At 36.6% G+C, this 72,089-nt stretch overlaps 1 protein-coding gene across 3 annotated transcripts; it reads right to left on the bottom strand.

Moving 5' to 3' along the window:
- Positions 1-42,729: 42,729 nt before the first annotated feature.
- Positions 42,730-69,309, bottom strand: RASSF9 (Ras association domain family member 9). 3 transcript variants are annotated; one of them, XM_056482092.1, is made up of 2 exons: positions 69,217-69,309; positions 42,730-46,653 (listed from the first exon to the last, which is right to left on the bottom strand). In XM_056482092.1, the coding sequence occupies exon 2, from the start codon at positions 46,635-46,637 to the stop codon at positions 45,378-45,380; it is 1,260 nt and encodes a 419-aa protein (XP_056338067.1). In that variant the 5' UTR covers positions 46,638-46,653; positions 69,217-69,309; the 3' UTR covers positions 42,730-45,377. The 3 variants fall into 3 exon arrangements, with proteins under 3 accessions (XP_056338067.1, XP_056338065.1, XP_056338066.1); XM_056482090.1 differs by lacking the exon at positions 69,217-69,309 and adding an exon at positions 68,629-68,882; XM_056482091.1 differs by lacking the exon at positions 69,217-69,309 and adding an exon at positions 68,113-68,488.
- Positions 69,310-72,089: the final 2,780 nt, after the last annotated feature.

Below are 72,089 nucleotides of genomic sequence, written 5' to 3'. Positions count from 1 at the left end.
TAAGAAAAATAAATCATGGGCTGACCAATTCTGTGGCACAAAGAACTGTGACAGGACAGGCAATCTGTACTACTCAATTTTCCACACTGGCTTTTAGGCACTAATTTTTTCTAATCATGTTACTTGTAATGAGTTGTAAAAATATGGATTAGACATCAACCCAGGTAGTTCACAAACAGGCAGCACTGGTTTGAAAACCTAGCAGAGGAAAAAAAGTTAGGAAAAAAACATGGATATTCTAGCAGCATTCCTGAGGGGTCTAGTTGAAGATCTCATAAGAAAAATCTAATATTGATCTAATAAAAATGAGGGTACTTTTGAAGGTCATTTCAAAAACCCATATCTATCAGATGAGATTGAAAGCAGCCTCTGGAGGACACCTGTTCCAACCTCCCTGCTCAAGCAGAGCTACTCACAGCCAACAGCTCAGGCATTTGAATGTCTCCAAGGAGGGAGATTCCATAACCATCCTGGGCAGCCTGTGCCAGTGCAGCATCAACCTCACAGTTAAACCAAGTGTTTTGGAATGTTGAGACAGAACACCCTGTGTTTCAGTTTGTGCCCATTGCCCCTGGTCCTGTTAGCAGGCACCACTGGAAAGAGCCTGGCTTGGTCTCCTTTGCACCCTCCCCTCAGGAATTTGTACACATAGATGAGCTCTCTCAAAGCCTTCCCAGGCTGAACAGCCACAGATTTCTCAGCCTTTCCACACAGAAATAATGCTTCACTTCCCTGATATTTTTAGTGGCTTTTCACAGGACTCTTTTTAATATATCCCTGTCTCTTTTACTGGGGACTCTAGAATAGGACACAGGTATGGCCTCAACAGTACTGAAATACTGAATGCAAGGAAGATAATATCCTTTGCTTTGCCTTCCTCTATCAAGGAATTAATTTAATTGCAGGAAGTCATCAGGTTGGTCAAATATGATATAAGAATATTTCTTAATACATCCATCAAAATGTCTTTCATTTTTTAGTGCTTAGTTCACATATCAGAAGCTAAAAACATTAAAATAAGAACAAAAAAGAGTGTACCACATAAGCTTTAATGATACTATTAAGCACCACCACTATATAAACCAAGAAGAATCTGTTTTTTATCTTAATTACTGGAATTGAGATTCAAAACTTTATTAAGAAAACACCATGATAGGAAGCTGGGTCTGATATACCTAAACCAGAATTTTCCAGTCGGTCAGTTTGTTGGTAACCTCAAGTCATAATCTCTAGTATTTAAGTTATGGAATTTCTTTCCTTGTTTTCTTAATTTCCCACAAATTATTCCCTGATTGGTACCCAGTGTTAAGCAAGAAACATTCTTAAGCTTGGATGATACTGCTTGATATGAATGTTCATTGCTGTTCTCTGTGCTTTCATGTCTACACTTAGAGCAAATCTTATTTTTTTTCCCCTAGATATCATTTCAGGCTTGAGCAGTTCTTTGATCAATAGTACTGTCATCTGCAGCACTATAAGTTCAAAGTATAAACTCAGTAATGGAGAAATGCAGTTGTCCAGGTAAGATTTGAGACAATGAGATATAAATGGAGAGAGGGAGATGGGTGCAAACCAAAACAAAAATCTCAGTGCTGTACTCACTGTTTTTATACTACTCTGTTATTTCCTTTTAGTTACTTATAAAGGATGGCAGGCCATCAGCCTAGTAATTAATTGCTGGATTTAGCTTTTGATGAAGCAATACTGGTGAACATCTTAGATTTTAATTATCTAAAAAATTCTACATATGAAGTAGTGCTTTGTTTATACTCATTCTACTTGGTGATGTATCTATTGGGTTTTATGACATAGCGTGCACGTATTTTTGGCAAATGAGTCAGTCCTTGCAATTGCCCAAAATTCTGTATTTTGTTCTTTCAGTCCCTTCTTGCTCACTCTGTTTTGGTAACCATTGCTTTTTCAATGTACTCTTTGTTCCCTTTGTCATAGTCACTTCAGGAAAGTAATGATCAAGGTGACTTCTCTTTAGGAGAGGTGCTTTCATTTCTTGAAAAATTTATAAAGGTAATAGTTGTAGATGTCAGATTCCAATTAACAGCACATATTCTATATTTTTACATTTTTATATGTTAAATAATGAAATTTTCTTTTTCAGACACATTCTGCTTGTTTTCATTACTGTACTTGACTTTGCAGCTGTTTTATTAAAATGGAAAAAGAATGGGGGAAATTATTTTACTGAGAGCTTTCAAGCAGGCAGGAAATCAAGCCTGAAGATCCTTTGTGACACTTTACCAGATAGACTCAATGATCAAAAAGGTCTTTGATTCTATGATTCTATGATTCTATACTTATAATTTCCCTTTATTAAAAATGTCACAAAACTTTGTTTTTGTGGTCAGTGTTTTACGCAATCCATTCCTAAATAATGTATATAAGCATATATTTGATGCTACTGTGTGTAGAAGTTCTTCTTATATTATCAAAGCAACACTACTTCACTATTTTAAAAGAGGTGAAATATGCATGGTACAGCCCTTCCCTACACTGAGATACTGTCTCAGCCATTTCATCTGGTGAAAACTAAACATTCTTTGCTTGATTTTTCTTGCTATACACGAGTAAATCTGTTCAGGGTAGAGCATGTTGCATTCCCTGAGACAGTGAAAAACGCTAGTCTTCTCTAGCATGCCTCAGCTCACCTTGTAATTTAGAGTTCATTTAATATCCTTTAGACACTACTGAGACCTTTCATTACATGTCTGAGGAGCTGAGGTCAGCAGTATTCTTTAAAGTTGCATAGCCACACTGCTATATATGGTGATCAATAAAGTCAACACCAGTAAAAATGTTTAAGATCATTTTGTCAACTCTTAATTTAATATTTTTTTGCCCATTTGAGAAGTTTTAAAATTGGCCACAGTTTATTGCAGACATCTGTTTCTGTTTATCTGCAAATAATGAAAACCTTCTCTAGCTACATCCAGCAAAGGGACCTTATAGTGTACTAAGTTTTTTTATTTTGACCAATGAAGTAACTTAAAATCGCTTTTTTACCTGAATCAAGTGTTTCAGGTATTCCCACCAAGTATTTTTAGTGATAATCCCCCTTAAAGAAATTCTGAAAGAAAAATCAAAACTAGATCAGTAGCAACTGCATAGAAGGATAAAATCAGCTCCAAATGCTGTTGAAAATTTTAATGTTCTAAGGCCTGGAGGCAACAAAATGGAAAAGTATCTACTAACAAGATAAATCCTACCTATGAGGAGAGGATATAAAAAAACAAAAAAAAACCTCCCAAAAGCAAATCTAAGACATAAAAAATCAGCGGTAGATATTAGATTGTAAATTAAAGTTTAGAGTATTTTTTTTTTTGTCATTTAATTTCTTTCACACAGAACTCAAATTTTTTTTTAAGGATTCTTCTCCCCTCCCACCCCCTTGCCCCTCCATAGAAAAAGACTACATTACTTGCATTTTGGAACTATTATGGTTGCCTTTCTCTTAAGTTTATGTTGGTCAGAGCTGCAGTTCACAAACTTCCATGGACTCAGATTTCCAATCAAGTTTGGGCTGACATGTTCTACCTGTCTGCTTACATGCTCTTAAGACATACAAAAAGGGAAAATTCAAGCAAATTGCATTATCCTTTGTTTACCACTAGATAAAAGGATACACACAGATACTGTGGCTCAGATGACGTGATAACTTGGACATTATTCCTGTTGAGTTAAAAACAAAATTTCACTTGATGGATCTGAAAACTCCTGCAGGTACTCGTAGATATTTAGACTCCATTTAAAGAATTTTCTTGGAATACCAGCTGAGCACTTTACTACTTATACTCTAAGCATTCAAAAGACAAAGAAAAATCATGAATTTTCAAATTTTCATACAGCAAGTGGAAATCAAGTCTTTTAGAATAAATTTTGAAGAAATAAGAGCACAAAGCATGGTAATACAGCTTAGCACATTTCAACTGGGATCACTAAATCACTAAAAGTGCACTAAATCCAGCACTGTGCTAGAGAGTGGTAGAGGTATTTGAGATATCTCTGTTCTCAGACACCTCAGGCTGAAAGTTTGTCTTTCAGAACATAGTCCTTTATTACCCTCTTTGAAAAATGACACTGCTCATTCCTTCTTTTTTTCAAGGCAGCTCAGCACACTGTTTCAAGGCATGGTGTCCTGAGGAAGTGGGACATACAGATTCAGCAGATCTTACAAATGTTTGTGGCAGAAAGAAAATAATGCTACATTGAATGATCACAGACCTCCTAGGAGAATATTCCCAGCAGAAAAAACATACAGCCTGGTGGTTAAACTTCTTCAAAAGGGTAGAGATATTTAAAATATCTCAGCCTGAGGAGGATGTTGAATTTAGCTGGTGGATGGATACCTCCAGCACTAGTCTTTAGCCTCCAGTCCTCCTCTACAGATATTGCAATGTTATTACACATAACATAATATCCTCTGGCTAATGTGGATAATCTAACTAGGCCAATATTTTTCCCTAATGCAGTCTAAAACCATACTGAATAAGGCCTAACAGAATCTGTGAGTAGGTAAGATGCAAGCAGCTTGAGGCCAGTAATTGGATGTGGATCCACTCAGATGTGGATCACAAAGCTCCTTCTGATTTGCATAGTTCTCTGTTCTAGTTTCCACCAGTGACCTATTTAAATAAGGGGAAAGCATTAGGGCAGTAGAGTATTTAATATGCTAATCATAAAAGATACTACAAAGGCCTTTCATTAATATATGCCACCACCCAGCACTACCTACCTCATGACTAGTTTACAAGCATCTTGTTCCAGAAACAAGCAACTCTTCCTGATTTAAATGTCAATCAAGCAATGTTAGCATATGGTCTTCTTTCGTACTTAGGCAGTTCTGCCAACAGTCTCATGAACACTAGAAACCATTATTTTGGAGAAAATTCCCCTTTGGTTCTCAATTTGAATATCTTCCACAGCATATCAGCCTATTCCAGTTTCTGGTATTAGTTTGACTGCATGCACAGCAGTCATAAAGAACTTTACCAGTTTTTCTGCATGACTAATGCACTCAAGCCAGCAGAGAGGGAGAGAGAGACAGCCACACCAACAACACACCCACTATCTTTTTGCATAATATGTACTTTACACTCAACAATCTGTTCACATACAGGGATTTTACTTTAGTCATTGTAACCAAGAATTTTAAAGAGATAACGTAAGAAAAATGACTGGCAGTAAAAAAAAAAAAAAAGCCAAAAGAAAAAACCAAGCTGGACAATATACCATTAAACAAATGTACTGAGGCCAAATTACTTCTGTTCACAGCTATTCAAACATTTATTCAAAAAAGGTATAAACACTTCTCATGTTCACACAGTTGTGTAGTTGCTGACTGTACCAATTTTAAGAGCCATCAACTTATGTACCATAAACCAATATGTTCCATTCCATCTAATTTAGGATAAACTGGAATTTTTCCACGTAATTTTAATAATATATGCCACATAATGCATAATATCTTGTATGTTACCTAGATTATATGAATACATATGTATAGTATATTGAGATATATAATTTATTTTTTTATAAACTGAATAAGCACTCATGAAACTCATCAGAACACATTCTCTGTAATTAAGCACCATGACAGAAATTGCATTCACCAGTTATAGACACTCTTCTTTGGAGCAGGAGTTGTGCTATAACTTGGAGAGATTTGTATGACAGGTGAATTTCTCAGCACAACAGGACAAGGGAATGTCCATGCTCTGATTCCAGGTACTCAGGACCACTAAAGTTGCAGCACATGGCTCTGCAAAGGGAAGTCATATGATCACAAAAGTTTTCTGGGAATCTTACAACTTCTTTGAACTTTCTTCTTGAGCTCCAACTACTTTTATTTCATCATTAAAGGAGAGGATCAGAGGAAACCTGTTCAGTGGTATAATTAAATGTATATGGAGTTAATCCATGTTTAATTTGAGCAACATTTACTCCCTCAGCTCATTGTCTTTCCTGGAATACCAGAAAGATAACTTCACCCAGCCACCACACTGCCATTGTGCTCCTTGCTTCATGATCAGCAAAATCAACCACAGAACAACAAAATATTTTTAATTTATCTCAAGATGAAGAATTTTAAACTTCATTAGAAATATTTCTTTATTTCAGCCAGCCTGAACTGCAGTACATACCTGGGAAATTGTGAGGACAGTGTGAAAAAAAAATAAAATATATATAGTAGGGATCAAACATCTACTGTAGTTGTCTGTCTAAAGTCTGATTTTTAGGCAGGAGGGAGCAGGCTGTGCCCAGAGTGCTAGGGGGCCATTAAAACTCAAGCCCAAGGCAGATCCAGTTGTGGGAGAACATAAATCTGTGCTTCAGACAGGTGAGGTCAGCTTTCATTTACTGCCTGGTCTGTGCTGGGCTCAGCTGAGGATGCACAGATTGCATGTGATTGGAAACCTGTAAAGAGACATATTGTTTGAAAGTCAGAACAGGAAACTTACTGAGAGGGTGACTGAGGTCTCTCTATTTAAGTGCTATTCCCTTCTGAGCTTTTGTGATGAGCAGAGATAACCATCTGTGCTCAATTGCTAGTTATGGTTTTGTAACATCAGCATCTGCTGATAAAGAAAATAAGGGAATGTGTGCCTGCAATAGCTGAAGCCTCATTTACCACATCAGAATTCACTTTCTAATTGTTCAGGTTTATTTTAGTCAGAGTACAGATGTTGTCACTCCTTCTGCCATCAGAAATTATCTAGACAAATACATCCTTAAAATGGTATAATTGTTAGATTGTTGTGTTTGATTATTTTTTTCCAATATATCCTGGATCTTTATAAACAAATGAGAAGTATAACTTTTTTCCTTCATATCACAAATAAATTAAAAGAAAAATGTTTTCTAAAAAGTTGTTTTTCTGTGTAACCATATCCTCTCAATCTAAAATTATAGTTTTAGACAAGGGAGAGATGAAAGTGAAATCTCCTGGAAGATCACAGAACATATGTCTCTTTTGTGCCAGATGTAAGATATTAGTTCAGAATGTCTGCCTGTATGCTACTGAGAATTCTTGACAAATTTTAATATTGCAGCACATGATGTATTAAGTAATAAAAAATCCGTCTCACTCAAGAATGGCTCACAATCACACACCTGCACTAAACATAGACTGCAGAATTTTGATAAAATGTAGCTATTGGATACAAAAGTGGCATATTTCAGACTAAAAATCCCTGCTAGGTTTGCAGTGAATTGGATGGAAAAATTAACAGGATATGGTAGGATATATTCTCAGTGCCTGTGGTATCTTCTATTGAGGGAACTGCTTCCCCACTGAAACTGCAGCAGAGCACTTGCATGACTGAGGAGACCCAGCCTGGGTCTTGAAGATGAGGTGAAACAAACATGGTAAAAATGAAGAAAAAGATAAAAGTCAGAAGAATATCTTTGTAAAGGCGTCATCAAAGGAAGCAACCGAAGTAGAAACCTAAAATATTGTTCCATAAGAGGATTAGTGCAAACAAGAAAAATACAGGATAATTTAGAGCATAACAAAAAAATCCATTTTTTATATTATGGCAGGGGTAGAGTCCTGTGACACTCACTGATGAAAATGAATATTATAAAAATTAGTTTGTTCAGTGTTAGAAATAAAAAACGTATTAAGTTTTCTGTCTCAAAACAGCATTTAAAGGGAAGATTTCAAGTAAAAGAGACAAATATATTAGTCAATTTTACCTCCATATGTGTTTCAAATTATGCACAAAAATTATTACAATATTAAACTTGAAATATTTGAAATTTATTTTTGAAATAAATTTGCTTTTCTTAGTCCACTTGTTCCAAATGAACATTTTCCCACATCACATGTATTATTTTGAACAGAGAGAATCAAACTGATTGTGTTCCTGGATTACTTTTTTACTCAAGATTTTTTTTCCTCTAGGACAGGATTCACATTACCTCTATGATTACAACTCTTCACTTGTGAGTTATCATTAAATATGATCTTAAAAAAATTTAAAAGGCTGGAGGATTGCTATGAAATTCTAAAAGGAATAGGACTCAAAGCACTTCAGTTTAGCATGAGGTAAAGACATAGACAAGAATAGACAAGGTTTCAGGAGCATCTGTACAAACAGTAGGATAGCTGGAAATAAGGACAAAGAAGATTATGGACACCTTAGGGAAATTTTCTGCTATCAAAAATGCCACAGAAAAAGGAACTTCCAATGCAATGATATACAAAATTGGAGTAGTTTGGAACATTATAATGGTTTCCATTTCTTCTGTATGCTCAGTTTGGTCTTAGCTGGAGGTCAGTAGCATTTTAACTTGATGCAACTCTTCCTTCTGCCTCAATTTAAGGTCTAATGATCAGTGTCCCAAAAACCCCCATAAACCAAGGTGTGGCATTGCTGTTTTGAGATGCATAGACTGTTAAAAAATTTGTTCAACTGAAATATTTCACTCACTAAAGCAACAGGTGAAAACTGTGTGCCAGCTTTAACTCCTTTTTTGACAATACTTTTTTTTATTTTAACCCCACTTATTCTTGCATAAGTTTAATGTAGCGTCTCCAAAGAGGGGAAATTATGCTGGTGAATGTTCTGGAGCACAAGTCTTATGAAGAGCAGCTGAAGGGGTGGCATTGTTCAGCCTGGAGAAAAGGAGAGGAGAGACCTTATTGCTGTGTAGAACTGCCTGAAAGGTGGCTGCAGCCAAGTGGGGTTCATTTCTTCTCCCCAGGTAGCCAGTGACAGGACAAGGGGAAACTGGCTCATGGTGTCCAAGGGAGAGTTTAGATTGGATGTTAGGAAGCATTTTTTCCCTGAAACAGTGGTCAGACATTGAAATAGGCTGCCCTGGGAAGTAATGGAATTATCACCCCTGTAAGTGTTCAAAAGGGATGTGGATGTGGCACTGGGGAATATGGTTTAGCAGTGAACATGGGGGTGCTGCTTAATGACTGGAACACCTCAGTGATCTTAGAGGTCTTTTTCAAGCTTCATGATTCTATGATTCTATATGTTAGCTTAATATATAATTTTAATCCCTAGAATACCTGATGTTATAAAAGATGGCTGCATACTCAGAAACAGAAGTTGCATATCTCATTTTAATGTAAGGTAACACTTAAAGAAATAAATTTAAATTTAAATAAGTAGGGAGTTAAGCTATAAAACCCCAAAGAAGTTAAATTAATGTGAAAGGATAATCCTGGAACACAAACAAGAATTTGAATAGGAGTAAATCAAACAAAATCAAAAGAGCATCAGAGAATTCTCAATGCAACTGGATGAGCATTGAAGAATAATAGTTCTAACTCCCACATACCCGCCCCAATTATATAGATTTTTAAAATGCAATTCAAGAATCTTTAGCTGTTGTTATTTACAAGATGACCACAATAAGCCTTTCCCTCATGCCCACTATTTTTCTTGGTAAACCACCCCTAGCTTGTGTATCTTCAATAAGTATTTTTATAGGACCTATGTTTGCTGGCTTAGATCAAATGATCTTTTATCTCTTGTGCTAAAGAAATGCTTTCATGCCCCTTAAACTAGGTTTCTGGTGAAAACATGTGACTGCATTTCAGCATATATGTATCCTTACACCAGCACTGGACTACGTTTCCTTGTCAGGTGTAAATCCCTGCACCAAAAGCAGCTGCAGGGCTGTGTTCTGAGAATGTGCCCTCGCACTGTCTCCTCATATGCCTCCTCTCTGAAGTGCAAATGCAGCCACAGCTCCACTGAGGTGTAGTGAGATTGTAATGAACACAGCTGGGAACAGCCCTGCACAGAACACACCAAGGGAAGGTCAAACCTTTCCCCTTCATTTGTGAGGCAGAGACACCTGAAAAGTTTTGACTGATTTTCTGTACACTGGAAGCCATACTGGGAACTGAATGTCAGAATTCTGCTTGGCAAGACCTTCAGCTACAACCTAAGAATAATTAGTGTATATCCCAACACCTGCAGGAGTTTGAGCTACTTACCTGATATGCTGTCTTCTTTAAAGCAGGGAATAGCAAGGATTAGAAACATGTGCAAAGCTGCAGAAACATTACAATCTGAGTCTTTTATCCAAGGGATCACAGTGCCACAGCTACTCGACTTAGCCACATTTAAAGGACTTGCAAAAACCACCCACAAAAACACATAATGATAGACATGCATGTAGAGAAAATGAAGAGAATATTAATATAGAGAAAAGATTCAAATGGATGGTGAGAAGGCTTCAAAATCAAAGAAACAAATTTTATAAGAATTGTGGTTTAGATATATCCTGAGATTAAGATCTCTTGTCTCTGATGAGGGCTAAGGTGGAAGTATTAAAATACAACACATGAAGAAAAAAAAATCCAAAGAAATTAGTCTGGGATTGTGGCCCAAGTTTGAAAATTAAGAGCTTAGTGAGAATTCAAAAATGCTAATACTCACCTCTTCTTCTCATTCTATAGAATTATCCTTTCTTATAATCACCTCCATAGAACAGTCTGGAAATAAGAGGTTCTGAGATATAAGGGGTCTCTTGGTTCTTAAAGTTTGAGCAAGGGCTGTTGAATTCATGTCATCACATGAACATGTACACTTGGCTGAAAATTTGTAATGTCTCCAAAGATGTTTTCTAAGGATAGTTTAGATATCTGAGAAGAGGTAGACAAGAGAGTGCAATGCCCTTCTTCATAATTTACCATAACCTAAAGTCAAACCTGACCTCAGTGTTGGCTTACGAGATATTTTAAATTGTCCAGCAACCTTAGAAAGGTTGAGAAATACTTTCCTTCATGCATTCTGAAAAATTTCTGCTTATTCTTTTGCCTTCTCCTTGCTTATTTTTAAAAAATGTTTATAGAATTTACAGATTTGGTTTTGTTCCAAGAAATAGGAATCTGAGTATTGACCAAAAAAAAGCCAATAATTTATTATGAATCACAGTTATTATAATTATCTTTTTCCATTTAGTCATTTGGCAATTAATTGCAATTCAATCTATTAATGAAATTGTAAGAAAATATTTCTCAAATAGTTTTTATAATCTTTACTGTTCAAAATCCTAGGATGTGATTCTGCAGAATCACTCTTATAATGAATTATTGTTCCTATTCTGTTTTTTTTAAATGTTTTAAATAGGAAACTGCTTAAGAAAAACACTAGCACAAACATTTCTATCTAAATTACTTAAACTTTCAGGCTTAAGTAAAATTCATATGGCAATATCTCGTCATGAATGTTGAGGCTAAAATCTATAGGCAAAAGTGGATTTCTTATAGCTTCTTATGAATAGAAGCACATAGTTTTACCAAAAGTAACCAAAATATTACTGGAGGAACTCTGAATTAAGCTTACTACAGTTAAGGCAGAAATGATAACTTTTGGATTTCTAATGTTTCAGTCAGAATGTACAAATTTTAAATTTTTAATAGAATGAGGCTGAAAAAATATTTTTCCCTGGGTAAAAAAGGTAGGAAATAATAATTCCTGTTTCACTTTTTTTCACTTTATTTTTCTTTCCAACTTTTTTTTTTTTTTTTTTTTTTTTTCTGAGAAGCCAAAACAGTACAAAAAGTATTTTGATAAAGTTCTACATTATGTTATTATGTTTGAAAAGTTTGGTTAAAATTATTTTAGCCATAAGTAGTAGTACAAATATGTCTAAGGTGAAGAAATATGTCTAGGTTTTATGTTACTATAGCACTATCTTAGTAGTTTAGCTAGTGAAATATGTATATTCTAGACATTGATGAGAAAGTTCTATTCTGGAGATGATGACATGGTTTAACTCAAAGGAAAACTGCTTCAAACACACTTCAACACAGGCAGATCTGAAAATTAAGCATGTGCTTGCAAGACATCTTAAGCACTGCCTGAGCTTTTCTTATGGTGCTTACCCTAGTCTTCATCTTTTCAATTTCCTCAGAAATATGATTTGCCCACAAAAAATATTTTTGTAGAGCATTGATACATATCATCAACAACTACAAAGTAAAATATACTTGCAAATGAAAATGATGAAAGCAAAATTGTACTCTTCTATATGATTTGCCTTGGGACATGCTTATAGGATTCAGACTTCCAGCCCACTGCTTTTTGGCAAAGCTGAGGAACAGCATGAATATTAAGAGTATTATTTTCAAGTGTGCTTTTTCACCTCTGTTCTTTTCAGTAATAGATATAGGCTCAGATATAGACCTGTGTTTATGCCCGTAGGTGTGTGGACACTGTGATACTGGGTTCTACAATTTGACAGAAATATAAAGGATTGAGGTCATAAATATCCAGATCCTGGGATATGCACAGAAACACTGGGAAAACACACTGACATAAGAGGATTGCTGAAGTATGAACTTGGGATTTTAAGGTTGTTACAGTGCCAAAAGGATAATACAGGGCCTTTGCAGATGAAAAAGCCCCCAGGTCTCTTTCTGGAATTTGCCACTCCTAACTACCATGGCTCTGCTAAGTTGGAGTTGGGTGTGTATATATCTGTAATAGAAATACAAAAGCCTCTGAATAAGGCACCTTAGAGAATGCTGCACTATTAAAACATAACAGCTGGTGCCTTCCTCTCTTTATATATCTATAACATGTTTCCAAGCAATTAGCAATGTTTCAAGAAAAAAACACCAACCTGATAACCAAAAAACAACTAAGTACAGTTATTTTGGTATTATTTTTTGATGGGAAAATCATACATAAAGCAGATAGGTATCAATATTCTTAATGTGGATATTCACCATTATTTAGTAATATAATCTGGAAAACTAAATGTTGAATTGTGCCTTTTGTTTCATCTGAAATCCATATTTGAAACAATCATATACCTAGCCAGTATACTGCTCTAATGCAGGGATCCCAAACTCATTCTGCATGCAGTGATATTCTGAGATAATTTATGGTAAATGTCAGCTGCAACTTCAGGGTGAAATAAGATTTTGATAGCAAGCAGTATATTCCACTTTATTTGTCTCAAGAAATTGATTTTATGTCAATCTTTCTTTGCATTGATCTTTCTTGTCTACAAAATTTGCCAGCACATTGGGCATCTTCTTGTCTTCAGTGTAGCAAATAGACATATAGACACCCCTCCCTCCTTGCCTCCCTCCAAAAAAAAACCAAAAATCTGTTTGTTGCTGGTTTCTCTGGCTTAAAGTTATTTAAAGTTATTTAGTTATTTACTAAACCAAAGCTGAAAAATCTATGTGAAGGCTGAAAATGTATTTGAATCTATCAGCAATCTTCATTAAATAATTGTTCTCCTTTTTCTTTCCATTATCAGAGAACAAGCTTTAATAGTTGTGCAACATCTATGATCATTGCACAACAAACTTTTTTTTTTTTTGTCTGGAACAACAAATAACTAAATATTTGTATCAGAGTTATAAACAAAGGTAAGAAATGGAGTCATGCCCACTAGAGATTGCTGAAGAGATTGAATAAATCAAGCAATATGGGACTTCTGGATGGGGATTCTACTCCTAGGCTATTATAAATATTTGGAAATGAACCAAGAAAGGTGTTTAGTTTGTGTCTGCTTTGCATGCAAGTTTTAGTCCAACAGGAATGCTTTGAAACAGTTTTTTGATTGGATGAGATGGAAAAGAGAACACATAATTAGTGGAAGAAACATATAATTTCTGGAAGAGAGAGAGAACCTATGAGCAAGCAGCCTGTGCAAATGATATATCCAGCAGCAAAAGGGATCAGGGAGTGATGAAGTTTTGCCAGATACGGTAGCAGGTAAAGTCAATTATTTTTAAATAGTCAGCAAAGCTATATGCTAAAAAAAATAATGAGTAATCTACACACCTGAGGTTTTAGTTTAGCAGTCCTCAGTAACCTACTTAATCTATGTTAATCTCATTTTCTTAGTCAAATGCCTCAGGCTTTCACTTAACCCAAAATTCCAGTTAATCTAAAAGACCACGAAGATAGCATCAGGGTGGGAAAAACTTGGCAGGGATCTAGTTTAACATGATATGAGCTGCATACATTAATGAGTCAGCGGCACATTTACCAGCTAGATAAAACATGTAATACTGACAGGTAGGCAAATGGAAAATGAAACGTGGATCTCCTTGTTAGTGCACTACCACGAATTACTGATTTAGCTCAAAAAATAGCCAAGTCGTTTTGCAAATCAAAGGAATGCAGTAGTTTCCTTGAATTTTTTATAGACTAGGAGACGTGTTAAAAAACACCCTTATCACACACACCCAATTACAGTGAAGTAAAAACTTCAGTGTAACTATCAGTGTGTGTATATATATATTTATATTTATATTTATAGCAGTAAAACTTCAGTATACAACTATCATCTTTTTCATAACCCACCCCTTGAAATTGTTCTGCTTGGTTTGGATTGATAAGTTCGGGCCAGAAACATTAATGGAGCAGAACCTGTGAGTGCCATCTTTTCCTCTTTCCTCATTACTACTCCTGCCTGCACATCTTGGATCATGTGGACCTACATTTTCCAATGCAAAACACCATCTCTAGGCTAGAATAACTGCTTTGTGGATGATGTCAAAGTAGAATTTCTAGCAAAACTATTTTGGGTAAATTGTCCTGTCTGTAACCTGGAAGTCTACCTAAACCTTTAAGAAGAGATGGGCTCTTACCTGTAACTTTACAGCAATTGGCACTCAAGATTAGCAGAAGCTGTTTAGCAAGTAGAGATAAAGAGGCAAAAGACAGACAGACCCATCTTTTCTCAGTCTGTAACCACTTTGAAGAGGTAATTAAGGAAGTTTACTGTGCTTCTAGTGCTTTTGTAAATGAGATGTGTGAGAGCTGCTGTACTTTATTCTACTGTTCCTCCTGACTTGGTCTAGCATGTAAATATAAATGCTTTGATGTGTGAGGCACGAAGAAGGGGAGTTGAGGAATTTTTTTTAACCAATACATTGACAGACAACATTCCTTCAAATTCAGCTGTTCTGGACAAGAGGAATACACTTTGGGTTCAGCATTTACAGCCTTGCTTTTACATGTAATTTTTTCCAGCAGGAATGATAGAAGGGGTTTGCTAGGCCCAGTTTTCCTTGGCAGAGATGGCTGCAGCAAAAGTGCACCATGACAGTGACTACAGTCACTGGTTGGAAGGAAGTCAAGCAGTGACATAGTCGTGGCTAGGTGGGATCTGGCTGGAGCTGAGCTTTCAGGGAACAAAATTTGGAGACCTGCCAATCAAAGAGCCTTTTCCTCTTGCTGACTGCAGATAGCACTGGCAGGGAGAAGCAGGGCTGGACATCTGCCAGAGCAGGGGGTGCCAAAGGCTCACAGAGCCTTATTCTTAAAGCACAGCCCTTGTCCCATCCTGAAAATCTGTCCTTTGGTGGTGAGGGAGTCACCAGAGCTCCCATTGGGTGACACACACCAGGATTTGCTGGAAGCTGTGGCTAGGAAGAAGCATTGGATGATGGTCTGTCAAGTGTTTTGTCAATCTCAACTTCAGAAAGAAATAATGAAATGAAAGTCATATTTTTTGTCTTCTCCTGCTGGGATTCCTGTGTTAAAACATAAGCACAATTTTATATTATATTAACAGGTACATACTTAATATTAACAGAATATCCAGATCATGGTATTCTGTCAGAAACACTGATTCATCTAAATGTTGTGTCAACACACTGAGTAAACTGACTGGTTTGTAGCCTTCATGCAGATGGCTTTTATTTCAAACTCAGATTTCCTCAGGTCCCATTTTATCTGGTAGTGGCAGTCTGCTCACCAAGGTTCTGACCCAGTGGTGTGAAACTTCAAGTAGCAAAACACTGTTTTTTCTCCTCGTGTAGCCTGATTGGAAATACGGAATCTTCTGCTCCCAAGGTCATTTGTGTGCATTTGCAATTTCTTTCTCTTCATGATAGGTACCAATGGTAAAACTAAGAGGAATTATGAAAGGAATACTTCAGAAAATGTGAGACTGGGGACTTTACAGCAGTTCCAGTAGAAGGTGAGGTCATTCTGGGGCTTGGTTGGGTGGGAGAGGTTAGGATGACTTCCTTGAGTAAGGTAGTAAGAGAAACACTCATGGCAGTATCCATCCACACCACCTTCAGGAGCACTGCAGAGATTAAAATTTTTTAGTTGTTGCTATGTGGAGAATAAAGCTCATTTTCATACCCTAGATGACTGAATATTACTCCTCACAAGATTCCAGACACTGGGCATTTTCAAACCTTAATGGACCTAGTCTGTATCATCTGTTTTGACGAGCCACATAGAACTGGATAAAGTTAAGCAATTAATTTTGAAAAACATTTTTCAGATTATATGATTCACTTCATCAACTGCAATATAATAATCCATTATTTTTTCTCTTGTATATAATGCCACAGGAATCCTCTCTTGCCTAGATAAATGCTTGCATTTGCATAACTGCAATTTGAAAATGAGGCCTCTCAAGAGTTTTAGAAGAATATGATGCAAGAGTAGATATCATCATATTTTTCAGTATTTTGGATATTAATTTCAGATATATTAATTTCTCATCATAATTGGTACTTAGTTGAAGTCCTCTTTTTTAAAATTCCTTACTTATAATTCATCATGCATATAAACAATTCCAGGAAATTCAATCACATCTTCTAAGAAAAGTTTACTATCTGAAGTGCTTCAATGATCTTCTAATTTTTGTAAATTAAATTCAAATTTCCAATAGTTTTTATCACATCCCAGAGTCACGATTTAACTCCTATTAAACTAATTGAGTAAGCCTGAAAATCAGGCTTTTAGATAAAAGTCACCTTTATTTTCACTGAAACTAACAAAATTATTAAGAATTGTTTAATACTATTATAACATCTCTTTTTTTAGGAATAATGTACTGATAATTAAAAGTGTTCTGTTTGATTACAAAAGGAAATGAAAATTAATTATTCAAGAAACATAAACTCTTTCAAAAGTTTTTCAATTGCTTTCTGCTGGATTTTCTTTGTTAGTGCCTGATTCCTTGTGCAATTTTAACTGCAAGTATAGAATATAATATTTCTCAAAGAAAACCTAACCCTAACCTTAACTGGGAAATTGTCCAAAGACTGAATATGAAAACAACCTATTTTGTTAATATTACATACACAGATCAATACAACTTTAGATCAAATTGCTTTTAACTTTACCCAGGCTATGTCAGTCATCCAGAAGGCAGAAGGCTCAGCAAGAGAGACAAACTCAGCCCATGGAACTTCCACCGCCTTGAACACAGCATTTTGTCTAGTTAAAGTTTTCCACAAACAGTAAAATGTGTATTTACTATGTCCATATGCTACAACTAAACAAGGTACAAAGTTCTAGCAAAAACCATAAACATGCAATGATGCCACCATTATTTTAATGACTTTTTATGTGGCTTACTGGCATCAGGTAACACTCTTTGTATCAAGTTACTTTTCATTTCTGAAAGCGTTTTTTGAAACGTGTATTTACATTTATACATTATATTCATGTCTTATGACACAGAAGAAGAAAGGATCCATAATGAGAGTTAGAAGGATGGTTACTTAGAAACACCATCAAATCTTTTTTCATGAGGCCTTGTGAGATGCTAGAAAATTATTTCAGTCAGCTGAAAGTTTCCATTCTCTTCTCTTCCCTGAAGAAGGAAACCATAGGGTTTTTCAGGGTGCACTTTACTGCTGCACTTATCTTGTGCAGGATACAGGAGTCTTAGGCTATCTAGCAATTTCCATTGCAGTATTACAGCATTGTATTTGCCCCTTAACACAGACATGCAAATCCACTGTGGTGTGCAAGGTTCCCTGGATTTGACACTTAGTCTTCTGGGAGAATATCTCAAAAATTTTAATGCCTCACTAAACAAAGCATTCATGGGCTAGTGCACAAAGGCATTGAGCAGTAGCAAGTCTGTTCTTCCCAGACTAATAAATGGATTTGGATCACTGCTGCTTATATCTCAGGCACTCCCAGCTCTGAATATGTAGATAAAAAGCTTGCATCCTCTGGGAAATAGCTCTTTGAGTTTGATTTGTATATGGAATTAGTGTGTTAATTGATTAAAGGTTAATCTCCATGAAAACTGAGAGCTAGAGGAACACCGACAGGCAGAAAGCACAGAAATGTCACTTTGAACTGGAGATTTATTCAGCAATGCCAAATGGAATTTACCAGCAGAAGATTGCAGTAACTACCTTGGAAATAGAAGTCAGCTCAGGGAGAAGGGGTTTTGCAGCCCGAAGGAGGTCTACAGGCAGCACAACAGCTAGCAGTGTCTCTGTTTGCCCACAAAATTCTATCTTAATTTCAATTTTTGGTTTTTGCAAGTGCTTCACATGAAAGACCTACTTGGAAAATGTGCAAAATTTGCTACAGAGGATTGCATAATATGGGTCTGACAAAAAGTATTTTTTTGCAACTGTTCAGCAAGAAAAAGCTGTAACATAATTATAAATGCAGTTTTGAGACATGACCAATCTCTCTCATGCTTCAGCAGAGGAAACTGAACCATGATCTTTAAGCATCTGTCAAACTCCAGTTGCATGAGCAATCATAAGAGAGTGCTGATATGCTTACACATGTGAAGGAAAACTAGACACTTTGAAGGAAAGTGAGGTGCATAAACATTACTTAACATGCCCTAGACAGATAAATATGGCCATTTCAGAATCACTGGTATCAAGAAACTACTGACTGCAGCCTATATAATCAGAAAATTCTGGAATCAAATCAGACATTGTGGAGATTGTATCTGATTGCCTTAGAAGGTAACTTATTTTTTTAAAAAAGAAGAATAATCCTTTTTGATTAAAAGAAGTAATATAACATATGAGAAGCTTCTTACATTAACCAAATCACTGAAGACTGATCATTATATAATGCTTAGTAACAGTAATAGCAAGCTAGACTTTCATCTTCCATTACAGTTCATCTTCTTGAAAGACAGAGATGATGAAACTGAAGTATATGCCTTATATATTTTTAAGGAAAAAAGTGGGTGTCTTGTTTTGCTACAGGATTAAGGCCATGGTTTGATATATTGATTATCTTGTACAATACTCTCCTGTGCATCATTTTACATTCAAATTTGTTAGTATATACAGGTTAAAGAGAAGTATGTTTCACAAAATATTTTATTTTGATATATGTATATATATATATATGTGAAAAAAACCTGTTCAAAAATACAGTTGCAACAAAACCATCTTCAAATATTGTTAGACATTGCTGGTGTTCACAAAGGGATGGGGCATAGACAGCACACAGTAAATCTGTAAGAACAAGATCTAGCAGAATTCCCTGATGTGTCTCCTGTTTTCTTGGGCTGACATTGTCACTCCTATGTCCTTAAAGCCAGGACCATAGACACCCCAACAAAAAGGCTTGAATATAAAAAATAAAACCAAAAACATAAACTGGGAATTCTGGTTAAAAGCTTAGCTCCCTGGGAGTTCCTAAATTAGATTATATTAAAGTGAGTATTAGCTTAAAGTTTTCTATTTCACTTTCACATTGAGAAATTGACATTTTTTCCCCCCTGTGTTATGGAGGGAATTATTGGGCTATATTTTCACTAGGGAGAGGAATTGCAGACAAAGCCAGATGTCCTCCCATAAAGATTAAAAGTAAAGTTTTTGTCCTATAATCAGTGATGCAAGGTTGAAAGTCTAGTATGACTTTCAAACAAATGGCAAGTTCCAGGGGTTTCAAAATGTATTTTTAGAAGAAACATATGCTAATCAAGTTATGCCCCACATAGTTCAAACAGCATGATTCACAAGGGAACTTCATTAGCCCTAAAGATGAATAGTGTTACAACTCCTGGGAGATCCAAAAAAATAGGTGATTAAAAAAAAAAAACAAAAAACAAACAACAACAACAACAATAACCAAAAAAAAAAATCAAAAAAAAATCTGCATTCTCCTAGTTTATCCCCATGGACTTCCAAAAGGATTGGGTTTTTTTTTTCTGTTCTTCCATTACTAATTTTTCTGTCACACAGAAGGTAGATTGCTATGTCAGAAAAGAGCAGCATTACTTTCCATTCTGCCTGGAATGGACAGACAGATCATTAATGCTGTGTAATAACAGGTTGAGTTTCTCCTGTCTTCAGCAAAACTGACAGGTGAGCAACTCATCATCCAAAGGAGACTAGACAGGTAGGCTCACAAAATGCCCCAAAACCATAAACCCAGCAGATTTACTAGAATAAAAGTAGTACAAATAAAATTAATTTGTAGGTAGTTTAGAATATTATGCCTTAATAAAATAATACCTGCTATCTCTGAACTATGATAGAGAAAAAAGTGAAAATATAGAATTTTAAGATTTCATAATCCATTGAAAAAGAGCAGTAATTGCCAATGTATGTGGTGCAGCATTTATTGTATTCTTTTTAGAACACAATTATGAATGAGATTTTAAATATTATTTCAGCTTTTTTTTCTTTCTGTATAAGAAGCTATTTTTAGAAAATGAAAATTAAATGTAAAGCAACAACAGGCAGAAAAATTTCAGCATTGTGCCAGACCTTGTACAGCCTGTGAATTTTTTCTTGAACAGAGGAGCCAAAGGGCAAAGCCACTGCTGACATCCTGCAGGCTTCATTTAAATCCTAAATCAGCCTCTCCTCTGCGACAGGAACAAATTCTGAGATACCAGAACAAACTCACTCCTGGAAAAGTTTCACAGAAGAGCCTCGGGGCTCTTGTGATATTTCATTCCTGCACCTGAACTGTGAGTAAGGACACATGAAAGCTGTTCAGGAATGGCTGGGAGCAGGATGAAGTCACTGTGCCTTTGCTGTCAGGGCAGGAGTCGAACTGGCTGACTGTCCATAATCCATTTACCTTCCAGAACTCACTAAGGCCAAGCTGGAGAGCATTAACATCTCCCTGCTTTCTCTAGCACAGCCCTGGGCCATAGCAGAGGGGATTTGATCTGAAGGCTCTTGCTGCCCTGAGAGGCCAGAGGAGCTGGTCCCTGGCAGCTTGCTGGGCTTTGGGCCAGCATCACCCAGTGAAGGAATGCTATGGCTGAAATCAGTTTGGCTTCTGGCAGCAAGAATTCAGCATCCACACATGGACCATTAGTCTCATTAATCCCATTCTCCTCAGCACTAACTGAAGAATTCCTCTATTCTCAGACAGTAAGGTAGCTTTTCTGTGTTTCTGTTAGGGAATTAGCAAGCACTTTCCCTTTAAAATAATTAGTAGGACCTACAAAGGATTTTAAGTTTCTGCATGGCTGCTTCTTCAAATGTATGTGGACATTTTCCATGAAAACAGTTTGCAGCTGGAACCCAAACTGAAATATTTTTCTAATGGCAGGCATTTCTCCTGTGGTTGTTTTCCAGTGCTCTGGAATTTGAATCTTTCCATTGATATTCAGCCTATATTAAATTTTGAATTTAGAGGAGAACAGCCATACTAATTCTTTTTTTCCCTTTTTATTTTTTTGGTAATCAAAAGATTGCAGAATAAACCCTGTACATTTTGCTTAGTAAGTGTAGAAAATGATGTTACACTGTCCATTGCTTGTTACCCAAGAGTTATCTTGTATCTTTAGATGTAGTTTTCTTGCCCAGTGACTCCAGATAACTTCTCCCTAACACACATTTTGACTAGCATTCCAAATATTTTGACTAGTATTTCAACTGGTTTTAGCATGTCTAGTTCCTACTGATCTTCATCTTTGTCAGCTCCTGAGTACCATTTCATACTAGTGTGGAAGTGTGTAGAAGTGCTTCAGTATTAAGTATTAAAAATAAATACTGCATGTTAGAGACCCAAAACTAAATGGACTTTGCAATAGTAAAATATACAAACACACTAAGTATTCTTATCCTTCAACTTGTTTTTTTTTTAATTTGGAGATAATTTTGATACATCACATTACTAAAAAATATCTCTTGGAAGAACAGTTACTAAAAGTGTAGAATTAAGAGAAGAAAATGTTTGCATTGAAACTTAAAAAGAGCTCATTAGGACAATAAAACTTATTGGTGAAATGCAACCACATTGCAGTATGTTAAAGCTCTATGGTTTGAAGAACTTTATCCAAGAATCAGGCTGTTTAGAAGAGCTAGAATTAGTGATCAGAAAATATCCTAAAACACACATACTTCTCAAAATTAAATTAATGAGCAAAAGCTACTCCATAACTAACTCCATAACTTCTAACCATCCATGTAGGGGATGAAAAAATTTAACAAAGCAGTAACCAGTGATTGTTTTGATTTTCCTTTTGGTAACATTAAACATTTTCTCACAGGATTATTTTCCTTATTATTGTTGTGCGACTGAAGATTTGTTTGGAAAATTTTGGACTAAAAGACTGTTGAAAAGTTAGCCCCATGAGCTGCTGATAACAGCAACTGCTGCTCTGTTTACTTGTGCACTGAAATAAAGGATGGAGTTTCCTGCTGTAGCTTATGTGAAGTCCAACCATTGTTAATCAAAGGAAGCTCCTTTCCCTGATATCTGGATTGAGATCTGATTGAAATATTCCAGAGTTACCAAGGCTGGACAGGGTTTTAACAACAGTCATTCTTGGCAGATTTCCTCGAGGGCTCCTGAAAATACCAATCTTCCAGGAGAAGAGTTTGCAAAGGCTGGAGAGCTCCCAGCTCACTCGGAGTGCTGCAGTTCCCTGGCTCTGTGCACTCCCCTGAGCCCACCAGCTCACACAGGAAAGCCAGAAAGCACCCAGGGGGCTGCACCCAGGCTGCTTTGTCCCATGGAAAAGGCCACATGTTCTCACATCTAGTCAATAGTAATAATTCATAATAACAACAACAACAATAATATATTCATGTGTTAAGAAATGTATGTATATAATATATACTATACACGCTATACATTATATATTAATATGTATATTTACACTAATTTTTCTAAAAGAGGTAGTATTGACTGTTTTTCTCCATATTTGTACAGACAATAAGCACCTTGTAACCCAGCATTAGGAAACTGCATGTGCTGCTTCTCACTCTTTTATACGTGAATGCCACAGGAAGGGCAAAACACTGACAGAGTGGTCTGAATTTAATCTACTGACTTTCCAGGAATTCTTCAGCTGTAACACAGCTGAAAACACAACCCTAAACCAGAATTTTTTTTTTCTTTTTGTTTTAATTATTGCAGTCAGAACCTGCATTTGTGATAATGATAACTCAAGGAAAACACAATTACATGACACTTTTTAAGTTGAGACTTCATACTTTAGGGAACAATAAAACTCTTACTTTCATGTCTAAGAAATACTGTATACAAAGTATACAGTATAAATATTCATATCAAACTGTAAAGTTAGGATGGTGTTTAACATCACTTTAGTCTTACTGTGAAATAATCAACTGTAAGAGCAATTTTAAGGTATTTATCAAGAAAAATAACTGTTAGACTATGGATTCACTTGGCCAATAACTGGAATAGTTATTGAACCATTTAAATGCATATTATCAATTCCTGGTTTATTTTAAATAACCTGCTAAAATTAATTTCATTTGGAAGCACATTTTTCTTGAGGTATAGATTTCTTACGGCTTCATCTTTTTCTTCCTTTTTTTCAGCTTTCTCTTTTCTCTTAGTATATCCACATTCATGATACTTTCATTTAATATATTCCTCTCCCTTTCAACCCTTTCAACTTCAGGCAATGCATTATAAGAGCAGAATATAACACCAAGGACTGGTGATATGCTGTGTTTATTGATATACACTAATGAGCTTTACTAATGTTTTTTAAAATTTAAAAAGAGACTAAGAAGCATATATTTATATATTTATATACACTAAACAGCATTTGAATAACTATCTTACAGGACATTTTAAAAACCCCAGACTTGCCAGGTAAATGAGCTGAATAAAGTCTGCAATAGACAGAAGCTTGGGGGCTCTGCAGGTGGAAAAGGGTTCAGTCTCTGAGGACATATAAACACATATAAATCCACCACCTTTACTCACTGGAGAATTTTAAACTTTCTTTATTTTCTTGCCTTAGTTTTCTACCCGCAGTACCTTTTTAACCTTTCCAATACAATGTTTCTAGGTTAGTTATATATTTGTTTTTCAGTCTGTATTCCTTTTTATTCCTGAGCAATAACCAAGATCAAACAAAATCCAGACTAAATATTTGTAACCTTTCTATGTAGTAAATTTTCAATACATCATTAAAATGTCTTCCTAATTTACAAATTTAAAGTGAAAAAATATTTTTAAAACTCAGATAACTAATAGAAACAATGTGGAGTGGTGGTTTGTTTTTTTTGTGTTTTTTTTTTTTTTTTTTTTTTTTTTTGGTTTTTTTTTGGTTTCTTTTTGTTTCTTTCCTTGTTTGTTTTTCCTGGGGTATTTTATTTTCCCTCACTGGAAAATATCTCTAATAAGGAACATGCTCAAACACATAATAAAATCTGAATGTATTTCACTTCCCATTGAGAGAAAAAGCAAAATTATGCAAAATTATGTTTCTGTTTTCACCTGAATGACACTACTTTGATGTTATCAGCACTCATCTTTGCAGTGTTATCCTGCTAAACCTGGGAGCTTCCAAAGGACAAGGACACTCTCTCTTGGCCTGTGTTTCCCAGCTCTGCCTGTCTGATGAGTCTGTATGTGCTTTATCATGTATAGATGGCTGCAAACTCTTTGGAAATGTAGGAAATGTGTCTCAAAACTTCTAGTCCTTGCTTCTTAGAGGTACATGTATTAAACTGGAGGCAGCTGGGTATGTAAGCACATAGTAGTTAGCCCAAACACTATTTCAGAGCCTGACTTCCATCAGTTTATCTCTCTAAATATCTTTCAGGATCTGGGCTTTGGAGACTTGAAATTTGTTTTGTTTCCTTACTTTCTTAAAAATCTCAATTAGGTACTACTGTGAAATCAAGTTTCCTGTCCTTCCAAGCAATAAATATTTTTAATAGAGTAACTTACTAGAGAATTTACATTAATTTCTACCTTTCTAAAATTCTAATATTAAATAAAATCTTTGAGTGATCTTTATGTGCCATGTTGGACCTTCCTTTTTTTTGAGAGAAGTGAATTCAAGAACTCTGGTTGGCTTCATTTGGTGCTGTGCATGTTATTGTACAGGTCAAAGGGAAGGTGTCTCCACAGCATCTATTTCAGAGCATGTATCCTCTGCCAATTATTATTGGCACTGCAATAAATGTCCTGCAAATTAATGGGACACTAAACACGAAATAGATTTCAATATATTTGCCTGCATTTGTGGTACTACATTTTGGTATGAATGGTGTTTCCTTATTGAGTTATTGTATAATATTGTATAATATTGTATAATACGGTATAATATTGTATAATATCGTATAATATTATATGATTAAAGATTTTAATTGAAAATTGCCATGAGAATTAATTGATTGTCTTTATCTGTTGCTTGGACAAACTTTCCTTAAAAGGTATAAGATGCATTTATGTTTCCTCCATACGTTCTTTCCATGAAGAATCATTTAATCAGAAGGCAGCATTATCCCTGCAAGATAAAAGTGTAAGGAAGGCAGGCCTCTTCCTATTCAGGATAAGATACATGCAGAATCACAGCAATATGAGAAAATCATGATGCCTGGGAAAAAGCTTCAGGGCAAAAAAGATGGGTGGAAAGAGGAGGGAGCAAAGAAATGAAGTGAGATGGCTCTAGGGTTTTGGTTTGGTTTTTTTTTTAACTACTCCATTTAATTCTACCACAGAGGCAAATAATGACTGAAAAGTCTTGCTGAAAATCTGCTGCTGTCTAAACACTGTTGGGAACAATGTTGAAAGGGAGCACTCTTGAATCCAAATAAGGCCCTTGTTGGGCAAGGGCCTAAAGTTGGGCAAATTTGGACCCAATACCTTATGAGGGGAGCTACTACATGGCTAGGAAAATAATTTGAAGCTTATTACAGAAAAAGAGAGCAATTGTTTGTGGGAATATGAAAGTACTGGCAATAATAAAAAAATCCTCAAAACAGAACAGAGAAAACAGTCCTTTAAAAAAGCTAGAAGGAAATTTACATATATTTAAAAAAAATATGTTGCAAATATCAGAAATCAGCTTTCCAGTTTAGACAAGGTAGGTAGTAATTTAATTTGTATTCTGAGAAACTAGAATAAGAAAATGAATTAACAATTTGTCCATTATAATTAGGTCAACTTAACATGGAAACAATTTCTTTTGGCAGGAAAGAATGAACCAATATTTTATTGAGAGCTCTGGAGAGGATTGAGTTCTGATTAATGAGAAACTGAGACACTCAACAAGCAGCAAAGGCTTTGGACCTAGTTATCATTATAATTACACCAATATGAATAAGAATAATATTTTTAATGCATTTTCCAGGGAGAAAGTCACATCACAAACAAGTCATTCAACCTTCAAGATCTACCTGGAAGAAGTCAGCAGAGAATAGTAAAGAAAATTACTTACACTTACAAATTATGCTACTTAGAAGAATCACTATGCAATTTAGAATAAAGACAGTTCATTATTTCCAAAGGGCAGCAGAGAAACTGAATTTCCTAGCAGGGAAAAAAAGCAAAAAAAAATATTAGATACTACTTACACTCTTTCCATGCTCACATAATATATCTCTCATGATTACCTTGATTATGACATGTTAACTTTCATAAATAATTATATCTCAGGTAAATATGTTAGATGGTGCTTGTATTGCTCTTTCTTTCTTTTTTTTTTTTTTTTTTTTAATTGGAAAGTTGCTAAACAGCCTGAAGTGATGTAGCTCAGGATGATTTTCTAAGTACTATAGCTAAACTCCATAGATACCACAGCTAGAGATCTCATAACTCTATTAAATAGAGGGAAAATTTCACTGTTATTATACATAGCCTGTGAGTTAGTTTGGGAAATATGATGTATAGAGGGGATTGTAGGGCTTTGAGCAATTTATCATCAAAAGGAGATTTCATCTTCATAATACATGAGACACACACAGCTCTTCCTTCATTGTTTTGAACTCTGTAAAAGTCTGGATGTCACAATTTATGACAGGTTGCCAATGCCTTTTTTTTTTCCCCAACCTCATCAGTTATTTTCTTCACATTTGTTTTTTTCTGTGAGGTCTTGTATCCTGGCCATATTGCCAAAGGCTACTAGACAGTAACATGCCCTGCATAAGAATTTCAAAAGCATTGCACTCCATAGGAGAACATGAAAGAGTCCTTCATGTTCTTTGGAATAATAAATGAAAACAAAGGAAAAGATCATGTTCCTCTCTCCCATGCTACTTTGAGCACATGCTCAAAATGCTTACAAACTAAAATACTGCTATGCAGAGCAGCCACAACAAAGAGCTGTAGAGGAACATTTAGAGAAATGATGCAGAAACATCAGTTTATCAATTTTCTTCATTTTCCATGAGCTTGGAAGTCCAGCCCCTCTGACCACATTATTCAATGAATAATTTCAAGGAACAAGTTTACAGATTTCATTGGATGCATTCATAAAACGGAAGCAAAAGTAGTAAATGCAAATAATATATTCATGTTCATAGTAACTCGAAGCACATTCTCATTTTTAATTGCTGTCCAATCCACAAAAGCACTTTAAGCATGTGCTAACTTGATTACTGTATGAAAGTTTAAAAATTAATGGTCTCATTGGGGTTTTTAACATTGACTTCAAAGGGAACCGTATTAGAATTCACACAGATTTGGCTAGTGGTGCTGCTTGTTATTAAAAACCTTCTTTCATGTTGCATAAAACTTTGCCAGATTTTAACCATTTAGGCTGAAATTCCATATGCTTATTAGCTGCCTCAGGCTGAATTCTTCTGGAAAAATCCAAACAAATCTATTTAGCTCTTTTCAAGAACGAGGACTGAAGGGTGGGATGGGTAAACCCTGGAATGTGAATGGGACTGGGAATGTCTGGAAAACTCAGACTGTCAGTGGCCAAAACACACTTGGAAGGAAAAGCTGAGAGAGAGAATCAAGAAATGTGTGTCCTGAAAAAAGGACAAGCCTGAGGAGCTGGAGATAAATGTTATGGGCAGGACAATATGACAGGTACAAGGAACCATGTGTGGGAAAGAGAGAAGCTGGGATATGAGGACGGAGTATAATGGTGGAACAGCCTGTGCTTTCACAGCACCACCTTCTCTGGAGGTTGGAGCAGAGCCCTGAGCTCCATAAACTCCTCTTGTGGGCAAATGGCCATAAAAGCCACTAGCAAAATTTCTCATTCTTTTCTATGACTTGCCCATGAAGAGATTTCATTAGCTTTGGTAAGTTTATAACCTGTTTCTTATTCCATTGGTTTAAATAAGGGATATAAATATTTCAACTTGAGTGACCCATACCTGTATCAATGGGAAACCACATCATAGAACTCATTTCCTCCAATTTCTTCTTCAAAAAATTTTCACTGATATCCTGACTCCCTTGATAAAAAGAATGCTATTTCTCCTGTGAAATACCAGATTTAGTGGCAGATCTTGGAAACTGTTCCTTTTTGACCATGTGAGTCCTGCTGCCACCTAAACTCTTTCTGGTAAGGAATAGGAATTGTATGCTAATGAGAGACCAGAAAAAAAAAAATACAAGAGACTTTTTGCAAACTAAGCAGGAAAACTCAGGAAAAGAACTGAAATTTTAGATAGCAGCCCAGATTATTCTTAGAAGTTCTGACAAGACTTTGAAGAAAAGCATGTATTATTTACTTGCTTCCAGCTTGCATGCCTTCTTCCCTATCATAGAAGGTGTGGAAGACTGCAGAGAAAAGCAGAATGAGGAACAACAGCAAGGAGATGGGAGCACAAACCACAATTAAAGATCAGAGAATGGATGCCCCTAAGAAAATGGAAGGAGAAACACCTAGTGACCAGCAGGGACAATGTCATTTACTGCATGACTGACTGGCAGATAGCCAGGACCTGTCTTTAGGGACATAGTGGACAAGCAAGTGTGGCTTTTTTCTACTCGTTTTCTCATTCTTTTTAACTGCACTTAATGTCTAATCCAAAATTAGCTGCAGATTTGATGGAGTTGCTTTGATAGATTTGATTTGGTTAGGATTTTTATTTTTTTTTTACTTTAAGAACCTTGGGTTGCTCGCCATAAGCAAATGGTCTACGCCATTGGCTGAAAGAAAAGAAAATCTGGGGTTCTGACATGATGAAATAGATGTTTCAAGAGCAGTTAGTGATCTTGCATTCCTTGACTGCTAAGCAGAGATTCCATAGAGGGAAGCTTGACATGCCTTCTGTGTTTCTGACAAACAGCACCAACCCATGTGGTCCCTGTGCTGTGCATCACGCGTGGTTGCAGTGCTGGAGCTGCATTGATTCCCTCCCCCTCCAGCTGCACCATTCTTGCTCCTGACACCCTAATGTCTGAGACTCAGTGAAGTGTAAATTAAGTCACTGGAGGGCAGGATTTTGGGCTTGTACCTGGTATCATTGACCCTGTATCATTGTGGGCTGTATATTACTATGAGTCAAGTGCTGAGCTTGTGTTTAACATGCCATACTAATGAAAATATTTCACCTTAAGGTCATTCTGCTTCAGCTTTCCTTCTTCCAAGAGTGACTTTTACAAAGAAATTTGTAAGTTTTCGTGAATCTTATGTGTGATTTCATGGATGCTTCCCACAATGAAAGGAAAGGGAATGAATAAGTTTTCTAATTGTCTGCATAGTATGCAATGCATAAAGCAGGCAGCTACACAGGGAAGAGTAGAGAATAATACCTGAAACAGGAGTACATTATGTAGTAAGAACTTTACCTGCACTGCATAAAGGAAGGTCCTGCTGAAAAATAGCATGTTAATGTGATTGGTGCCTGCATATTACAATGGAAGAAGTCAAAGGAAGTGAATTCATTGTGTGAAAGGAAACTAACCCTAGTATGCTTAATTTTTTTGGTAAAATTACATGGTTTGAGTAGTTTATTTTAAAATAAAAAAGTATGCTTCTATAATCTTCATGCAGATTTAACACAAATATGAAAAAAAATAGGAAACTACATAAATAGACCAAATGTTAATTATTGGAGAACTGTTTTTATTATCTGATTTGAAAATTTACAAATCTTCTTTCATATACAGCAACTGCACACTGACAAAGCAAAAAGACAGCACTGTATTTTTTTCCATATGAATGTTATAAATTATCATTTAACATAGGTTTGTTGTTAAAAATTGATAAAATAATTTTACTATTAAAAAAAATTTAAAAGAAAGTTTTATCTTTGAAATGCTGGATTATTTTACAAGTAACTGTTTGCTATTTTATATAATCCCAAAAATCGTTAAAAAGCTGTTGTTCTACTTGCCATTTACTGCATTTTCTGGATTAGATGGAAGAAAATCTTTCTGAAAGAAGGCAGAGTTAAGAACCTCTGGTCCTAGCAGTAACTAATATTGAGGATCTTTTCATTCACCTGAATGGGTAGAGACTAGAAGACTCTTCTAGAACTAAGTGTTCTTATTAAAAATCCCAATTCTCCCACTGTCTGAATGACTAAGTGATCCTGGCCAATCCCATTTTCTTCTGCCTAGCTCTATCTAGGAAATAGTAATACTAACACATTCCATACATTGTTATAAGGTCTCAAGATGAAAACCATTAGAAGAGCTAGGCTTTCCTAAAAGCTGTCACTGAAATGGGCAGATGCAATTAAAATGCTGCTGTGTGCTATGAAATTCAGATATTCTCATTTTTACCTATTTTTTCCTTATTCATCCTCCCCAGTACACCCAGTATATGATTTTTGCATGTCTAAAACCATGCTTATGAATCTATCCCACACTCCTTGGTCCAATTGCCTCCCCAGTATGTACTTGCAAAAAATCTCAGCCCCCCCAGCAGGCACTTGAGCATGGATTTTCTGTTCAGGTAGCATATAAGAAGGGAAATTTCCAGAACATATCCCTAGTCACATCTTAATAGACCCAGGTCACAGTCACAAGTGTCAGTGACACTGAGGTTAGCACCTTTCTCTCTTGCTTTTGATTTGAAAATGTTTCAAGGCATGATCCTATGTTGATAAAAAATGCCATGAGAACTTCTATATTTTGAAGCAATGGCAGATTCTGTGCCATTTGTTGCCACAGCAGGAAACTCCTGACCATGCCCCATATGATGCATCATAAGGCAGAAAATTTAAAGTAAATCCTACGTGCTCTTCCTACCTCAGTACCCACAGCTCCTTTTCAGCATAGAATTAAACAGGGCTGAAAATACAGTGGAGAGGCTGTTGCATAACCCCTGTGCTCTTGGCAAAACCTCTGCTATTGTGTTTGGAGAGCGACAGCTGGTAAACACTGAGAATTTTTGTGCAATAGAAACTTCCCTGTGAGGAAGCAACAACTGGCTGTGAATCTGAGGGTTATTTTTTTCCATATGTAATCAATACTCAAAGCTCAGCTTACCTGAGGTCTGTGATCAGCCTGGAGCAAGTACAAGTTCCCACAAAAGTGAACCAGATCAGAGAGGGATTCTTCTTCCTGGGCATTGGCACTGCCAGCCACATTACACAGCTTTTCACCCTCTTGTGAGCTGAGAGAGCCCTTTTCTCCCTTTTCTCCCTTCCTCTCCCACATCCTAATGCTAGCAAGAGAGTATGGAGGGATTTTCAGTACTGCAACTCCCTTTACCTTTATTAAGTTTTCTTTTGTGGTACAAAATCCATTCTCAAAGAGTCTAAAGGAGACCTGCTCTGTTGCATGTCTGGATTGCAACTGACCCAGATTTTGTAATGTGAAACATTGTACAGTACCTTCTTATTAAAAAATTTCCTTCTGTGGGTTAAGATCAGTCTAAAGTGAGTAGCAACTGAGATGATTAGGCAGACTTTGGGTATTTTTCAGTATCTTGCCATTTTTTCTTCTCACCTGTGTGAAATGTTGTTTTCTTAGAAATCTGCATTGCCATAACTAGTTATTCCTGCATCAGTTTTCTCCCTAGCACATTCTTCCTTTGATGTATTTATAAAATACCTTATGCTCCTTAATTCTTTCCTGACAGAAATAGTTTGCTACAAATTGCTTCACTGTCAATGTTCCTGCAAAATTTTACACTTCTAAGTCACATGCAAATTTTCTAAGATTTATTAAAAAACCTCCACCAGCCTATGAAAAGAGAAAAAGCTTAATACTAGGAAAAAAAAAAAAAAAAAAGAAAAAAAAGGGGGGAGGGGGGAAGCTACCAGAATTTTCCATTTTTAGATAAAGATCCATAGCATAGGCCTGAAAATTACACAATTTCATAAATTACTCGTTCTGGACTACTTGCATCCTAAACTGGGAGAGCATTATGTTGCATCCTATATAAACACAAGATACTTTCACACAGAATAGCAGAAAAATTGGTTCTTGTAGCCTCATATAGCATTTCATAATTACCATATTTGCTGTATCAGCCTTGAAATTGCCTGAACATTCAAAATAATCTTTGCTCAAATTTCAGTCCTGCCTATTTTAGAACTAAGTATACCAAGTTCCCTGCCAGTTACATGAAGTTAAATCATGTTTCCACACTGACAATTTTTTTCTATGTCTCATGGCTTTTGCAGACTTCATAGTACAATTTCTAAATACATCTAGGCTTTGAGAGACTATCAAGCAGAAATCCTAGTTCTTCTTTTGGTCTTTACTTATTTTTTCCCAAGAATATTGTATCATTTGCCAAGTTAGGTAAGGAGAAGTGTATTTAAATAGTGAGAAAAGTCATGCAACTCTGTATGAAATAGCTATTCTGTAAGTAATAAACTGAGCTTAAATTGCAGATGTTCTTCTTTCACATGTTATTTGTTTCTCAGCATGGGTGTGTATATTCAGAGATCCACAGTTCTGCAGGAAAGCAGACTGTTTTCAAATAAGTTTATTTAATAAAAGGCTATTTGAAAAATTACTTTCCAAAGGGTGCTATCAAAAAAGCACAATTGAACCAATAATCTAACAATTTTGTTGTATAGCAAATGATCCAATTTTCATTACAATTGATGGAGTGCAGCAATTAGAGGACGTCTCATATGGGACAATGTGAATTTTATTAGCTGATGTCTTTGCTGAAACTAAAGCAGAAAAATTCACAGGAGCATTTCTACTTATTGTGATCTCACACTTTAGATGAGATCCTTCATCTTACTTTTGTCAATCAGAGTAAACACAATTATACTGAACTTTCAGAGATTGAACTGTCATTGTATGGAGTCCTTTTTGTGTTAAAACCTGAACAATCCATGATGAATTGCAGTTCAATGCACCTGAACCTGCCATCACAATGAAGTTCTGTAGATAATTTAAAGATGGATAGACTCTGGTAACACCTGATTTTTGAGCTCAAAAAAGTGATACTTCTATGAAAAAATTTTGTTTTGTTTTGCTTTCCTTTGACTCTTCCAATACAGATATTAGAAGTATCAGTAGATAAGACAAAGAAAGTGAGATCAGGTATTGATAGTAAAATGAGTTCCAGTTAAGTAACTGCTGGTGAAATAATATTCACAAAATTCTTTGCAAACCATGGGTGAGGAATACCATGTAGGAGGGAATATTTCTGTTAAAATAAATTCAGAGAGATCAATCCTTCTAAATCTTTTCCTTTTACTGGCTAATGTGCATTGCCCACAGTCCCATCAAGTATCTTAAGGCACAATTTTGGGGCTGTTAAAATTTCATGCTTTGGTGACTGGAGGCTGTCAAACACCCCAGATTTCTCATCCTATATTACTTTTTCAAGTTTTTTATCATACCCAGGTATTTAGTCAGATATCTTTTATGTGTTCTGTTTTGCCACTTTTCTTACTCAAGGATAAGTTTTCACATGCTATTCTTCTGAGAAATACCTTAGATCCTTTTCCAGCCATGGCCAGTGTCTGATGTGAGGGACTTGAAAGGAAGAAGGGACAGAAAGATTCTCTTCCTACAGTTTTCTGGGGTGGGGTCATCTGAAGAACTTGTTGTGTATAAACTGCTGGAAACATTCTGAAAAATATGAAAAACTCATTTTCCCTTGCATACACAAGGTTCCTTTTCTCTGTGCAAGCCTAAGAGAGCAGATCAATACTTTGTGATATAAAAGGGTATAAAAGGATATATGCCAATACTGTAACAGTCTGTTATCATGTTTTTGACATTTGCCACAAGTACATGCAATGTACCTCTTATTCCATAATCATGCAAACAACTTCTGAGAATTTACTAAGCTATGTAACTGGAAGTGCAGGTCAAACATAATTGCAGCATTTCTGTTCGTGTGCTTCATGGCTAAAAGTGAATGTATAAAGGAAAAAATGCAAAATCATCTTTGCAGCTACAATTTTATAGGAATAAATTAAAGCAACTTGACCATGATTACACAAAAAAAAAAAGTTTAAATAGACTGAATCAGGTCAGATTTTAATCCTAATAAATAAAACCAAGATTTATTTTTAGAATTTTGTGTACTACACTCTCATGCAGCAGAACTGTCCCAAATCTAAACAGAAATAGTGAATGGAGAATTAAAAAATAAAGTTGCACTAGTTTGAAAATTTACAATTAATTCTAGAAAGGATAAAGTGTAAAGCTAAAAGCTAAAGCAGAATATAGAATTAATAGCTTTTGGCTTTGGTATTTGCCTTCTCTATCATTTGCACTGGCTCAGAAAAGAGGCAGAAATTGCTTCCCTTCTCTTATCTCATATGGTAAATTATTTTCCCTTTGCATTCATCCATTCTCCCCATCTCCTTTTCTGTTTTTAGAGTGTTGCACACAGAATGCTCCCACTCTCTGAGGCCTGTGTAGTGTCACAATTTTAGCAAGAGGAAGCAGAAAAGATTTACTGCGTGTCAGGACTTTGATAGTCTAGTTCCCTAGGACCTTTTTTCTTCTCTCCCTCTCTTAAAATGCTCCATGATGTGAGACAGAACAGCAAAAACTGGATAGGAGGGAATGCCTTGACACTAGTAGCATGATAGATTCATGCCTAGTTCTATTTATTCCCTGGCTCTGACAGAAACTTCACAACTTTGAGTGACTCAGTCATCCTGAACTTAGTTTCTTGTGTGTAAGAAGACACCATTTCTTTGTCTGCATAGACAATCCTTGCACAGGCAGGTAAATATCTACATGGCTTGGCATGAGTGATGCACACTGCGGAGGTGGAGGCAATATTTCTTTCAACTGCCTGAAGAGAAAGTACTAGAGAACTCACAGTTTGCTTTTTTTGTGTTTATGAAATTTTTGGTTAGGTCCTGTCCATGAACAAGTCTGGGGATGTAATAATTCCAAATAGACAGAAATGCCCTATGTTCTTGGAAACAATGGTGCTTTACTGTAAGGAAAACATTTCAGGTTGGTGTTTCAGTCCTCCTCTTTCCCTTCATCATTTGTTTTTTGAGCAGCTGTAAATTTTAAGGACAGATTTTAAGACACCAGGATCATCTGGTTTGATCTTTGCCTAACACAGGCCATAAAATTTCACCAATAATTCCTGTAGTGGAACATATCATCTTCCCTTAAATTGTAAGTGAATACTGTCAAGCCCAATAACTTGTGGTTTACTAGAGCATAAAAACATCCTGTCTCAATTTAAGGAATCCTGGAGATGATGAATTTCCTTCTTCCTTGGTAATGGATGATTACTGTCACTGCAAAACAGTTGTTTCTAATTACTGTTCTGAACCAAAATCAAATACAGGGCTGCCATATGATACTGGTGAGTAGGGCCTGAGAGTTTGTCACACCCACAACAAGGAATAAAATATTCTGCTTTCTATCTCTGCATATGTCCTTTGTCTGCTGGCCTTTTATAATTATGTTTTAAGGGTTTTATACTATGGTTGGATCCAGTTCAACCTTTACTTTACTTTTATCCTGTTCAATGCTAAACCTCACTTAAATTCATTCCTTTCTCAAGCCTCACCAAAGTGGTCCCAGATAACAGAAAAGAGAAGGCAGGAATTATCTGGCATGTCATGGGATGTAACAGACAGTGCACTGTGTGATGATGGTGCTTTTTACTCACAGAAGATTATGTGTTAGGAGAAAAACTATGGTAGCACAAGGCAGATATCTGCCTTGTGAGCCAAGCATCTGCCAAGCATAAACTCACTGACTTCTGTGTAAATCACACTGGGACTTCAACTTCCAGGCACAACAGGTCATTTCTGAGCCTGCCTGACTGAATCAGACACAGAGGATCACGGAGCAGCACTGTCTCAACACGGTGGATTCCAGAAATACTAGTGTTGTAGCAGGGAAACCTCAAACTGAAAAACACACATCCAAATGCAACAATCACAACAAGTCCATTCCCAATGTATTTCCATACTCTTTTGACTCTTAAAATAGAAAGGAACAAATCCCCTAACCTCTCCCTCAATGAAATCCTACAGATAGGGTTTCTTTATTCTCTTTATGAGTTGGTGATTCTCCATTTTCGTTGTTAATCTATCTGTACTTGGCAAAATCATGTATTTGCCTTAGAAACAGATGTTTTAAAGCACTGCTACAAAGTCTATCTCAATAGTGTGGTAGCTGCATTAACAAACCAAGGTATCTAAAGCTGTGTGCACTGATGAGGGACAAAATGCAATTTTCGCAGAGTTGAAGTCTAAACAGAAGAAAAACCAAATATTAAATTAACAAAGTATATATTGAAAACAAATGGTAAGATTATTACTTAGCAACATAAATACTAGTTAATATGTAGTGTATAAACCCCCATATTCTGTTTTATAAAATAAAATGGAAGTAAAGTAGCTAATGCTATAAAATTGTGGAAAATTAACAGGGAATCACAACTAGCTGTTGTGTTTTCATGCAGAAATATTGGAATATTGATCTACTCTTAAAAAACAGATGAAAATATTTCCTTCTTTTAGTCCACTGAATTTACTTTTAGCACAAATGTGAACTACTGGTATCACTATTTCAGTGTATGAAGGAGTGCAATGCTTACTGAGGAATTTACAGCAATGAAACAGTTACACAAGCACAGGACTTGGCTTTTCTCTAAATGCCTGTGCTGCATAGCTCAAATATTGACTTAACTACAAACACCCTCAGCCTGTAATTTTAGACATCAAAACCAAATATATGAAATATGTCTTGGAAAAGAACACTGAAAACAGCAATAGTACGTAAGTGACTATTCTGTACAGAAAGGAATAATAATATTTTTAAAGAACACTTGAGCTAAAATTCATTTAGATAATTTTGCTCTTTCAAAAAAACAGAAATGGAAACCAACTCAAAATCTGCCTGCTAATGCTAAGTCCTTCCCAGAGAAAGGGGGAACAGAATTTTTTGCATAGTAAAATAATCATCCAGATGGCAAAAACAACCCACCCTGAAAATAGTAAATGTTAAGATGAAGGCTATGTTTCTTGAGGTTATCATCAGTAACAGTTTCATAACAACTCTCACAAGGTCTCAGCTGTAAGGGTACCAAAACTGTTTCTTGAACTTTGGCCAAACTGTATTGCTAATCTATTATTCTAGAAATGTGTGACTGCAATGCAGTCCTGGGTTTATGATTGACCTGGCCCTGTTTGACATGAAAATACCAGAAAGATATAGCAGTTCACTTGTTTGTTTTTTTTTTCCTAATAGAACTCCTCTGCTTTCAGAATTCATTATTACATAAATATAGATAATGTTGGAAATATTTTAATGATATTCCTATGTTATATAAAATCATCCTCTGATTCACATTGTTTTTTTCATACATAAAGGACAGCAAAAGTAAGGCAAATTTACTATATAAAAACTATTAAAAGCCTAATCACCTTAGTGAACTGAGATTTAAGAAGTAACCTCCTTCTCCAAGATAGTATGTACATCTATTTTGTGAACATTTGAGCAAAATAAAATATGAAGCTATTTAATCTAGAGTTTAAAACAAACGCATGAACTCAGAAATAAGAACTTGAAATATATCTGTTCTGAAGCAAAATAAGAATGTATATAACATGAAAGAGTGTGACACTTGATGTTGGAAGACATTATTAATAAAATCTGACCTGACCACTGAATAAGTAAAAAAATTGCAGACATGAACATAATGAAGTGCTGTGTGGAGCTGAAAATAGACAAGATGGGCAATTATTTAAGGTAATTTATGGAGAAAAATCAAATCAGAATGGGAAAAATGGGCAAATAAGGTTTACATTCATATAACCAGTGGCAATTTGCAAAAGAATTTAAATTACCAAGTGCATTTTTCTGTCTCTATAACTGATACAAAAGGAGTCCACATTACTTCTAGGTCATGAATGACAAAAGCTCCATAAATCAGAAGACCCCTCCCTGTGCCTTGCAAAACTTCTGAATACAGATAGAAAGGTATTAACAACTACTTCCTCATAATAAATAACTTCCTAAACAATTATCTCCCCCTATAATCTGTAACAGAGTTTCTGGCAGGCATTATTCCTAGGAATGTGCTGATGAAGAGCTCAGTTACTTTTGGTTCTCGTATACTCCAATTTTTTTTGCATTGTGGAACAGATTTACATTGTGGAACAATCATAGCAAGTGACTGCATGACTTTCTCCATAGTTAATATGATATGATTTATCCAGCCTCAATACTCCTTAGGATTACACTGAATTTATGGATTAAACTGGACTTCTTGTACCTGCTAAGCTTTTTATTTTATATTAACTGCATCCTAGCAATACAATGACTGTATTGTTCTCAACGAAATAATTCCCCTCTACCCATAATATTATCTCCTGAAAAATGGATGTTGAGGAATGGATTGATCACAAGTTTTCAAATATTTTAAAATTTCAACCAGCAAGCTAGTAGAGCATAACATACATATAGCTATTGCATAAACAAAAACCTGCATTTGCATGTCGAAAGATTACATTTTCCCACCCTTATGTGGATCCAGCCAATAAGAACAGCAAATTCAAATTCCTTGTAATATTTTTGAAAATTTTGAAATTTTTTTCATATGCTTTGAATAAATAGTTGATTCAAATCCCCTTAAATTCCAGATGAATTGTAGAAAACTGACTGGAATACTAGTCAGATCTTTTAACCTGAAAAATATATGTAGAAAAAATGTAAGCTTATTATTCATAATTCAACAAAAGCAATACACTACTCATACATAAGTAGCTAGAGGTTCTTGTGAAGGCTTCTTGAACTGAATCTGGAGGTTTGTAAAATATATGCAAAGCTCCCATTGAAATTAGTGACTGGATTCCAGTTGGACTTGATCTGCCAGCAATGCAAGGCAGCTACAAATATAATTTCAGAAAATCAGTCTGTAATCATCTGTCTGAAATGCTATATTTGATGTAAGGCATATATTCTATAAATTAGAATCTTTTAAGTATTAGGAAGAAAATCTTGATGTTTGTACTTTAAACACTGTCAATCTTCTCTTTGGAACATAATAATTTCAATAATGGACAGTTTTGTTTGAGATTTTGACATAGTATAATATATTCTGTATTGCTTATTAAGTTAAAAAAAAAGCAAACAACAGCAAACCTCAGAATGAGATTATTGCACATTACAAAATACTATATCACAAAGGCAGTATAATATTAACCCCCCTTATACCCATTTCGAATCCTTTCAGGAGAAATTAATGGGTTTAATATATGGGAAAATCATTCTATTATAGACATTGAAAATTTAGTAATATTTGTTTTGAGCTGTGTTTTTGTTGTCAGATAGAGCCCTGAGAAAGACAGCAATTTCTTTTTGGAAGTTATAAAAGGCAAAATAGTGTAGATGTCTTTTAAATGACATAGTAAAATACCCAGAAGGATAAACACTAAAGTTCTAGGAAAAGAAAAATTCTCTGTGTGGAATAATCTTGAGCACGCCACTGTTGGAAAAATAAAGTCATTTATGTTCAGTGTAATTAAACTAGTGAGACAGGATAAGATGATCTAAGGTAAGTTTAGAGAAAAAAGTCCTTTGGATTAGAGACTTCTGTTCTAAGATAGAAATAGAAATTATATGACTTTGAAATACTTATTTATTACATTACATTTGTTTATATCCTTACACAGTTGGAAATATGCAGAAAATAATTATTCTGAGCAGGTAGAGGAATGTAAACCTATCTTAGCAGTCTAAAGTTGAGAGTTGAAGTTCTAAACTGTGAATTTCAATCTGTCAATATGAAACAATTGAATCTGTGTTAGTAATAAGTATGTCTGTATGAATGTATAGAACACAAGTCAGCCAGTAGAACAACTGCTGAATGCACAGTCTGAAGACAAATATATAGTCTATAAGTTTGAAGTGATAAAAGCTCTTAGGGAGTGCTCACTTTTGTAGGAAAAAAAGACAATAATTTTATAATTATATGGTAGCTTTTATGAACATAAATGGATAGTAAATAGTGCAAATTTCTATATGACTGAATGATAATTATGTTTTATATTTGGAATAGTCATCAAGGAACTGAAGCAGGTAATTAAATTGGCTCACCTGCTTTCATCAAATTTGTTAAAGTATATAATAAAGTCAGAAACATGAATTTGGGGTATACACTGTTCTCTGGAAATTGCTGAAATTATATTGTTTATAAATATATATATGTGAGACTATTCGTGTATGTAGAAACATTGTGTTAGGCAAGTCTATTCATTCCAGCAGTGCTAGCCCAGATGACAGTCATTTAAAGTCTCTGCCTAGGTTTATGTGAGGAACTAGCTTACCCCACCCCAAACCAGCCATAATACAGGCTGAGCCTGGCACCTTTCACCACAATATTCCTAATTCAGAGGAAAAGCAGGAGCACTGTGACCAGGGCAGATAAATGGGGTGTAGCACAGTGGTGTGTGTGTTAAGGACATTTCCTTGAAGGAAGAGCATTCCATTGGCTGTGTGGAGAGACTTGAAGTCCACAAAACCCAGCAAATGGGCACCCTCCTGTAACCTCTGCACAGACCAAGGGCACACCTGACCCCTAAGGCTGTGCTGTGGCTGGAAGGGCTGCACCATCTACCTGGTGGTGGCAATGCTGCCCTCAGACAGAGCTGCTGAAAGGAGAGGCTGCTTTGCACATCTCAGACTTTAATTGCCTTGACCCTTCTGCTGGGTTGGGGACTGGCAGCAGACATGCCTGCAGAAGCTGTACCCAAGTGGGGAACTGTTGTTTCACCAGTGATACAGCCTGGAGTGCTCTGAGTATTAATCAAGAGGGATTACAGAGCTCTGGGAATGGTGGGAAGGGAACCTGGAATACAGGCACTTTTCTCATCATCCTCCCAGTCAGAGGGCAAGGGTTTGAAAGGGATGGTCAAATGTGGTGAACCAACAATGCCAGAGGACTGATGCCCCAGCCAGGGCTCAGCTACTTATGGGACCATGGGACCAGCTTTGAGAAAACTGGTCTACTGAGGGCTGGTGGGCAGCATTTGTCAGAGATGTGGAAGATCACCTTTGGTCATAGGCTTGCCAAACTGGTGAAGAGAGCTTCAAAATAAAGTTCTGAGGGAGAGGAACCTCAACCCACTTCACCCTTACCAGTTTGATACCAGTGCCAGCAAGAGATGCCCAGAGCCTGGAAAGGGATCACAGGTCAGGCAGGAGAGCAGCACAAAGGAATTCCAAAATAATCTTTATCTAGAGCTCAACTTAGATGCCTATATGGAAGTGCATGCAGTGTGGGAAATAACAGGAGCTAGATTTTGTGCTATTATCTTATTGGCACCACAAAGATGTGGTGGGATGGCTCTTAAGACTGGAACATTGGAATGGAATGATACAGGCTCTTTAGGAAGGACTGGCAGAGGACACAAGGAGGGGATGCTGTGCTCCATGGCAGTGACCAGCTGGAGTGCATGGAGCTCTGACTGCCTGGGGACAGATAAGTTGACCAAGAGACGCCAAGCTCTGTGGTGAGGTGCACATGCTGGAGGGAAGGAATGACATCCAGAAGGGCCTTGACAGACTGGAGAGCTGGGCCCATGTGAATCCCATCAAGCTGAGCCAGGCCAAGTGTGGAAGGTCCTGCATCCAAGCCAGACCAAACCCAAGCACAAATACAGGCTGGGCAGAGGTCAAGGCTAGCTGTGGAAAGAAGGACTTGGTGGGGGTGGTGGATGAGAAGCTCAACTTGGCCTGGCAACAGGCAGCTGTAGCCCAGAAAGCCAACCACATCCTGCTGCATCAAAAAGGAGGTGACCAGCAGGTAGAGGGAGGAGATTTTCCTCCTCTGCTCTTGTGAGACCCTCACTTGGTGTGCAGCATCCAGCTGTGGGCTGAAGGCAGGCTGAGAGTTGGGGCTGTTCATCCTGGGGAAGAGAAGGCTCTGGGGAGACCCTATGGCACCTTCCAGTACCGAATGGGAGCCTACAGAGAACTGCAGAGGGACTTGTTACATGGGCATGTAACAGGGTAAGGGGGTATGGATTCAAACTGTAAGAAGGTAGATTTACATTAGATATTAGGAAAAAATTCTTTACTGTGATAGCATTGAGACACTGGAATAGGTTGCCCAGAGAACCTATGGACACCCCATCTCTGTAAATGTTGGATGCAACCTTTGTGCTACCTGATGTAATGAAAGACATCCCTACTCATGGCAGGGGGTTGAAAAAGATTATCTTTAAGGCCCCTTCCAGCCCAAATAATTTTATGATTCTATGAAATAACCACCTTTCTGATTTTCGTTTCACTTTACTTTGAAATGTCACATTTCCACTCCCTGGGTAGAATTTGTCTCTCCTCTTAAGTAGGACTTACTTGATCTGCTTTTCTGTCAGCAAGTGTTTCATAGTTCATGTAAAATTTTATAAAATAAAACTAAATTTGAAGATGGATATGTCAGCTGGCTTACGGGAATGACAGGAAACAATCCAAAGATTTTTATTGTGTATTTTAAATTATGGGAATTTTAAAGTAAAATCAAATATATATAACTGTGACAAAGGAGGAAGTAAGGAGCATAAAGCTTCATAAAGAATACTTTTAGCATCCTAAAACCAGGTGAAACAAATATATGGAAAATGTAGAGGCAGACAAACAGTAAAGAGTGCTTTAATCATCTTGTACATTCTAAATTCTGAAAAAAATGTTTATTTGAGATATCAAAGTAGTCAAAGTACAAACTTCAAATAAATTCTTCAAAACACTGTCTTTTTAATATTGTTTTATTTTTTAAGAAATATTCTCTCTCAAACTATTGTTCCTAGTTTCGTCTTAAAACACAGGAATACTCTTAAGACCTACAAGTTGAAGGGGAGGCACAATCAACCACCAAGTGTGGATAAAGATTTGCTGAGAGAACTCAGAGAAGTTCCTATGAGCAAAATAAATCTGGTAGAGTATGAGTGGAAATTAATTTTCCCCCCCACGGGTCTTGTACTAGCCTGCAAGCTGTGTATATTACTCTGTTTCAATTCTCTATCCTCTAAGTAATTATATATAAAAAATGACTCAATAGAAATTGTAGCTATTGGTAACTAAACTCATAAGAACTCATAGAAGACATTAGTCTACCCTCAGCATTCAGAACTCTGGGCTTAACTACTTGTCAGAGTGATACCACAGAGATCCAAAGATGCAGAGTTGCGTTAATAAATTATTACAAAGATAAGATAATATATTTCATACATGTGTTTCCATCAGGAGCTGATGAGTCTAAATATTACACATTATTATTGAAGTATTCAAATGACATTGTATGAAAAAAAATACAACACAAAATATATTAAGGCAACTAGCACACTTTGCTGAAATAGAAACTATTTATAATATCCAGGATTAGGAAAAAGATCCACAGCAAATAAAACACAAAAAAATTCTTTTTAGAAAAGCCTTTTTTTTCCTTTTTTTTTTTTTTTTTTTTTCTGCATTAAATATGTGCTAATCAGCAGTCCTAGCACTTTGGCCATTTTAGAAAATGGTTAAAAGACACTTAGGAGAAGAAAATTATAGAAAAAGAAAGAACTGTATCTGAAAAAATTTTATATTTACACCTACTAGGTACTTTGCATTTGTTTACACTGTAGGCTGCTAATTCCAGGACGGCTTTCAATTTTGCAGAACTGAACTTTATTCAGAAATATTGTAATTGTTTTCCATTCAAGTCTTTTAATCAGAAGTATTAAACTGATTGGCCTGCAAAACATGAACACGGCAACCCAGAAATTGTGCATGTGTTCTATATTAGCAGATCCTCTAGCACAGAGTTACAGATCGTGTTTGGTAACTCAATTCTGCAGCTTGGTTTAGGACTTAGAGCAATATGCTGGAGAAGGATTTGAGATAAACTACATCCTAAATGAAAAAAAAAATTGACATAACCACACAGTTGTAAAATTCTCATGCTTTGCATTCCTATTTTTGTTATTATTATTTTTTTTAATTTTACCTGGAGCCCAATTTGTAACTATATAAATTGGATCAGTTTTTGCTGTATCCCAAAGCCCTCACTGGGGAAGTAGGATTTACAGGTTCCTGTTCCAAAACAGTAGGAGGTGGGATTTGAAAACCTACTTGCTATATGAAAATAGTTGATAGCTGGCTATTGGGAAACAGTGTCTAGCCAGAGACTAAAATGTCTGGCTCCTACCTGTTGCTTCTGTTATGGTTTTTTTGGTAGCTGTGACTTCAGGAGGTTTAAGACACTGGATCCAGCTGGTGAGATAGGTAGGAGAAAGTCTTGCTGAAAATGCCCCTAGGGCTAGGTGTGAGCCTGGGATTTCAGCGTCTCGCACAAGCAGGATTTAAGTAGTTCTGACATGCCTGCTGGCAGGAACTCTGTGGACTTAAACATCACTAGGGCAACTACAGGGTAAGAGCAGATAAGTAGGGGGTTTAAGGATCTTAAACGCAGATAAAAGCTGCTGAAAGAGAATCAAAATTAAAAACCCATGTGTGGAAGGTAGTTTTTAAAATGGGACTTAGGAGGTTTTTAAAAATATCATCCTGATATTATAGAAACTAAGTTTAAAAATAAGGCATAAATGCAATTATATTTCTTCTGTTCTACATTGTCATAAAAATTATTTTTTAACAGATTAAATGCTCAATTATATAATCTTTTACAGCAGCTTCATAGCAAGGAAACTCCGTCTGCATAAAGCTAATGTAACAGAGCAGAAAATCAAGCTCTTGGTCTAGCTTTCTTTAGCCTCTACTTCACATTCCTAAAAAGTTAGGGAGATACAGGAGCAGACCCAAAGACCAAAGGATATGAAATCTCCAAACTTTTGGTCCAAGGCAGTCAGAATGCTCCCATTTCACTGAGTATTAACATTACAAAGTCTAAACAGTCTTGATGTAGCAAAGCCAACAACTTTGCACCTTTTACCAGTTAACCCATTCTAGCACATAGCATTCTAGCACAAGTATACTATTAAGCACATAAATAGACACTCTTTACTTTGCTAAAGCAGTGCCACAGCTTCAATACCTTGAAGAGCTTAACTTCCAAGACAGCAGGTATGCTAATTCTTATAAATATCCTCCAAAATAAAATTTTAAAAAATGTGTTACTGTTTTCAACTATGTTGACAACAGTACCATGTCCCCTGCAGTTATTTCAGAGTCCTGACTGTGTGTAGAGCTGATTCCAGTGTCAGAGTCTGTATCATTGATGTCCAGATTAGTCACTCTATGAACAAAGTCAGGAACAGCAATGCTGTTACTGGAAATGACACTGCCCTTGGATGGCTCTTCATTTGATTTAAGCCTAGTTTCAATGTTGTCTTTAACATGCAGCAAATTAAATTCTTCTGTAAGAAGTTCATATTCTTTTTCCTTCTTTTGAAGAAGTGAGTCCCTGTATGTAAGTTCTTTCTGGATGCAGCTCAGGTATGAGTTGATTCTCAGACCATCTTTCATACTTTTTTCTAGCTCATATTTTACACTTTCCAAATCTGAGGCTTCCAGTTCAGCATTAGCTGCTGCTTCTGTGTGAACATCCTCTCCATTTTTTTCCATGCATATACCGTGTACTTCTCTTTCAATTTCAGCACACAGGTTTTCTATTAATTGCTTGTGATGTTTCAGTCTCTCTTCCACCTGTAAAATTCCCTCACTTTTGCTCAAATAGTCATGAATATCTTTTTGATCATCTGGCCTACTCCCTTGCTGCTCAGCCTCACTTGTATTGATCATTAAATAGGAGTCCTGCACATAATTTTCTCCATCATTCGCCACACGATCTAGATGGAATTTTGCTTCACATTTTTCAATTTCCATATCTAGTTCCTTCATTCTAAGGACTTGTTGATGAATTGTATGATCTTGAGAAATGATCAGATGAATCAGAGTCTCCATATTATCTCTCTCTTGCTGAACACTGTCCTGCTTAAGCTTGGCCAGTTTCCGGAAAGTCTTCCTCACAATTTTCTTTTGCTTGTCTATTGGCAACATCTTCATGTAGTTTGCTGGGCTGAGGTCCCACTGCTTTTCTATGTTCTGTACTACCTTGGCTTCTGCTGTCTTCCACAGTGGAAACGAGAGGAAAGCATCTGACTTTACCAACACAAAATGCAAATTAGCCTGCTCTTCCCCCCAGGCCTTCCAAAGTCTCAGAATCTTTGTCAAGGGAGGCAGTACTCGCTCTGAGCCTCTCCATTTTTCTACAATGCAGTAATCACTAGGTTTTCCAAAAAGGACCTTTTTCTCTCCAAATGTTGTCTGATGTTCCTCAAGCAGTGCTTGAACCACTTCTGAGCAAGTTGTGCGCTTTGTCAGGCCACATACAATCTTCTCCTCCTGGCAAACCCAAACCACAATCTCTCTTTCATTTGAAGCCATGTCCTTGCTGTGAGATCTGGAAAACAAGAAGAGAACAAGTATAAATTACATATCAATGGCAGAGGCAGTATGAATAATTACTATAATCCTGATATGACTAACACATTGAAAAACTCCTGTATTGTTGTACAAGACAATACACTTGCTTAAATTGCATGAAGAAATGTCTTTGGATTAAGTAACAGCTTTAATTAACTAGTGCTTTAATATTATTACCAGTCCAGCTGAATGAGAATCTCACACAAAATATCTCTTCTCAAATCTCACTTTTGTATACATAGTAAGAGTGCATTAACAATCAGTGATAAAGTTTGGCAATCTGCATTACACTTTCAGACTGTCCCAGGACAGCATGGCTTTTGGATCTTCATACATGTTCTAATTACAAAGACTGCACAGACTGCACAAAATCTAAGCTCTTAGAAATGGCTTCTGAAGGAAAGAATGCACACAACATAGATGGACTGAGGAAAGATGACTGAACACCACCAATGAATCTGACAATAGAATAAATCTATAGTCCTTCTGCACACTTGCACCCACACAAGTTTTCCTTTTTTTTTTTCTAAAATACTATTAAGTGTCAAGAAAGCTTTTGCTCTTCCTGAAGTTCCAAATACCCTGAATTCCAGTGAGTTGTGAGAGAATACCAGCTGCAAGAGAATACATACATGGGTATGCATTTTATCTTGTTATTTGAAATCATACAGAAATGCAAGAAAAGAATAAAGTTATTTTACTTAGTTGTTTATTTACTTGTTTATGAATTACAATGAATGTGCTGTTAACCTGGTACATCCTTATACACTGAGATACCCAACTCCAGGTGTCTGAGATCCCATTATGGCTCCAATGGCTCCAGTACAACCACTAGTGCCTAGACAGCAATCCAGTTGGCCAAAGTTAGTAATTCTTCACTTTGCCCCCATCTGGTCCTGGACTGCTGTGGGCTTGTGTTGGCAGAGTTGCCTGGATATTCCTGTCCTCAAGACTCCCCTTGAATAGTTTTCTTCTTTCACAGACCCGAAGATTTGACCTCTTGCATAAAATGATAAAACAGTAAATTCCCTGAGGAAAAATGTCTTTGGATTTTCTGGTATCTCTTGCAGTTGATTTGAATGATTGAGGTTTAACCTAGTCTGACAGAAAGAGCTTGAAAAGGAAAATAACTGTTCAGACCATATTTAAAGATGCAATACAGTATTTGTTTCTATCTAGGACTACTTATTCACAGAATTTTTTTGGTCTTCTGAGTTGTAAGCATGGAGTTTTATTTGGCTTAATTATGGTTATACCCTATGATTAGTAAAGCAATCCAGCTTATTCTTTTTTCTTAATTATTACACAACATGACAGACACTCTGCAATCCAATAAATTGAACTATGATTGACTCAGCTCTAGGTGCCACTCTGACCAGGAGGCAAAAATCCTTAAAAGAAAGGAAACTGCAAATGAATACTAATAAAACTGACAAGTGTAAGTTTATTAGTATTATTGCACAAGAGAGATCTGTCCAACTACATTGCTTCAGGTCTTGGAACATTCTCTGTAAAATGTGTGTTTTGGTAGATGACTCTGAGTAATAGCATCATTTTTCCTCTCTAATAGCTCCCCCTCACAGGCCAGCATTTTACAGTAATTATTTTTTGAAACTAGAGCTCAAAAAGTTAATAATGTTTTCATAGACTACTTCTCAAAATAAGAAAGCACATATCAGGCACAGAAAATGGCAAAGTGGCACAAAGAAAGAGTAATATTCAAGTTTAAGCAGGGGGAAGGAATGGAGGATGATATTAGATTAAGTGGCATTACTGTGAAATATATCACATGCTAAAAATTCACTATCTGTAAGTCCTCTGAGATTCAAAATATGCAGGTTGCTATTTTTTTTCTGTTGACAGATTGGCAGTTAAGTGAAATTCAGGTAAATAGCCAGTTGCAACATAAGTCAGCTGTGACTAAAATAACTCAGTATTTGCTTTACACTACAGATATGAAAAAAAAAGCAACAAATCATTTATTATGCATAAAATTATGCAAAATAAGTCATGAAAAATACAGTGTCTCAAACCATGTTCACTACTGATACCTAAATAATTGATTTACATATATAAGTGTATTACCAGTCATTGAATTTTAATTTATAAAAGTACTGAAAATAAAAAAGAGGCATAAAAATGTAAGAAATACCATACTGAGGACTCTGAGGCAGTAAACTCAGGCTGTATGTTTCTTGATTTATTTTGCAATCAAGAAATATGTTTCAGGAAATGAATGTCATCTCTTCTAGCCTTCTTCTGAGTGTCTTATGCAATTTGTTTTCAAATCAAAACTATTCCTATTTATTGGAGGTGGGGGGGGGGAGTTGTTTGTTTTTTCTTGTTTTTGTTTGATTGGCATACTTTCTACTAGCCAATATTTTCAGTAGCTAAACCGATTATGTGAATTAAGCAGAAGCCTACTGTTTCTTCTCCTCCTGGCTCCCTTAAAGCTTTTTTATTAAGCCAGTTTCTCTCTGTGCTCTTAGCAAATCTTCAGATAAACCTGCAGACCACAAGACATCCCATCACTATTGTATTGATAAATACTTTTACTTTACTTTCTTATATGAAATTCCCACAGAGTTCAGCAGGAACTCTTAAGCAAAGTTCTGATGGAAACACACTGCATATAGCAAAGCAATCTCTACAGGATCCCTGAAAACAATATAGATGTAAAAATGACACCTATAAATTACTGTTTTCAACCCTGTAACTTTTGCAGTAATGATGCACCTGTCTGCCCAGACATTACATTTAGCTTTTTTGGGGAAGGATTGCTCTTTACTTTGTCCATAGTATACAACCATTAGTAGCACAATTGGATAGTGTATGCACATGCACAAAAAATCAAGTAGCTTATACATGAAAATAAGTACTTACAAATACTTATGAGTACAATGTATGCACCCTACATATTTTAATTATCCTGTCACATTTTACAGTAAAGGAGAGAAGAAATTAAAAGAACTTCTGAACATCTCTGTAATTCTTCATCAAAGCAGCATGGTAAAGTACAAATTATTTCCCTGAAGTTTCTATGTGTTTGTCCCAATGTGTACTATCTTAATTTTTATTCAGCCACTTCACTTAATTTTTGGTCTTTACTTTTATGCAAAAAGAATTATCCAGACGTTTATAATTTTACATTGCCATGGAATTCTAATATATTCTAAAATATCAAAAGTAGTTCTTTGTTCTCTTCCACTAAAAATGGTAAACTGGAACCTTACCATCTGCCTTTTAAGTAAAATTTATTGTATAACCTTTTTTCATAGTTAATTCAGGTAGTTCCAAACAAAAATGAAGCATGATCGTGTCAGTCACAGAATACCAATTACTAAAAACTTGCTTTCAGGATGCAAGAAGATTCCAGTATTAGGGAATCTTTTGTTAAACTGTGCATTCCTCAGAGAAAGTGAAGAGCAGATTCTGCATTTATGAAGTGGAATCCATCTTGAAGTTAAGATTTCAGTAGAAATTCACCACCAAAAATTCCTCTTTGTCGAGAGAAGACCTCCAAGAGGAATCCTTACTGCCTAGCCCATCTTTGATCACTGGGAATAAACAAGAGGAAGTTTCCTCTCTTTCATTAGCTATAGGAGACCTATGTGGCCACCTTCAATCAAATAACTCACTCTTAGGTAGCTAAAATCATGTGAGTTAATCCAATCAGATTCATTCAAGTGATATTAATCCAGATTCTGATTTATCTGAGAAAAATGTAACAAGAATGGTTACAGCAGCAGTTGATTTAATATAACTAAATATGACTAAATATTATTATAAATAATATAACTAATATAACTAAATGTGAGACCTACACATCATAATTTCACAACTTAGTTTAGACCTTGACTGTTCAATTTAACCAGTGATTTATAAGAAAATCTATTAATTCATTTCAATACTAAGAGGTCTTGAAGAAATTTTGGTCATTAACAGGAATTCCTTTCTGTTCTTCTTTTTGTTTTTTTTCCTGAGATGCAAACAGGAACAAGATCTGCTTTTTAAAAGTCATTTAAACAGAAGGGCAACTTTCTCATATTACAGGTTTCTTGAATTTCATGTCCTGTAACTTTGTAAAGGACACAAAAGAACTAGCATTTTTAATAACCTAGCAGTTAATAGGAGTGTAACAGCCAAAGTGTTGTTCCTGTTTAAAAGTTTGGTGTTCCTGAAGACCACAATAACAATTTCTTCAAAACTAGCTAGGCAACTTATGCTTTTTCAAAAATATGCTGATGTAAACAGGCTTTGAAGTTTTCAGTTCTGGCTTGAATTCTGTTTCTTTTAATTGATCACTGAAATGTTCTACTTACATATCTAAGATTATAAAGTCATGACAATAACAACATGCAAGCCTATTTTTTTTTCTTTTTTTTTTTTTTTTACAAAGCCACCAATTACTTAGGAACAGATGGGAATTTAAACTTAATAATGGTCAAAAGTAGGTTTCCAATCTTTTTTTTTTGCTTGCTTTGATTGCTGTTTTCATGTGTTCTGCTCCTTGTTTCTCTTCAGGATGACCCAAAACCCCATCCCAATCGTGCTCTAGACCTCACACAGTCTTAATTGCATCAGCACAAACTGATTGTTGTGTGTCAGGTATACAATTTGTTAATTTATTCTTCAGGCCTAAGGGAAGGTAATACATTCCAGCAACGTACAGACAAAACAAAAACACTTATTTATGTCTCACAAAGTCAAAATAAGAGGATAGCTTAAATGCTGGAAGGGGCACTTTTGATATTCACTGACTTTTAGGTATGTCTGGCTCAAAAATATACATATCAAACATAATTCTTTGCCTTCCTGCAATGATCTCCCTAAGTATGTAATATATCAGTTTTACAAACAATCATGCCAATCAAATAAAGGTATCCTCCTACTTTTTAGAATTTCACCTTCACATATACAAGATGTTTCTTCTTCTTAACTAATTTCTGCAAAGATTCTGTTGGAACTAGATCACTATCCTATTGCTAGCAACTTAATGCAGTGTTTCTAAATGAATATTTCTCCCTTGTTGAGAAAAAAAGCATAGATATAAACCTTGCCCCATTCATGCAATAAATTCTTTCTAGACTTCGCCCCTCAAAGAAAATTAACTCCCTTTTTAATATTACCATATTTTTGACACACCCTTTGTGAAGATAAACCAAACTAATCAACTAAAAAATACTTAGAACACGGATTCAAACCTGAGATTTGACCACAAATTTTACTAGTTACCTCCTCCAAATCACTAAAATAATTTATATGGAATAAATGTCAGTTGGTGAAAAAAGATCACACACCAAGCAATACATTAACTTTTCCTTGCAAATACATAAAACTTTCAATTATTTATAAATTTTACACCAAGGAGCTCATGATAGGAAGCCATTCATGTAAAACATCTTCATCAATTTTTCATTAATTTTTTGGGAAAATCATGTTTTATTCTATGACAGCCTAAGCCCTCTCAATAGCCCATACAGTCTAATCTGCAACAAATCAGATGACAATTGTGTTTTATAACTGACAGACTGCTGCAGTGGGGTCCTCAGCTGACCAGAGTATGTAGGAATGAAGGTATGCCTCCGTCCTGATTTCCCCAAAGTAAGATCAAAATACTTCTAAGCAAACCCCTACACTATGCCAAGATACCACCCAGAACAATTCACTTTTTAAATGGAAAAGACAAAAAGGCTCTAAGAGAGAATCTTGCTGCTGCCTACTGCATCCTTGCAGTGAAGTGCTTGCCAAGAGATTCAGGGTCTGCCATCTAGGTGCTTTCCTAGAGTCCTTCTTTTCATGCAATTTCTGAAAACCTTCTTATCTCAGTGCCAAGATTATTAATCTCTGTTATCTGTTAGAGCTGAGCTATAACTATCATAAAGATAAGACTGGCTATTGATCATAAATATGATGTTTTTAATTTATATTTACTTCCTGGAAATAATAAGAAGCCAATATAATAGGGATACCTACTTGACACAAATGGCCTATATTTGCAGCATAGGGCACAGGCTACATGTAATTTGAGAGCTTTTAATACCAGTGACTCTTACATGTCAGGATATATAAGGGCAAGTATCAGCCAAAGAATCACAGAGTATCTCAAATTGAAAGGGACTCATAGGGATCATCGACTCCAATACCTAGCTCCTCACAGAACTATCTAAGATTAAACCATATAACTAAGAGCATCATCCAGCAACTTCTTGAGCTCTGACAGGGCTTGGTGGCATGACCAAATCTTGGGAGAGACTGTTTTCACACCCAACCTCACCCTCAGTGAAGAACCTTCTCCTAATATCCAGTGACTTGTTGAAATGGTGTGGGAATGCTGTTTCTAACAGACCTCTGACCTAACACAAAGTTAATAATCAAATATGAAGTCTAAGCATAGAAAATATGCCCATCATCACATACCATTTAGACAACACTGCTTTTATTGTTTTATTCTATTATTGCTTTTATTGTATTTATTTCATTTATTGCATTGCTTTTATTGTTTCGTTTTCAAAATCTCAGCACGTTACTATACATATATGTACACATATATATGCTTATATATATATATATATATATATATATATATATACACACACATATATGAGACAATAGGTGATCATTATGAAAGCAAAGATTAAAACATATTTTGGCTTTTTGTGATGTTTATCTGTGAAATTTGCAAAAGGCTATGTGTTGCAGCTCTTGTGTGGAAGAAGCTAACTTAATTTGATCCAGAGATTTTTGAAAGTGAGTTTAAATGTTAAGGTATAGAAAGCTAGGGTCAGAAGTATTTCAACCTTTCCAGAATAAATGGCTCATGTTGAAAGTCCATACTAAGTTTATTTAGATTATCCACATTTGAACCACCTTTTCTCTTAACTTTCTGTCCCCTTCTGTAAAGTTATTCAGAAAGCAATAAGGGCCAAATCTTAAACTTGGAATGCCTCCTGCCTAAGTACATTACACGCTTCTGAGTTTCCTAAGGGCAGCAATGAGGAAGTAGCTACTCTCTCACTACCCCATGAAGCTGGAATTATTCCAAAGCCTTAGGGATTCAAGTGAGCCTATTAACTAACTGCATTCCCATTCCCCTTCACAAGTCCCTAAAAACAATATTAATGGAGGCACAGTTAATATCCATGTCATGTAAGACACAAGAAATTCCATACATGACATGTCAGAAACTTGGTTCTTCTTCCCTTTTGCATCATATGAAAGTCAGGGAAAAGGTCACCTGAAAGGTATCATGGCAAGGCAGAACTAGAACTTTAACTGTGGGAATAAAGCTCTTGATACAGATAATCAGTGTAGTCCCAATACTGCAGGAAGACTTGGAAAGAACACCACAGAACAGTAAACAAAATAATTATTATTTATAGAAATAAATAAATTTCTCTCTACCATCTGCTTCTCTGTCCATTTAATCTGGCTCTACGATAAACCTTCCTTCTTTACATAGGCATTTATTAAAAATTAAAGGAAATTAGGCATCTTGTGAACCATGTGGCATTTTTCAAACATATATATTTACACAATAGTTTGGATGCTCTAATTGAAATATTTCAGGTATTTGAAGAAAGAAAAAAATTAAACAAAGTCTATTTTTATAACTAGCTAGTTAAAACACTTTTTTTCCCTGATATACATTTAATGTTCATTTTTCTGCTCTTTTTTAAAGGCATACATTTTTAATTCAACAAGATACCCATACTGTCAGGAAGGCTCTATGAAGCATTTTAATTGGTAACAGCTGTTTCAAATTATGTCTATATTAATTAAAATTTATGTACTTAAAACTATAAGTAAGTCCTTCATTACTTCTGCAGAGAAATGCCATCACCTTAGCTACTGTACAAAACTTTATACATTATAATTCAACAACGATCTGTGGTTGAAACTTCTGTTCACCTGAACACTTTATACTATCTTGGTGCTCCATGACAAATTTCAGTGGAATAACTTTGAATTTCAATGGGATAGTATCATTTTTTTATAGATAAAAACATAAAAAAGTATGACAGTTTATAGGAAATAATTCTGATAATTATTTTACTCCAAATAACTTATTCACACCAGACTACTGCTAACTTGAAATGTCAGACTTTGGTAAAAATCCCATGGGAAATCATGTGTTTCATTCTAATAACTGTACTGTTTAGAAACAGGTGTCTGAACAGGGACCAATTGTTAAGAAAAATAAAATGGAAAAAAGCCTTGACAGTACTTAAAACAGACAAAAAGGAAACTAAAGCAGCCAACAAGGCTGACAGTAATAATTCTATCATCTGTTAAGTGGATGGATAGCAGAGTTTGTACTACATAGAAAATAAGCCAAGAAATTGCACTAACTCAGGGTATTTCACTAACAGTAAGACAGAAGTAAGAGATACTGCAAGATGAATTATACACCTCGTTCACTAGACAAGAGTGATAGCTGTGAAGGATTAGCCTGAACACTCCCCTGCTACCCTATTTAATAATGACAGGACTCTCTGTCTTTGCTACAGTGGCCAATGTTATTTTGCAGAACCTCATTTGCAAGGGCTGAGTGCAGATGTTCAACAAAGCAGACCAGAAGTTTCCTAGGCCCTCCCTTTCACTCATTATGTCTGTCCTACTGTGTTTACACTCCCAATCAACCTACAGGCAAGTGCAAATGCTGCAGTGCAGACTGATTTGCCCCTGACCTTTCCTCCTGTCTTACCTCTGAAATTTTCCTCTGCCTCTAAGGTGCACATTCCCTATAAATTACATCTGCCTTAAATCTGCCTTCCTGTCAGGCTAATCATCATTTCTCCATTGTATAGTCAAAATCATAAGGTTGGTAAGTGGATGTTAGTCAAAAAAAATGTTTGGAATTCCAACAAGCATGGTGTGTACACAAAATGACAGGTAACACGTTTATCATACCAGGCCTGCATTTGCAGTGGCCTGACACAGTGGAGGTTTGAGAATAGAAGAGAAGAACTAGCTGTCCACCAAAATATTTTCCAAGATGAGTAACAGTAACATCAACAATTTACTTTACTGGGAAAACATGCTTTGATGTGTATATTGCAACTGCTGCTGAGGAAGCAGCTGTTATACAGGAATGGAAGATCCAGGGAAAACTCCAGAGCCAAAACAAACACTGACATATTCAGGGACAGTAATTATTTAGATCATGTAGGGGGGATGGGACGATGAGCATTTTCAAATTCCTCAGCATTAATAAGCAACATGAGAAGCTTAGAAATATCAATACATCTTGATTTTGAGCAGTGAGCAATTCTCACTAGTGAACAAATGAAAATGCCACTGATACTTTTCATCTACCACAAGAATTTTGCTACTTTGCAAAAATACAAATCTTTAAATTGCTCCTGTGTCTAATTTAAGTGCCTATGCATATTTAAGCGCAGGTTACACTGTACAAGCTTAATGGAGCTACTATTAATAATGTACAGAATGAGTTTAAAACTCCATCACTTCCAGTAGTATAGAGGAGGCAGAATAATTTATAGCTCATTTGGAACAGCTTCTAAATGACAGACTTGCTGTTACAGTTAATAGAAATTTGTGTTATCTAACTTCTCCCATTAGAATTTTATAGAAGCTTTTTAGAAGCACCCTGGTTGTTTATGAGCTTTTGAGATCAAAGAAGTGAGGGGAATTCCAAGCATTGAGAGTATGAGGGGTTTTTTTGTTTGGTTTGCTTTTTGGTTTGTTTGGGCTTTTTTTCCTCTTTTTTTGTGGTTCTATGAAATTCAGTTCAGCTTTTATTGAAAGGCAAAAGCGTGCTGCTTCCCTCCTCTGCCTTTGTTGACATTTTTCCCAGTGAAGAAACAAACACAAAGAATTCTGAGGCTGGGTCTGAGCTGCCAAAACATGAACAAAGCGCACTGTATGTAGACAGACAGTTAAATAATGGAATGAGATCCCAACAAGGAAATAATAAGGCTTCATGCTACTTTTCCAATACTCCCTGATCTGAAGGAGGCTGGGATGGTTGCCTTCTTATGAACCCTTATATGCTGTGCATGCTTTGCACCTCTTCTCTGCTCCTGGTGGCACCATGTGAGACAGGTGCTCTTCTCATTCATAATGAATGGAATGTCCAGATCGACTGGGTTTCTTTTTTGCCAATCCTAAGGTTAAACTCAGGCTCAGGAAACAAAATAAGAAAAATACTCATTTGGGTTCTATGGAATCAGGCAAGAGTACCAACAATGCAAAGGGAATGGTAGAGAATGGCCAGGAGACTGGAAAGGGGGCTTAGGACTGCTCTGTGTGCAACAGCAAGCCTCTACAGCTGTTCAACATCTTCAGCAATCATTACCCTTTCCTAATTTCTTAAAATCCAGTGATTTGTCCACACAACTTTTTTTGTATAGCATAAAATCCTGTTTGAGTATCTCTCTACATTTTACTAGGAGTGAGAAAGACGGGATGGGCTTTAATATTCTCCTGTATGTATGGGATGGGCTTTAATATTCTCCTGTATGTATGGCAATAAATTTCACAGAGTGAACCACCCCCCTCTGAAACTATATAGTATGATCTTTCCCATTAAACTTGCTTTCATTAAATCATTTTGAAAAAATATCACCTCAAAGGATGCTCTCTCAAGGCTTAATTTACGATCAATTCTCTCTTTTCTTTTTTTTTCTTTTAAATTTCTCCCTCAAACTTTCTAAATGACAATTCAGTGACAAATGTGTTCCATTACTTGCAATATTTGAAGAGCTGAAAGGAAAAAAATATGAGATAATGAAGTGGACTCTTATATAAATGTTCATCCTAAAGAGCTAAATTGAGTACAAGATACATAATTATGCTAACAAGAAGAGTGGACATAATTGTTTTTAAAAGAAACCTGAAGCATTTTTACTGCCCATTGTCAGATTGAGAGATTTGTGCAGCTTATGCTTTGAAGTAATTTTCTAAAATTGCCTATCAACGAATGCTTCAATATGTAGTTAGTCAGCCACAGGCTGATAGGGTCTCTGAAATATAACCACATCTTCTCTGAAGAAGCTACTGAACAAATGAAATAAATTGTTAACCTACCAACTGTGCTCTTCCCAAGCAATGGATGTGCCTAAAGAGGGCATAGGAGATTGCAAAACTAGCTCAAGCCAGCTGATAGAAGAGGCAAAAAGGGATAAATTGCTGTCTGGAAGCAAGTTTAAAGCTGGATCCTAAATATTACCAAGAGTAATGGGAAATTTATGAGATTAATGCAAAGAAGAAAGGTGTAGACAAGAGAGAGATATGGTGTCCAGTAGCCCCCACCCCAATTTTTCAGCTGTAAGGGGATGGAGGAATCTGACTGCAGAGGAAAGACATTCCATGTGATTCAGATAAAAAGCCATGTGAATCCTAAAATATGTGAACAGTGACTTATGCCCAAAACCTCTTCTATGATAGACATAATAGGTTCAGATAATGTGTTTCCACCTGGCTCCATATGAAGAGGCTCAAAACCATGTCAGTTGTCCATCACAGCCCTCCCACTAGAGCTGAGCTTCTTGTCTGACCTCCAGTGAGTATGACTCAATCCATATGGTTAAATCCAATGAGGATGAATCAAGCCATAAAGATTAAAGCCTTGTAGAACCATCTAAGATGGCCACCCAAATGTGACCAAACAGTTCAGGAAGAAACTTCAAAAATTTAATGCAGCTGAAAAGGTGGTAACTCCTGGGAAAAGAATTGTGATGAACAGGGAGAGCAGGTGGAGGCCAAAAATCTGCACAGCTGAAGCTAAGCATGTCTACACAACTGTGACCAAAGACCAAGGCAGGCCCAAGAAATAATGGTGCTAGTTTTGTGAGACCTATGGCAGGATAGTGATTATACCAAGCAGGCTGTGACACCAGAAAGACACTGCAAACTACTTGTTGTCAGTTCACAGAAAGTCAGACTGAGTCAACATTCAAATTAATCCTATGTTTCTTTATTTCACATACCCAAATGTCTTTGTAGGTGGGGATGCTTTCAACACATGAGCAATTCAGATGGCTTCATAGCTCAGGGAGGATAAAAAGGCATTTTAACAAGGTACTTCATAAGCTGAGTGGTTACCACAGTGACAGCTGGGTGAAGGCATGCTTCCCTCTGCCATGTGAACAGCTCTGTCATGTTGGGAGAAATACACATATTTAGCTTTCTTCCGGGACATGTGCACATTCTGTTTGTCACTTCTGACTGCCTGGTGTGTACTCAGGTTTGTAATATGTAGATGCATAAATATACAATCTACAGAAGTGGCTATTTCTGCATGCATTTTTTATATATACAACGATTTGGGGGCTGTAATATATTTTATTGTACATATGTGGCAGTATATCTTATGAGCTATACATATGCATTCTGTGATCACATCCAACAAAAGCTGCCATAAATTCATTTTTATATTGAATATATGCCTACCAGGCACAAATGCTTTAGCACAAAGAAATATGTTTAACATGCAGCTCAGTACTGAGAAATTTCAGACGTTGTTAAAGATTTCCATGCTATTTAGTTCAACAAAAATTAATTTGATTCACCCATACAAAGATTCATACCATACCATTCATACACCCATAGAAAGATTCATTCTTTGATGGTCATCTGCCTCACTTAAATGTGTATAAGAGATTGTACTCAGTTTTGCCAGAGATACAGAAGATACTGAAGCATTGCAGACACTGAATTTTATAATTTTCAGGTATCTTCCTTGCTGCTGAAATTCATAATGTTCACTTGGACACCTCAACTTCCACAGAAAGCACTACAGAAGGGCTGAACTCCTAACAAGGGTGTTTGCTGACACCAGCAAATTCAGCAGGAACTGACCTAAAGCAGTCAGAAACATGAACAAAAGGACAGGACTTAGATGCTGTTAGATCATGTCCGAATGTTCATTGCATTAAAAAAAGGGGAAATATTAATTAGAACAGCAATCCAAACTCTGATTCCTTTCTCTCTGAAGCTGAAGCTTTCAACACTGATCCTTGTCCTTGTCTGCCTTACTGTAACTGAAGCCAGCACAAAAGGAAGCAGCTTTCACATGAGCTGCTGAGAGAATTTAAGTTTAGAATAACTTTACAAGACTTTTCTGAAAAATGCATAATGAGGGGTGCACGAATTGCACAGTGTTCAGGACCAGTGTAAGACATGACAGGAGTACAGGTGGCTGGGGAGTGCTACCAGTCAGAATTTAAACATCCCAAGTTCTTAAAAATTGTCTTAGCTGACTAGAATTACATTTAGGCACCTTCACAAAACTTGCCCTTATTGCTTACATTTGTTCAATATATGTGCATTTTTATTTGTATTTTTTCTCCTAGGTATGGTACAAACCCTTTAGAGGACACTTTCCAAAATTTACACTTTTGATACATGTCCTTTACCATCAGAATATTACATTGCTTTTCAGGCTGACATTACTGAATTTATCTCCACATACTCTTGCAGGGAAAGAGCTCCCTTTTACAAACCAAATCTATCCACTCATTTAAATTCCCACTTTGTCTAACTGAATTGATATCCATAGACATATGCAAAGTAAGACACCCATAAACTTCCTTTGCTCAGCCCTTATGTAAAAGAGCTTACAGGACACCGAATTAGCAAATGAGGAACACACAGTGAATTACCAGTTCTGTAAACTGTGGTTTATGTGTCTTGCCCAAAACTAGGAAGGAATTTTGTGGCAGGGTCAGGTAAGACATCCATGCTATTAGGATGGCTCTCCCTTAATCATACATTATCTACCTGTAATTCACCTCTCCGCTCGTGTTTCCCTTTTTAATTTCTAAAATGAGTGGTGCAAAAGATGCCTAATAATCTGCTCTATCTGAGCATGCTCCATGAAAAGTGATTGGGTGGAGCTCGTATCAGCTACCTTAAGCTATTTAAAAATGTAGATGTGCAGTCAAAGATAATTTTCTGACCTTCCTCTGTAATCAGTGGCATAAAATAGGCACCTCCAAAAGGGTGACTAATCCCATACTGACAGCCTGTCTAAGATTGAATGAATTGCCCTCCAGAAGTGTTTAGATGTATCCATTAACTACAAAGAGTACCTAGATGACTAGATACCTAAATTTTCAGTGGCTCAAGCAGAGTAAGATGGAGCTTGACATTTGTGTTTTACTGTGTACTTGAATCTCAGGAGCAATATGAGTGTCAGCAAATGTACTGTGATCGTCCACAACTGCAATTCCAAAAATAACTTAGATCTTTGTCTGACACCTGTAGGGACTTCCATGGGTAAACAAACATTTTTAGTTATCTACCTAATCTTCAAAGTATCTGGAGTCTGGGAAAGTGGAGTAAAGTCAATACCAATCCTAATTGTTGTTAGAAAACTTAATTTGTGCAGGGCTTTTCAGTAAAGCAGGATATTAGCAACAAAGAGAACCTGAGAGATACAACCAATAATCAAGTTAAAAGAAGTTTACCCAGTGCTTTGCAATCAGTCCAGAGGAAATCTTTCAACAGCTAATGTCCAAAGGAAACAGCAGTTCAGAACATCAACCACAGCACCAGCAGCTGAACAAGATCAGCACAAGATCCCACATTTATAAATATCACTAAACCACTCTTTGATCAGTGAGCAAAATCTGATAACTTCCTATGGCAAATGAGGTATACTTTAGGTCATCAAAACAGTGTCCCAACTGTTGCTCTGAAAAATGTTGTAGCTTAAAAGTGCTTTCACAGTGGAAAATACTCTCTGTAGAAATAACTCCTTTGAATTGAAGGAGGCTGGGGAAAGAAAAGTAAGATGTTCTACATGGATGATGGAATCTATTAACACAAAGCAAATTGCATGTTCAAGACCCAGGGGCAGACTCTTAAAAATTAGTAGTCTTCACTCAGCTGCATTATTCCAGTGAGGTCATACACCCTTACAAGCTAAACTAAGGTAAACATATTTATACCTGACCAAAACAAAGGTCTGATAGATTATTAAATTTTCATAAACCTGATTTTGTCCTTGAACATGAGAATATTATGCTTTTGCATATTTATTTTAAGCTTCAATATTTTTGTGCTATTAAAAGGAGGAAAAAATAAAACCTTCTGCTTTCCAATAGAGAAGATTATATTTACCATTATGATGGGAAATTCATAACTCAGAACTCTTTACATCAATGAAAGACAGCAAATAGGGGTGGAGAATAAAGAAAGCAACTTAATCAGATTCATGATTTTGCCCCTCGATATAAACAAATCATATATTATATTTACAAAAAACACATCCCATCTCTATAAACATGCTTTTCTCCTATGATCATTCTGCAACTTACTACTTAATGTGGAAAAAAAGGTCACAAAAAAACCAACCACAACCCAGAAAAACAGAGGTTTACATCACCTCCAAGACTAAACATAGCCTGGCTTTTTCTAATGCTGATGCTCAAAAACACATGTCTAGCAACCATCTAAACTACAATTTAAATGTCTCAAACTGACAGAGGCAAAAATGCACTCAAGCAGACAGAAGTGATAATGTAACAAGAAAGTTGTGAAAGAGAAATATCTTCAAATAAAGGGTATAAATAAATTGATGACAAATGTGCCAAATATACACTAGATTTTTTTTTCTTTCAATTTTGATGTCTTTTGTTCATTTCCACATGGCATCAGGACTTGAGTTTCATAGCATTATAAATACATGACATGACAACTTTATTATCATTACCATCGAGAAGCTTCCTTTCTGTTTTTTTTTTAGTTTCTGCAGGTAATTTTCTTTTCTTTTGTCCACTTCACAAAACCACCTCAAAGTATATTAAGATGCTCATGAAATTTCTTTATTTATTTCTCTTTCTGGGACACTAAACCCTGCTTACAAGACATTTTTAACATTATGAATGATTTTAGGCCATTGAAAAATTCCTCAGAAAAATCACATAAAATCCAACCTAAACAATCCACATATTCTCACTTTCCTGCATGGCATCTAGGTTTAGTGGACTTATAAGGGCTAGAAAAAAAGAACTCACAGAGATTTAATTCATACCTCTCCCCCTAACTGGTTTTCACACACTACACTTCTACACATTTTACACTGTCTGGTCATGTCCTGCTTATTTTCCTGAGGCATGTAAATATTAACACCCAAATTGCTGCTAAGGAAAACTAAGTGAGCTTATCGGTTGTTTGAGGTCACAAACAAGTTGGTATCGTTATCACTCTTGCAACACCTGCACCCTAAGTGTATTTCTGGCTAGGTCAAACCAGGAAAAGGCAATGTGGCTCATCCTGGAGCCTATTTGTGTCAAGTTCCAGAAACGTGCTCAAAAAACTTTTGGACAAGGCTTCCTGAAACTCTTTTATCTGTTTTGCCCTGTGTGATACCTGAGGAACTGCTAGCATGGAAACACTTTACAGAAGACAGAAAATCATCATCTCAAGCATGTCATACCATGTAAGAGAAACAATAGAAGTGAGAATAATAGCCCAGTTATGGACACAACTGGGTACCAGCATGTCCAACATTCAGTTCTAGGCTTCACTTAATGCGTGGTCTTAACATTTTTATATTGCATCATCCTTTCTGTCACTATTAATAAGGATTTACCAACATACTAAATATAGAAGCTGGATGAACTAATTAAGGCTTGTACAGCATATGAGATGTTAATGTTTTCAAATAATAGTGTTTCATACAGGAGTTTTAAATTATTATTAATCATATAAAACAAACAAAAAACTTTTTTTTTTCTGAGCATAGGTAAATCAAGACGTACTACTCTGTGATTATCACTGACTTTTATTAAAGTTCATAGAATTTTAAAAAATGTCCAACTCTGAAAACTTTCTTCTGTCTACTGAATTAATTACATATTTAGCAATGTGCCTTTCTTCATGCACAATACTAGTTTTTCAACAGTAAGATAGGAAATGACCACTGACCAGCAAGGTTTTTCCTCTTTTAATCTTTTACTAAAAAAATGGGAGTTTTGTCTGAAATGTAACTCACAGTCTGACTCTACACTACATTAGTGTTTCAGATTAGCTTCAACTTAACCTAAGTCATGCTCCTTAGATGGTGTAGAATTACACTTCTATTACTCATTTTATTTACTCCTTCAGGATGAAATTGCTGCCTGCCCTCCTGGAATAGTAGATAATTAACTCTTTAGAAATAAGGTTAGTGTTTTGTTAGACGAAAAGCTTTTCCTGAAAGTGAAGTGAACAAATATGTACAAAGATTATTAAAAAATGTATGCAACCATTTTGACCCCTGAGACAAAGCTTCCAAGGCAGACCAAAAAATAAATTACAGTGTATGAAGTCTGGCTCAAAAAGGAACAAGTTCTTTGATAGTTCACTAATGCATCTCACACTCAGGGAAAAGTTAAAAAAATATGTAAAAAAGAATACATCCTACCATTACCAAACAAGCACCATATTTTCAATTTAAATATTTAGCATAGGTAGCACCACTGATTCTAAAGCTTTTCTCGGCCCCCTCCAACATACATACCAAATATTTTGTAGTCTTGTATCAAAAAGCACCTTTATAGCTTCATATGCACTTTTATCCGGGTGTGCTCATCCAAGAGAAGTATTAGACATCTCACATGGTCCCATGAGACTTACAGTGTGGGTCACACACAGTTCACTCAGACAAGCAGCTGATCTCCAAGAGCTTTACCAGTTCAAACCTCAATGCTGAGCATTTTCAGTTTTACTTCACCAAGGTTTAAAATGTACAGCGGTGTACTCAACCGTAGGTAGAGCAGAGAGATGTTCAGAGCAATACACAAATCACTGTGCTAGCTAGATGCAATGAGAAACCACTGGAGGGAGGGAGAAAGGGAGGGATCATGGAAATGCTAGGGCAGTATCAGATAGATGAAGCCTCTAATCTAATCCACTACCCCGCACTGTAATATATAAACTGAGAGAATAATTGAATGTCTCTCACTAGGGAGGGGCCTCTGACTGTCAGGACAGGAAGAACTCCCTTTTATATCCGTAACACTGAATGGAGATACATGGTCTTTCTTTCTTTTACCTCTGAACCAGAGATAAGCTGATTAAAGAAAGGCAGAATTAAAGAGTAGGCAAAGTAAGTCTTTCCCTCCTACAGAGAAACACTAACTCAGGTGGCAGTGAGTAAAAGTGAAAACAGTGGAAAAAAGTAAACAGTAAAAGGTAGAAAAAAATACAGGAAGGAAAAGCAAAACCAGTAAACACATTTAAATCTTACCAGATTTGTAACACAGTTGTTTAATCATGAAACACTACCCCAGGTTCAGAATTGTTGCATGCCAACAGAGCATACAAACATTTGTAGTAAACATAGGACCAGCATGAAGTACACTGGCAAAATGTATTTCTCAAGGTGTGTTGAGCACAAAGGACAGTCCTACAGCATTATACAGGATTATGTGCACCCTCTTCCTTTCAGTATCCCAGCTACAACACGAATGAAGCAGTAGAGATTCAACAATTCTGTCTAAGGCTTATGTGCAAAACCCATGGAAGTGGTCTCGATGAAAGAAATAGCAACGAGGTCAATTTTCTCTCTATGACATAGATCCAGATATCCTTGAAGTATTTAAATAAATCTAGACCCATTTTCAAAAATTATTAAATCTAGCACCCAAGAGCAGAAAAGTCTTAATCCTACCAAAAATCAGTGGAGTGTAAATTCCTGTTCTGCTTAGCAATCAGGAAATTAAATATAAGGTGAAACCCTGGTACCTAAACACTGCAAATATGTATGTTCTGTATTTCTCATATTTGGATAGGGAGCTGTTTTGTCTCTCTGCAAAGCAATGTGTTAGATCAATGCTAGACTTTATGAGCAAAGAACTCTCCAGCTTTTCTCTTCCTCCACCTTCAGCTAAGCATTTCCTGCCCTCACTACACTTTTGAAGTGTGATGTGAGCTGAGCATTCCTCTCACTCTCAAAGTAAGCATCTTTAAGAGATTTGCATAAAAATAAATCCCCTTGAGTTGATTCATGTTGCAGAGCCTTAGTGCTGCAGGAAACTTTTGTTTTTCCTTTGTTGCCTTGGAGGGTACAACCTGTCCTGCTGCGCACATTTGGGTTTGTAAGTGGGTGGGGCATCTTGGAAGCATTGTTCTGGGGACATAGTGACAAGCACATACACATTCTGGCAACTGTGATTGCTTCTGGTTGTCACAGAACGACAAAGAATAGTGTAAAAACTACTTCTAGCTCTTGGAAAAAGATAGCAACTTTTGTCTTTCTTGCCAAGAAACATATATTGGAGTCATAATCCTGGAGGCCACTCCCCTGAAATCAAACCAGGGCTTCAATGGTCTATGGGCATGATGGGCTTTGTACTGTCTCTGTATGAGTGACATTTCAGCAGCCCAAGAGAGTAATACTGACTGAAGATCATTCAAATACTGACAGTAGTTCAGCACAGGTTTTGTCTTCCTGAGGTTTAATCTCAGTTACTCTTTTTAAAGACTTGTGACATAATGGTCAACATCCCTCTCCTCTTGCTCAGACACCGAGTCAGAGTAAACTCTTTGTTTAAACTCTGAGGTCTTAGGGGCAGAGACTGACAATTTCCAATCTGGATGTGAAGAGCCTACTATTAAACAGGGCCCTGATCTGGAACCTCTGGGCAACGCTGCAAGACAAGCACTAATTACAGTGGTGTCATCTTGTTATCTGAGCAAATGACTGTAACGCCTTCATTTTCCTTCTGGCTCTTCTTCCACCTACCTTTGTTGCCTCAACTTAGCTTTATGTCCTCATGTAAACAAAGATTTTATTCCTCATTTGCTTATCTTATTACTTTCAGGAGTTGTATTTGCATGTAGCAAATGGTCATTAAGAACTTCCAGAGAAAAAGGAAAAAGCTGAGTTTCCCAGAAAGGTGAATGAGAGCTAGACTTATTCCAAAAAGCAGCAGCAGGTTAAAGGTATACATTTGTTTATGTCCCTTTTTAGTCCATCTTTACAGGTAGTTAGACAAAGTAGTAAGCCACAAGTTCTGACTCTACAACTACTGGCCTAAACCTAGTGAAGGATTTCAAGCACACTTCTCAATGTTTCAAACGAGTTCACCAAGATACAATTAAAATGAGCAATAACTTTTATGTAGCTCTGCAATCACACTGAAAAAACATTTTACTAACTGCATAAGCAAAGTTTAATTCTCAAAATTCAGTATCAAAGCTAACATTGAAATACGCAGAAATCTAAATATCTGAATAGATAATAACACATCTTAAGAAGTATGTAATTTGCTTTGTTCTTGACCCTCTCCCCCTACATTTCTGTGGTCACACAGCCCCTTCTTATTGTCACATAGCCTCTCCGCCATTAGAGGCATTAATTTATTTTTGGGGATGTGAGGATAAAATGAATAGAAAGTCCTAGATGGTACCTTTGGTATTTTAATTTTTATTGCCTATTCAAAGCTTTGAATTATAACTTTATTTTCCTGAGGAATAAAATGTCACATCAGCAAACATAGTGAGATTGATGCAATTAGTGTGAAGATATTGTAAATACCCAAAAGAGAAACAGTTTCACTATTGAACACAGTGGAACTGTGCTTTGTGATTTAATCCTTATTCAGGTAAGTGATAGCAGGAGCAAAACTTCTACTTTAAGAGTAATAAATTTCCAGATCTATGTGAAAGAAGTTTCCTAGAAAAGTTCGTGACAACCTTTCTAGATCTTCTAAACAAAAAATGGCCACATAAGAACTATATCAAAGTTTTGCTGTTTTCAGACACATTAGCAAAATACGCTGTCTAATCAGTAAACTACAATATTAATAATTCTAAAATAGTATCTATTTTTAAACATTGACTGTTACAATCTTTCTAATTTATATACGATATAATGTGCTAACTTTATATTTTTACACAATCCCAACAAGTACAAGCCCCCTCAAAACATTCTCAGTAAAAAAGCCAAACATGGAAAAGAAATGGGATATTTTTATAAGACTATTTAGAGTTCAATTATATTCCCCATAGAAAAGATCATCCTTTTCATTCTTTTAATACAAGCTAAATTTCAGTGAAGAGCACTAGGCGAAATGGAGATTACAAGCGATTTTAGAGTTTCTCACTGAGGCAAAACTTCTGTTTGACCTGTTTCTGTTCAGCTTTAGCTAGATGGTCTCAGCCACTGCACATTCCGTAGGGTCCCAACAAATTTACTCTTAAAAATCCTAGTAGCACCCAAGCACCCAACACGATTACATAACCCTCTTTCTCCTTTTCGCAGCCCGTGTGTGGGGCGTGTGGAAGCATGTACCGCGTAAGGGGCAAAGTCCCCATCAAGAAACTTGGCAGTAGCACACCCAAGGACCACTGCAGTCCCTCTGAAGAATTTTCTAAGCAAAAAAAAAAAAAACATGTACAGTACAAGTCGATGCCGGACTAAAGGCTGAACAGAAGAAAACGTGCCCCCACCGCCGCTGGGAGCCCGGTGCTCTCCTACCTCCCGGGCTGGCTGGCAGCGGGCGAGATGCGGGACGGGCTCGGTCCGAGGGATCGCCGGCTGCGGTCACCTCCCCGGGCCCGGAGCCCGGCCTGCCGTGAGGAGCCGGGGAGTTGTCCCGGGGAAGGGGCAGAGCTCGGTCCCCCGGCGCCGCCGGGACGCGGCCGCTTCTCCCGGCAGAGCCGAGCCCAGACGGGGCACCGCCGGGGAAAGCTCCAGCTCCGGAAGAGCTGCCTCCCGCTCACGGAAAATACTGCCCAGAGTCGAAAGAGCCTGAGCAAAGAGGGGCACGGCAGGTCCGGGGGAAGGGGCGAGGGAAAAGCGCCTTCCCTTGGCTCTTCCCGCTGCCCGCCGCTGCCCCGGCCCGGCTCCGCTCGCAGGTGAGCCCCGCCGGGCAGCTGCGGGCACCGGCACGGTCCTGATAGCACATCCTGCCCCCAGGACCGAGCAAAAAGTATAAAAAGTCATTCATCCCACTGAGCCCTACCTTTTCCTCCACATTCCCAGGCACTTTACCTGTTTTTATGCCGCGTTTTTAATAAATTCCTTCCAAAAGGAGCCATGATCCCAGCGGCATAACATCAGCGATCCCCAAACAATTCGAGGGTGTTCCCTTCTCCCCTATTTTTTTTTTTTTTTTTTGCCTGAGCGCCTTCCAGCTTGTTAATAGTCACCGAGCGTAGCGATGAGCTGGAAGTTGTGCAATTTGCTGCTAACTTTGAACTCCAGTTTGTTGCTGCTGCTGCACCTTTGGAGTCCTGCCCAGCTGCGAACTTGAAGGAGGTGTTTCGAAGCAGGAAAAAGAAAGGGGAGGGGGGGAATACGCACTTGCTCCTGTGATGCGAAGTTATGCACAGAACTTGCTAAACTCTCAGCCTTGTCACCCTCAGGGCAGCAGGCAGCGAATGGGAAAGAGGGGGTTTTGCTCCCGAGTGGAGCTCTGTAAAGGCACACACACACACACACACACGAAAGCTCTGAAAACTTTCCCCGGGAGGCTCCAGCCACTTCAGGTCAAGTCGCTCAGCTTTAGCGCACGTTAATGAAGGGCAAGCTACAGTTGCCACACCAGTTCTCAATGCATAATAACCTGCCTTTTCCTACCTTAGTACTCCTTTGCAAGGTGTGGAACGAGTAAGGGGAAGATGAAGGGAAAGAGAGCGCTGTGGCCCCCCTGCTCTCCCCGGAATTTAAGTAAACGAGCTATTTGCATGGGAGCCTTTACAGACTAAACGCGCCTTGGAAAGCGTGGCCTAGCAGAGAACAAGTGAGGCAGCAACACGAAAGACTGGATTCGTACTAAGCTGTTCCACGACCTTTTTTGTTATTATTTTAAACTGGCTTTGCCAGACGGGAAGTGAACACACACCATGGTTCCTGTTCGCTGCAGCCCTCTGGGAATGGGAGATTTGGAGCAGAGCTTCAGAAGAAATTTTATTTTTTCCCCCTCCTCCAGTTTGGAGCAGAGCAAGGAGAGAGAACTCGTTGTGCCCAAGAGGCTGATGCCAGCAGGTGAAGGTCCCAGGGCAGGTGGGAAGTCCTGTGCACAGCCCTAGCACACTGTAGACCTCTCCTTTCTGCAGTAATTTAACAGGTACATATTAGATGTAAGTAATGCCTAGTAATGCCTTATTTTTTTTTTTTACCTTTTTTTTTTTTTTTTTTTTTTTTTTTTCTCACAGGTCAGATTCTTTATGTGGCTGCCCAAAGGTACAGAACAATAGGGAATTGTTTTATCAACCAAGGGCAATGATTAAATAGGGGCCTACCAGAGAAAGAGCTTATCTGAAAAAAAAGCCTTTTCTAAATTTCCCTTTCCTCCCTTGTTCAAGAATTCAGTTTTCCTGAAGGAAACAAAGCAAAGGCCCATTTCATGGTTTACCTATTACTGGCAGCTCTAGGAATACCCCACATATTTTCAGTTCAGTCCCACGCCTCTGAATTCTCTGAACTGTAACTACAAAGAGAGGGACCAGAGCCTCTTAAAAGCCCTGTTTGTGTATTCATTCAAGTAACACAAAAAATAGAGAAGCTGAAATGAAATAACTTTCAGATTTCTTATCCTGCTGCCAGGGTAGGTTTGAAATAGTCTGATTTCAGTATTGTGAACACGAGAACACATTAAGTCCATAGAAGTCTTTCTTTTTGCTTTGAATCAGGTTAGATATGGCACAAAGAGGGGATTTTCTTATATCTAAAAGACTGGGAAAATTTCTCAGTCCCTAAGAGATATTCAAGGCATATTTGGCATTAAAATCAAATCCCTGTAGAACTTCCAAGAGAATAATTAATATTCAAATAACTATTTATATTTGGAAGTTAAAATGAAATAGCTTTATCTACAAAATAATATTCACTTTTAATTATGAAAATAAATGGGAACTCAAAGATATTTGTAGCTGTTTTTATTACTTCTGAATAGTCATCTCACAATTCTAATTTATTTGTAAATTGAAATACCATATAAATTGTTCCTCTTCCTCTAGCAAATGCAAAATAAATTTCAACCAAATATATGCAATGTGGGTCCTTCTACAAAAGGAGATCAAAATGTTTGTAACATTCATGTAACTATGCAAAAGGATGTAGAAAAGACTCCAGCATAATAAGCAGACATTTTCCCCACAACTGAGGAAAAAGAGAGGCCTTTCAGTCTATGCATTTTTACAATTAGGCTAGCCAAAACAGGGAAGAAAGTATGTGAATGTATGATAAAGTCTTACAAAGTAATAAAGGGGAGAATCTTAAGAATGAGGAACACAGGTCCTTCCTAAAAACAAGAGCAAAGGATGTTTAGTATACCATAAAGGAGTGACTACATGCAGTTTCTTCCAATATAAAATTTATCTGTAGAACCCAAAGAAAAGTAGCATAGGGGGCAAAAAATACTTACTTAGTTTATAGAAAAACATAGAAAACCACAAAAAAAGGCATGGATATTGCTCTTATTAAACGAAGAGACTTGAATTTTCATTCCCTAGCACATAAGCTACCTTCTAGATAGAGTAGAAATAGCAGCAAAACTTTGCAGAGAGACAGGTTAATTTTGCAGGCAGTGTTGACACAACAGTTCAGTTAGCTTGTCCTTAAACTTCCAAAGTGCCTCAAATTATCTGTATCTGTATGTACACGTCCTTAGTTTTCTTTAAACTGCAGCTCTGATCTTCCAGGAATATTGTGCTAACATTCCAGACCAGGGCCCTGGCACTTCCCAGCATGCCACATTGACATAAAGAGCAGCAACCACTCAAGTTTTGAGTATGATCACCTTCTAATCATACTTTCTGCATGCAAAAATCTAAAAGGTGACTAGCTGGCAACATTACATTTTTGATCCACAAGCTCACCAAGTTGTTCTCCGTCCCAGTATCTTCCCTCTAGGAGAAGTAATAAACAGGCAGTCTGTTTTGCAGGAGTCATTTTTTGAAAAAAAAAATACATATGTATGGATCTTGAGATCTTCAGAAAGATGTGCCAACAATTCATTCTTGTATTTAAAGGAGAGGCAAAGGGAATTATAAGCACTAGAGTGTTACCTGCCATCTTCCAAAGCAGGTCATTCAGAGTGTTTTATTCTTTGCAAAAATACTGCAGCACAGAAATGCTTTAAACCCCACCTTTAATTCAGATTTAGAGCCCAGCTTTAACCATATCAGTCTATTAACTGATATTAACTGAAGAAATTAACTTCTTCAATGCAACAAGGAATGGGTGTTCTAGTGCTCTCTCTTGCCCTTTTTCACTTCTCTTACCCACCACTAAGCTCCCGTGATTATCTTAAACAGTCTCCAGGATCTCATCTGATCTCCTTGTAAGCTGATGTAATCTATGCAAATTCAAACTCTGCAAAAAAAGCTTGTTTATTCTACTTTGGCTGATTGCTGAGCTGAGTTGACTTACCTCCAGATCAGAAAAGTTCAGTCAGGCAGTGTGATTTCCAGAGCTGATGCAAGGAAGGAATACTAAGAGAAAAAAGA

Source organism: Oenanthe melanoleuca, chromosome 1A (assembly GCF_029582105.1).
Source record: "Oenanthe melanoleuca isolate GR-GAL-2019-014 chromosome 1A, OMel1.0, whole genome shotgun sequence".
Classification (NCBI taxonomy): domain Eukaryota; kingdom Metazoa; phylum Chordata; class Aves; order Passeriformes; family Muscicapidae; genus Oenanthe; species Oenanthe melanoleuca.
Note: the sequence above shows the minus strand (reverse complement) of the source record. Positions and strands in the feature narration are given on the sequence as shown.

Excerpts from the sequence above, each read along its gene's own strand:
- RASSF9 (XM_056482090.1), bottom strand. The coding sequence starts at position 68,675 with ATGGCTCCTTTTGGAAGGAATTTATTAAAAACGCGGCATAAAAACAG. Across the intron at positions 46,654-68,628 it reads AAAACGCGGCATAAAAACAG|ATCTCACAGCAAGGACATGG; the intron begins GTAAAGTGCCTG and ends CTTGTTTTCCAG.